Below are 72,089 nucleotides of genomic sequence, written 5' to 3' on the forward strand. Positions count from 1 at the left end.
GGTTAGTGGTATTATGTAATGTGGATATTTCATACTGTAATGTAAGCGTTAGTTAGTAGTGTAATAGTTTTTGTGACGCATACAACAGTGATGAGGAGAGTGTTGAAACATTGCCAAAACGTGGTGGACGGCTGAAAAATGTTTTCATATCGTCCCATTCCCATACAAGAAAACATAGGAGTGTACAGAGTATAGAAATACATACAAGAGTTCATTATTACACATTTAGGTACTGTGCAGCATTGTGTGACTATATGCTTGCATTATGTTTAAATTATATCTATGTTTCATCTTAAACCTTCATAAGGGGCTCATATAAAATATTTTTGTGGTGGGGTGGGCGTGGTTTGAGCGTCGGCTGCAGAGAGAGAGAGAGTGTGAGAGGAGCGGCTCTCGGATCCTTCGTCACAACTGTCAGCTGGAGGTAATCAGCGCCGATAATTGTTAATTGTTTAATTGCGCTGATTGCCTCTGATTGCTTTCAACAGTGAGCCTGGGGTTTTTTAAAAGCCAGACCGGAAGCCGGAGAGAAAAGGATCACCGATGACAAGACGGCTACGCAACTGTGATAGTAAAAGTGTCTGTAAAAACGTATCTCTGAATAAAATAGCACGGAAGTGCGAGTTACGGAAACGGTCAGTCTCCCGTGAGTGTGTTTTAACTAAGAGGGGTGGCACTCACTTGCCACAGTGGTGGCCCGTACGGGGAGCAGCAGCATAGTAAAACACATTACACCGAGGAGACAAACATGGAGCACAGCCAGGAGCTGGGGGAAATGGCACAACCGGTGGTAGCGCTGGCGAGGATGCTGGAGGGGATGGCGGCGATGCAGGAGAGGCAGGCGGCGATGCACGCTGAACAACTGGAGGCTCTGCGGGCACAGACCTCCCTCCAAACCCAGGCTCTACTGCAGCTGGCGGCTGCGGGAGAAACCAGCTCCCGAGAGCGACAGACCGGACCCCCCGTAGCTCTCCATCTGCCCAAAATGACCCCGGAGGACGACGCGGAGGCTTTCCTCGAGGGGTTTGAGGTGGCAGCGAGGGCGAGTAAATGGCCGGAGGAGGAGTGGGTCATCCGGCTCCTGCCCCTCTTAACTGGGGAGGCACAACAAGCGGCACACAGCTTACCCCCCCCAGCGCGGGCGGTCTACACCAACCTAAAGAAGGCGGTCCTGGACCGCCTGGGATACAGCCCTGAAGAGCACCGGCGACGGTTCAGGGAGACGGCCCTGGCAGGAGCGGACCGACCGTTCGCATACGCCCAGAGACTGCTGGACATGGCGCGTCGGTGGCTGCGACCGGAACTCCGGTCAGCCGACGGAGTGGTGGAGCTGGTGACCCTAGGACGTTTTATTGATGGCCTCCCGGAGGAGACGGCGAATTGGGTGAGGTGCCATCGGCCGACCGGGTTGGCGGCCGCCGTCAGCCTGGTGGAGGACCACCTGGCGCTCTACCCCCGTGGCCAGTTACAGCAGCAGCAGCAGCAGCAGCAGCAGCAAGGACGGGCAGACCCGGCTCTGCGCAGGAGAGCCCTTCCTCGTTCCCATCCTTCCCCCCTTTCTTCCTCCCTTCCCCGTGCCCAAACCCCCTCATTTTCCCGTAACAACCCTTTTGTTTCTGTTTCCCCAGCCCCAAGCTCAGTGGCGGCGGGGTGCGACCCACAGAGAGCTCCTCAGACGCCCGGACCGGGGTGTTGGCGGTGCGGACAACCGGGTCACCTGCGCCGCGAGTGCCCGCTCATGGAGGTGGGGCAGGTGGTTCGTGTTGTCGGCCCGCCCGCCTCCGCTCCCGACCCAGACGGAGCGTACTGTATTCCGGTAAGGATTCAAGGGAGTGAACACCAGGCGCTGTTGGACTCAGGGGCTATGCAGACCATGATTCGACAAAGCCTGGTTCGACCCGAGGCGTTGTTAGAAGCATCAAGGGTATCTATAAGGTGTGTGCATGGGGATTTACACGCGTACCCTATCGTCTCAGTGGAAATTCGGTGTCAAGGAAAAAAACATAAAATAAAGGCTGCGGTTAGCTCCCGCCTCTCGCACCCTCTGATTTTAGGCACTGATTGGCCGGGGTTCCGCCAGGCAGCTGGTAAGGTAGGGGGGGTGCGTTCACGACAGGTAGGGCTGTGTGATGTGTGTGCTGCTGTCAGCGGTGACGCGGGGTCGTCCGACGTGGCAGAGGGGGAGCCGGCACCAGTGGAGCCTCCGGGGGAGACTCCGCAGGCACCGGTGTTTTGCCCCATGGAGGATTTCCCACTTGAGCAGTCTCGTGATGACACCCTACGCTTTGCCTTTGACCGCGTGATGTCCATTGATGGTCAACAGGTGCGCCCTGATGCAACACTCACTCACCCGTATTTTGTAATAATTCGGGATAGGTTATACAGAGTGTGTCGTGACACTCAGACTAATGAGGAAATCACCCACTTGCTGGTGCCTAAAAGCTCTCGGGAAATGGTTTTTCAGACGGCTCATTTTAACCCCATGACTGGTCATTTAGGGTATGAGAAAACACTGAACCGGATAATGGCCCGTTTCTATTGGCCGGGCATTTGGGCCGACGTGCGTCGGTGGTGTGCGTCGTGCCCTGAATGCCAACTAGTAAATTCCCCGGCTATACCAAAAGCGCCGTTGCGCCCCCTTCCCCTAATGGAGGTCCCTTTTGAGAGAGTGGGGATGGACCTCATCGGGCCGTTTAATCGGAGCACGCAGGGATACCGTTTCGTGTTAGTTCTGGTGGATTATGCGACAAGGTATCCTGAAGCAGTTCCTTTGCGCAGCATTTCGGCAAAAAGTGTTGCGCAGGCATTGTTTCAAATAATCTCCCGAGTCGGAATCCCGAAAGAGATTCTGACTGACCAGGGCACACAGTTTATGTCACGCACACTACGCGAGCTGTACGGGTTATTGGGAATTCATTCTATTAGAACCAGCGTGTACCATCCCCAAACGGATGGGCTGGTTGAGCGTTTTAATAGAACGTTGAAGTCGATGATCCGGAAGTTCGTTCATGAGGATAGCCGTAATTGGGATAAGTGGTTATCTCCTCTGGTGTTTGCAGTGCGGGAGGTTCCCCAGGCCTCCACGGGATTTTCTCCCTTTGAACTACTGTTCGGTAGGAAACCCCGGGGGATATTGGACCTAGTTAAAGAAAACTGGGAGGAGGGTCCGAGTCCTAGTAAAAATGAATTACAATACGTGCTGGATCTGCGAGCAAAACTCCATACACTGGGTAAGTTGTCACGGGAGAATTTGCTCGAGGCGCAGGCACGCTAACAACAGCACTACGACAGAGGAGCTAAACTACGGCAATTTTCACCGGGAGATAAAGTTCTTGTGTTACTCCCTACCTCTAGTTCTAAATTACTCGCCAAGTGGCAAGGGCCCTTTGCGGTCACACGGCGAGTGGGGGAGGTTGACTATGAGGTAGAGCGTACTGATAGAGAGGGGGCAAAACAGATTTATCACCTCAATCTCCTGAAAGCGTGGAAGGAGGTGGTGGCTGTCTCTCTGGTTACGGTGGATAAGGAGAGAGATGAGCTGGGGCCGGAGGTACCAAATTCATCCAATCAGATCTCAACCCTTTCAGATGACCATCTCTCACCGAATCAGAGAGCAGACCTTGCCTTGTTGCAAAAGCGTTTTGCTGATGTGTTTTCCCCCATACCAGGACGCACGCACCTCATACATCACCACATTGAGACTTCCCCGGGGGTGACGGTGCGGACCCGCCCCTATAGATTGCCGGAACACAAAAAGAAATTGGTTCAGGCAGAGCTAAAGGCAATGCTAGAGCTGGGGGTAATAGAGGAATCCCACAGTCCCTGGAGTAGCCCCATTGTGCTGGTAGGTAAGCCTGATGAGTCTATTCGCTTCTGTGTGGATTATAGAAAGGTAAATGAAGTGTCACGGTTTGATGCTTATCCAATGCCTCGAGTCGACGAGCTCTTGGATCGGCTTGGCACGGCTCGATTTTTTTCGACGCTGGATTTAACCAAGGGTTACTGGCAGATTCCCTTATCTGCTAAATCTAAGGAAAAAACGGCTTTCTCCGCTCCGGATGGTTTGTACCAATTCAGGACACTTCCGTTTGGGTTATTCGGAGTCCCTGCCACCTTCCAGCGCCTAATGGATCGGGTATTGCGTCCGCATGCTGGTTATGCTGCTGCCTATCTGGATGATGTAATCATCCATAGCAGCAGTTGGGAGCAGCATTTGCAGCATGTGGGGGCAGTGCTCGAATCCTTAAGGCAGGCAGGGCTCACGGCTAACCCAAAGAAGTGTGCTATTGGCCGAGCGGAGGTACGGTATTTGGGGTACCACTTGGGAAGTGGACAGGTGCGACCTCTAGTGGACAAAACCGCTGCGATTGCAGCCTGCCCCTGACCCAAGTCAAAAAAAGAGATAAGGAGGTTCTTGGGGCTGGCCGGCTATTACAGGAGGTTCATCCCGGCATTTTCGGAGCTAACCAGCCCCCTAACTGACTTGACCCGAAAAAGGTGCCTCAGATCCGGTCCAGTGGACGGAACCGTGCCAGCGGGCGTTTGAGAGGGTACAAGAAGCTCTCTGTGGGGAGCCGCTCTTGTTCACACCTAACTTCTCTCTCCCTTTTGTTTTGCAGACCGACGCGTCGGACAGAGGGCTGGGGGCTGTTTTGACCCAGCAGGTGGAGGGAGTCGACCGCCCCGTGCTGTACATTAGCCGAAAACTGTCACAACGGGAGGCGAAGTACAGCACGGTGGAGAAAGAGTGCCTCGCCATTCGGTGGGCGGTCGGAGCCCTCCGTTATTACCTTCTGGGTCGCCTATTCACCCTCTGTTCGGACCATGCCCCCCTCCAATGGCTCCACCGCATGAAGGATACCAACGCCCGGATCACTCGGTGGTATCTGGCTTTGCAGCCTTTTAACTTCAATGTGATCCATAGACCAGGTGCACGGATGGTCGTGGCGGACTTCCTCTCTCGCCCCCTGGAGGAGGGGATGGCTAGTTAGTCATCGGCCGGATGGCTCCCCGGCCTAAGTCGGGCGGTGGTTTGAGCGTCGGCTGCAGAGAGAGAGAGAGTGTGAGAGGAGCGGCTCTCGGATCCTTCGTCACAACTGTCAGCTGGAGGTAAAGCCGGGCACCCACCGCACGCGTATCGGCCGCGCGCGTATTACGCGCGTAACTGAAGCGTAGTTGAAGTACTGTTATTACAACGGCAGCGGGCGACGTCGTCTCCACCAGATGCGAACGCGTCGCGTACCGGCTGCGAAGCTCGCGCGACACAAGCGAACTGAAGCGTAGTTTTTCGCTTCAGTTCTATTTTTTCGGCTTGTCGCGCGTCACGATGGCCTGTTTATACACAGAAATATGCTCTAAAATGCTAGGTATACATGCTCTGATTTATATTTCATCCTTATATTACTGGGGGTGTGTCCCTAGTTACCTCCCAGATATTTTATAAGCACCAAAAAAAAATACAAGCCTTTTCGTTTTGTAAAAATAAATAAATAAATAACTGGAACCTGGGGAAAAGGCAAACTTAGTTTCGCTGTCTTATTTTGCGGAGGGGGTGGGGTAAATTTGAAAATACACCACAGAAAGACGTAGCCTATTGCACTTGTACTTCAAAGCTTCCGGTGTTCATGGCGTTGTGGTGTTCATATCTCTTCAAGATTAAACTGTTACTGTCTTTTTCATGATTAGCTGATTTTACTAAATATGATCCTATAAATGTTTTGACGTGAATGACAAGACAACACGGGAATTCCCAATGGTTGATTACGGATTATTTATTATTATTATGATCATTACATATTCTTAATGAAATTGGCACGCTTGTTAACCAAGCAAATAAATTAATACAGTTTGAGATTGATTGTTATGCAGGCTACGTTGCGATTTAAGTTTATGGTAATTCTTGAAAGCGTTTACTTTCTCACGTATTTACGAGTTAACGAAATATTACCAAATTAACAAACTGAAAAAGGTCTCTCACCAAAGTATTCACTTAACCCATAATCAACAGTCCTGAACAAACATGAAATACACGATGTAATCCCACTGTAGACTGCGAGAGCTACTAGGAATATATAGCTTTTACGCAAGCCTTTGCGCGACACAAACGGAACCAGTGGAGACACCCTACGCGCCGCGTCGTGCTGCTTCGCCGTGCTGCTTACGCGACGCGTGCGGTGGGTGCCCGGCGTAATCAGCGCCGATAATTGTTAATTGTTTAATTGCGCTGATTGCCTCTGATTGCTTTCAACAGTGAGCCTGGGGTTTTTTAAAAGCCAGACCGGAAGCCGGAGAGAAAAGGATCACCGATGACAAGACGGCTACGCAACTGTGATAGTAAAAGTGTCTGTAAAAACGTATCTCTGAATAAAATAGCACGGAAGTGTGAGTTACGGAAACGGTCAGTCTCCCGTGAGTGTGTTTTAACTAAGAGGGGTGGCACTCACTTGCCACAATTTTGGATTTGTTTCTGGACCGTTAGCTACTTCAGACAAAATTATGAATATAAAGTAATCTAAGATAGTATTATAAATGGTACAAATGTATTGCTTCATTTAAGACATTTTTCTAGTCTCTGTGGTGTTCACATCTGGAGTTATAAAGCTTTAAATAGGGTAACCCCTAAATGGGCAAGGATTTACAGGTACTCTAGTGGGGGAGTGGTTGGGGTGGAGTTAACTAGCTATTGTTCCCACCCATTATCTCCCTGTGAGAAGTGTGAAAAGTTCAAGATCTTTCAAGGGGATTTTCTCTGCTACTTGATTTTAGGAGTACCAACATTCAAATAAGCATATCCTCTTCAACGATTTCAATGTATGACACATCATTTGAAAGCTTATAATCTGCACTTTCGTAATCTGTAAAAAACTGAAAAGTGACCTTGCCCTACTTGAGGACCAAAACACCAGCACCTGTCACAAATAGACTTTCACACAATATTCAGTTCAAACCAGTGGCGTCACTGGGGTTGGTGACACCCGGTGCAGTCGACCGTTGGTGTCACCCAATGTTGTCGACGGGGGACGGTGGGGTGCTGTTGGATGTTGTTGACCGGGATTATGCATTCAAACGACAAAGCACTTCTGGTCACATTAATACCGCTAATTAAATTAACTGGCAGTAAACTGCATTGGAGAAATTAGCTGTTTCAACCCGTCGCTAAACAAAACAGTCATTTAGGTGTCAAATTACACTAGAGAGCCTTCTCTTTCATAAGCTTACACTTCATAGGCATGTCTCGCATAAAGTACAATCTTCTCCCCCTCCCTTACATCCTTCGGTTCAGCACAGCACATCTTTTAAGGGAGGGGTGAGAGGTACATTTGTAATTTTCCGATTACTGTTATTGCTATGGCAAAGCACTATTTTTCTCTCACAAGAAATACCCCAAAAGCAGGCATGCCAAGCTTGTAGCATCATACCCAAGAACACTCAAGACTGTAGAAACCCAACCTCAACAAAACCAAACTAACTTAAAGCTAAAAAAAAATGTTTTTTAAAAAATCCTCATCTGAGGAACCCAACATTCACCCCTGGCGTCTCTCGCGTTCTCCCTCTCACCTGCCTCCTTAAACCTGCAAGCTCATTAGGGCAAACACGAAACAGCTGCGCCACGCCCCCAACTCCCGCGACCGGCGAATCGGCTTACGCCCCGATCTGCATGTGCACCCAGACTCCAATAATCAATCCCCCAGTAAATCCAGCACAGCTGTCAGGCTACCTCCTGACATGAACTCAATCACAATTGGTGATTCGGAATTACGAAGAAAAAAATGTAGTTATAATTCAAAAATCTGCACGAGGATGATTTTCCTGCTTTCCAACGCACTTATTATCGACCTGGTTTGCACGATAGACAGCAAAATGTAAAAATGAGCAACTCTGTATAAAAATAGACAAAATATTGGTAACATGTTGTACGTAGATATGTTGTTATCCTCTGGTGGCTATACTTTTATACAGTACTTTTACTTATTTTGCTTTTTTTTGTGCCGCTAAGTAGTGAACACGCATAGTGATTAATGGAACTGGTCCTTACTTGAGATCATATTATCAAAGTTTCCTGCCTTGAGTACTTGTGATTAATATGAGTAAGGGATTTCTAGCAATCTGTACATATTCACAGTTGTTACCGAAGTAATTGGAAGCAAAATAGCCATGAGGAAAGTGGGTGGAAACTGAAGCGACGTTTGCACAGTGACACTTAATTGTTGTGACGTTCCAAGCGTGTTCCAAGTCTAGACAGTTTATCATGTGTATATTAAAAGACTTGCATTTTATATGACTATATATGAAATAAATACACTAGCATTTGAGATGGTCGATAGCCTACATACACTCCCCCTCCCCACCCCTCCCTCCAAGGGTGGTCGATAATAGGTGCTCTCACTATTTTCAGTATTTCTCCTAGTTAGATATTTTTACAATACAAACTAAAAATAAGCCTAAGATTCAGTGAAGAACAGAGGGTCTTGCATCATCCTTGCATTGGTCAAAGCATGTGTGATGCAACCATTCCTATGATATTACTTATGTTAAATCAATGAGTTTATGTGAAAGATGCTTAGAGCCATGCCAGTATGATGCAAAATGCTGCATAGCAACTGATTTATTTTCAGGATACAGCACAATTAGCATTTTCTTCAGTTTTATTGATAGCAGTGCTTTAATGTGTGCCATATCTTTCTGTAGTGTAATTTCTAAGATATTCTGCCAATGCATGAATGTAATATTACAATATATTAATGCAAAAGGTTAGCTGTGGGAATATTAGCAGATCAGTTTGGAAGGCAGTTAGTGATTCCCACCTCTCCTCCCCATGGCAAATAAATGTATGTTTTTCAGCACATCTACACCTGATAGCATCAACAGGATTGGTTTGATTAATCTGCTGAGACAGTCCAACAGACAAACAGATGAAGGCGTTGTTTTCTCAATCTACTTCTTGCATAAATGGAGTAATCATAAGACTCTGTTAGAACCTCTGTAAGTTTTTTCATCTTTAATGATGCTCCAACTCTCCATGGTACCCTGCTTGTGCACACAATCATGGTAAATGATGAAATCACAAGTTCCTTTGGGGGTGGGGGGCATATAATTTGCTGTATGTACGGATTAATGATGTCCCACTCGTATACAGACAACCTTACAGAGGCCGCACAAAGGCTGGACAAACATCAGTTTTTTTCTCAGATTTAGGTCACATCGGTGTAAGAAATTAGTAATTGTTTGATTATTGTAAAATGGGGGAGAGGTGAAAGATTAAAAGGCACCTGTTTTGGTTACTCATTTATTCAGTCAGTGATTAATTTGCTATTTTTGAGGAGTCATTCCCATTATAAACTAATTTTTTAATCATTAAAAATAACTCAATTTTCACAGTGTCAAGACTCACAGCTTGCAGTTGCAATACATTTCTACAGGATCTCATTTTTATAATTAGCACAACCTACTCCATGCCATCAAAGCAAAAAAAAAAAAAAAAAGTTAATAGTAAATAGCTGATAGGAATAAGTATTCCCTAAATGAATTCAGGAGCAAAAAAAAAAAATACCTTGACAGGTTGCAAAATTGTTGAAAGGCTACTGTTTGTCTCTGTAAGGTCCATGAATCATAATGAATTCCAAGCAAGGATTCAGTTGTGAAGATGTAAGAATGTCTCCTTTCTGTACATGCAAAAATGAAACCACAGATTTGATTGCTATACCCTATTTAGATGAGAGCCATTAGGCCTAAACCGAACCTTGCCTGTTGGCTGAGATTTGGCCTTATGGCATCTCTGGATTAGATGTGGCATCTGGGGCATATCTCAATGGTGGATGTGGGCCAGATCTGGGCTGCGAAAAGGTTTCCTGTAGAGCAGCTGGATGCAAGCGTGAAATATTTATAATCTGCACTTTTTTCTTTTCTATTAATTTGGACTATTAAACAGTTAGTTACTGAAAACTGCATTATCTTTTCATTTTACAAGGCAATTACATTGAGGGCACTTTTGATGCGCTGTGGGCAACAGGTTCATCTCTGTCGACCGAACCCATATGAAAGTATACACAATAAAGCCATATCAATATCAAGCTCTAATGCAAAAAAAAGGCACTAAACTTAAAGTAACACCTTTCCACTGGCAAAAAATCTAAATACTACCAAATTTATACAAATGGGCATGTCTTAGTTAGATCATTCCAAAAGTATATCAGTAATTTTTGCAGCATTTTAGAAAATAAAGTTTTTGAATGAGGGGAAATCAAAGATAGGGGCAAATAGCCATTTCTGTCAGGACCACTGTCATCAAAGTAGAACTTTATTGACATTAAAGGCAATACAGTTATGTTTGGCGGTATGGCTCTGTTCTGGAGCTCTCCCGCCAACCACGCAGCCCACGTGGATAAGGCCGGGAGGCCAGCAGCCAAACCCCCCTAGAGGGGTACACACAGAACAGATCCAGCAGCAAAGCAAGTTCTTAACACATAGGGATGGAGCAATGCAATTTCTTAACACATAGGGATGGAGCAATACAAATTCTTCACACATAGGAATGGAGAAATGCAAATTCTTGACGCATGGGGATGGAGCTGGGGTGGTGGAGGGGATTTACGAACCAACGGGCAGCGCTTGCATGCAGGAGGAGCAGCCGAATGAGTAGAGGGAGGCTGTTTAAGTAGACCGCCCTGTTAGTGAATGTACTGTGATAGGCGAACATCACTCAGCTGAGCCATCAGCTGATTCAGCCGGAGAGCTTGACTCTTGTGGCCTGCCAGAACAACGCGATGCTCCATATGTGTATATAAATAAAAATAATGATCAATTCTTACTTATTTAGCAACATACTACATAACTCAAGTAGAGCCTTTGCTGCAATATTGGATTTGTCATCAAAATGAATTAAATAAATATCAACACACATTTAATCTATAATTATTATTATTATCTAATTATGAAAGTCAGTAGGAGCAAGACGGAATACATGTGCATGAATGAGATGGAGGACAGTGGCATGGTGAGGATGCAAGGAGTAGAGGTGGCGGAGGTGGATGATTTTAAATACTTGGGGTCAACTCTTCAAAGTAACAGGGAATGCGGAAGAGAGGTGAAGAAGAGAGTGCAGGCAGGGTGGAGCGGGTGGAGAAGAGTGTCAGGACTGATCTGCGACAGAAGAGTACCAGCAAGAGTGAAAGGGAAGGTGGCACTGACGAGAAGACAGGAGACAGAGCTGGAAGTGGCAGAGTTGAAGATGTTAAGATTTTCATTGGGAGTGACGAGGTCGGACAGGATTAGGAATGAGTATATTAGAGGGACAGCTCAGGTTAGACGGTTTGGAGACAAAGTGAGAGAGGCAAGATTGAGGTGGTTTGGACATGTGCGGAGGAGAGATGCTGGGTATATTGGGAGAAGGATGCTGGAGATGGAGGAAAAGAGGAAGGCCAAAGAGGAGGTTCATGGACATGGTGAGGGAGGATATGCAGATGGTTGGTGCAACAGAGGAAGATGCAGAGGACAGGAATAGATGGAAACGGATGATCCGCTGTGGCGACCCCTAACGGGAACAGCCGAAAGAAGAAGAAGAATTATTCAGCATTAAATGTTTTTTTCTGCTAGCCCATATCAAAACTGGCTTATTAATGTACATACTGAATATAATCAGCTACTGTAAAAACGAATCAGGAAGCCATAATTAAAAACAAAACAACAATATATAGAATGCATTAATTGCGGATTAATTAAGTGAGGTCCTTAATTAAAGGACCTTATTGTTATTTTTTGACCAACTGGGCCATGTATCACAAAGCAGGATTCCTGAGTTAGCTGGATAACTACAGAGAGTAAAACCTGGAACCCAAATCTGGAACATATACTGAAATAAAAAGAGCAGTTTCAGGTTTTACTCAGCACAGTTACCCGTGAACTCTATAATCCTGCTTCATGAAATACCCCCCTGATGTTGTTAAAAGTGTAAACATTCCTTATTCCTAGTATTATTCGAGCATGACTTTTTAATGAAAAGCATAACTTTTTAATGAAAGAGAACTTTGAACTTTTTGAAAGTATAAATTTTATACACAAAAAAAACTTGCTGAGGTCCAATTTGTTAAATGCTCTCTTCTAACAAAGTTCACTTAAAAACTTCCCTCATGAGGTTGTGACACAGAACCAAAAGAACATGGGTAGACAATGATAGGGAGGAGCAAGGGATGAGCAAAGGAGGGAGCAGAATTATTTGGGGTTTAAGCCCGTTGGGTTAATTAGGGTTTTAAGCACATGGATAATTTGGTTTTAGTGTGTCAGGCTAATCCTGTATTGTTTTCCTATGGTTTTACTGTAAAAGATTTTCTCCTTAAATCTATTCAATTTCCTGTGAGACAAGTCAGAGACATAAAACTTAGCACACTTTTCACAAACATGTTAAATAAAGACACTCTGAAATATCATCTGTCAGAAATGCAAGATAAGAAGCAGGAACTGGGGTGGATTACCATTTAAGATGTGAGTGTGGGTCTACGTGTGTCAGAGGGGGTTGTCCATCCTCCTTCCCCCTTCTCTCTTTCACTACTTAAATTTCTTTTAGTCAGCAGTCAGTTTAGAAAACTTTCAAAGAAGAAGTATATAACAGTTAGTTGGAAGTGGGTATCTGAGTCCTGCATGTAGGTCTGGCATTCTAAATTTCATCTCTGGTTCTTCTGGAATATACTGCTGTCGTTTGGTTTTTTTAAATTTTGGACTACTTCAGGACAAATGAGCTGTGTTTTTCATATTTTACCTTCATGACTGCCCATGTCTGCAACTTTTTTAAACTGTTGAACCTTATTTTTAGATTAGACATGAATATTTATATAGTTTGCTCTCCTTATCTACAAATTCAGCGATTTCATGAGTGTTCAGTATTCAGACTGCCGGATGTCAAATGAGGGTGTTTACAATTAAAACTGCTGGGTTCGGAAAATGAAACATATTTCACATAATCCTCACCTTGATGACATTAATGGAGGTTCCAACCGAGCTGCTTTTGAAGGAGAACGGGAGTCCTTCCTTCAGACATATCCAGACCTTGAGGAACAACTGGAGTCCTTAAATTGTATCAATAAGGAACAGTATATAATACTACGTACCCGTGCCCATCACCGACCGATATAATGGCTGTCATAACCCAATGTTTCAAGTTTTTTGCGGCCAACACTAACCAACCTCTACATTCACCCCCGTGGTCATGTAGCCCAAAGCATGCAGGTGAAAAAGTGGAGAGACTGGGACAACCCTGTATGGCCTCCTGCTACGGAAATAGTGCAGCAGCTTTTCCAGAACATCTTAAACGCCATGATTGCCAAGGGCAAGGGCCAGGTACTGGTTGGACTGCATGGGGGACAAAACCCAGCCAAGAGATATCTGTAGCTTCACCCCTGCAGAAGACATGACTCCACCCCACAATACATCAATACAAGAAGAATGGCTTGGCCAGAAGATTATATATGTGAAGAAGTTAAGACCTTCAGAAAGTAAAGGAAGCGACTGGTTCCATTTCTCAGTATCGGTAGATGTGGTTTTCCACCACCTGCCTAGGCTCATTTTTATTGGTCTGCAAGTGCTGCAGAAAATTTGTGTTTAGATTCAGAAATTCGCAACAAGGTGCAAACTTTAGTTTCCGTAAAAAGTAAACAAGAGTTCCAAATTTTAACTGCAACCATAATTCAGATAAATTAGTCAACAACTACATAGGTAAATTAAAATGAAGTAAAATGCAGTTTAAATTATATCATTATATAAATGCTTTGTCATACATAAAGATAACTTAATTCCAAACTATTTAATATTTAATGTTCTTTAATGATGTGAAAATGTTAAAACTTATTGGAAGTAATTAGTACTACTGTGATAGAAAACAAGCCTGCTTATTGTGTTTAACTATACGAAATGTATTTTTATGTGTTTATAACAAAACTATATATGTAACTAATTGTGCAAAATGGAAAGGTACTAGAAAGGAACGACCTTCGAGGAGGAAGACGTGTGGATGAGGTGAGGGAGTCAGATAGATAAAGTTCTGAGAGTCCCGCCAAGTTTCAACTGCAACAATTTTTGATACAAAGCTTGCCACAGGTGTCTGAAAATGTCATAACTATGTAAACATGAGTTGAAGGATACTTCGTAAATGGAGTAAAATTCATGGTTAAAAGTACACTTTCTATAAGCATATAATCAGGTGGTATATTTATGACCATTGCTCGCAAAATCATATCCTAATCAATAGCCTGTGTGACTTTCTTGAAAACTGCATGTATTGTGTATGTCAAATGAAGACAAGCTGTACAAAGCAGGATTGTACGCAAAGGCAGACAAAGAAGTTAGATTAAGAAGGGACACCCTCCCGTGCCGTGAGGCGCCAGGAAACTAGGTGTTTCATTTGGGTTTCTGGAGTGAAACAAAAAGGTTCTCAGGAAAGCAGAAAGTTGGTATGGCTGGGGGAGTAAGAAAGTGTCATGCCAGGCGAATCACCTCATAGAAAGATAGCTTACGGAAAGATATAAGAGGCAGAACTTGTAAACAGAAGTTTGAGACACTCTTCTCGAACTCTGTGATGAGTGCTTTAACAGTTTCTTCTCTTTGGCCCAGAAAATTATATTTCTGAATTACTCTGCGACCTGACTGAGTTATTTACCTCCATTGAAGGTAAAATCCACAACACTACACAACAGGAAAACTTTATTGGCTCATTCTGCCCACAAACCACCATGAAAATGTCTTGTACTTCTAAATGGACCATATTTTATTATATTATATAAAAAAAGACAAGAAAGGAAAACAGTAGCATTTTATCAAATTATAGGAACAATGGATTGTCAAGAGTGAAAACAGATACAAAGTTTGAAAAAGACAAGGAACTTTAGAAAAGAACAACTTCTTACAGGGAATTTAACTTTTTTTTTTTTACGTTTTAGAACAACTTTCTAGGAATATTCCTATGTACGCCCTTTAAGGCCTTTATAGTCCCCTGTACATTTGTAATGAAGTTTAAAAACTGTTATAATGACATCATGAGGGCAATCAATGCTATGTTGGGTGTGTTCGACACTGCAAGCAGAGGGCTTTTTGATAATCTGTGTAAAGGAAGGATGAAAAAATTTAAACTGGTTTATAAACATCACATTCATTTGACATTCATCGGAGATTGTTAGGTTTCCCGTTCATGCACATTCAACATAGAAGACTCTGAGTCACATATTCTAAGTGTTAGTATGAGTTTAACAGACCTCTGAAACCATGGATAAAAAAGAGCATAAATGATTGGATTGATGGAAGAATTCAAGTATACTAGAGGTGCTGTAATTAAAATTGCAAGATGGACAGATTTGTTCATAAAATAGATTTCAAGGAATGCACATACATAATAGGGTACTAAACACAGAAGGAAGACTGCCACTAGAATTCCAAGGGATTTTGCTGCTTTCCTTTCAGAGGCCATAGAACCATGATCATTTTTTGGGCACTTTCTGACACTCTTAATTTTATTTGCATGCTTTTTAGCAATAGCAAAAATTTTCAAGTTTATAATTACAATCATTGAGCATGGTAAAACAAATACAATTATGAAGTCAACAATAGCCCATACTTTATTTACTCTAACAACACACTCACCACATGTGATGTCTGCTTTCATGTCAGGAATATTTCCATTGAAATAAAGAAGCACCATATTGTAGATTAATGAGTACAACCACAGTATGGCTATCACCCTCAAAGTTACATTCACTGTCATTTTCATGGAATAGTGAAAAGGGTTGGAGATAGCAAGATAACGGTCCAATGCAATTAAAGCTACATTATAAATTGATATACAAGTAAAGTAATATGCTGCTACTTTAAAAGTTGTGCAATACAAAATATCAAAGCACCTCCATGGATCTATCCACATAGTAAAATAGAGGGGCATCACAATTACCCCAACAAGGAAGTCCGCCATGGCTAAAGACATCAGGAGGAAATTAGTTGGTGTCTGAAGCTGCTTGAAGTGACAGATGGAGATGATCACAAGCAAGTTTCCACACACGGTCAGTGAGACAACTACCGCTACAGACATATACAGCAACACATCCGCTGCTGTTGGTGAAGTTTGCAAACAAGAAAAGTTTGAATGGACACAGGGTGTCTCTTGATGCTCTTCTGTGAGATCCATGAAAGAAGTGGTTACAGTTTCATTGAACAATGAAACGTTCTGTCATTATACTTAATGTAGGCTATCTAAAAAAAGAATATCCTTCTGTGAATGTGCATAAAAAGTGTAGCATAATGTAGCTTGCTGGTCTTGCAGAGTCCTTTTGGATCATCAAGTGCAGTAGGAGCACATTTATATACAGGGGTTACCATCGTATTTTTTTTTTTTTTGGGGTGGTTGTCTGTGAATCCCCATCAGATTAAATTACATTTATTTGTACAGGGGGTTGTGTTAGGAGACCGAGATCATAACTGGAAAAAGTCAGTGATGTAATCAAATAATAAAATCAGAGCAGGGTTCAAGACGAAAGAGCTTTCAATTTAACACTGGTGGATTAACTAACAGAGTGGATTGCATGCAGTGATTTGAATTATCTAAGAGTTCATGGAAAATTAAGGCAAACATCTTTAAACACAAGTTCATTCAGTTCATTTACATACATAAAAATTCTAGACCTGGTTTACATAATTCCCATATTAGCGAGTATAAATTCACTATCACTGAAGCACTCAGGCAAATTAACTATGTTGACAAAAAAACTAAAGCGCTGAGCACATACAGATTACAATCAAAATAAGCCCTAAGAAGAGAAACCTATAGCCATTAAAATTACGAGAACCTGAACTGCTACAATGGATATGAATATTCAGGTAGGGGATGAGAGGAGAACCAAGATGCAATGGAAGAAGTGGGTGTTCAGTTTAACATTTTGCACCTGAAGGTACACAACAATTCTCCTGTCCTGACCACCATGGAAAGTTGATTCTAACATTGGAGGCCAGTGCAAACATGCCTTGTGACTGGCAGCAGTGACTATGGAGGGAGCGGATAGTCAGTATAATGGAGCTGTTCTGCTGTTCTGTTAACTACTCGTTGGCTAGTGTAATTTGGTAGTTGCAGTGTGTTTACATGTTTCTGTGTATAACAAAACACGTTTGCATGTGCGTTGGATCATTTATTCACAAGAAAAGATTGAATGCATTTAACAATTGTGATCAAAGCTAGTCATAGTGCTACCAACCCTGTAATACTCACTCAAATATATACAGTATCAGACGCGTCATGCCCATTCAAGCTGGGGGGGCACGTGCCCCACAAGATTTTTGATATCTGGATTTTTTATATTTTTATTTTATTATTATTATTTTTTTTAATAATATGTAGTTATGATCATTTTATATTATGAGTCAAAAGTATTCTTCTAATTATGTCACAGATCGTGACTCATCCTGCATACCAGCAGAGTTGACTAACTTGGGGTATTTCCATTAAGTCAAAATCCTGTATAATCCGTGCCAAGAGAACCAGGTTTGTTGCTGATAATGTGAAAGTGACTGGTGATTACTGCTACTGCTGATAATTGCCAATTGATTCCCAAGTATTGTGGCTCTGTGCAAAACACAAACGTAAAAAAATAAGACACAAAAACAGCTCAAGTGCAAATCACATAAAAATGAATGCCTCTGAAGTACAAGTGCCTCTATAGTGCAAGAAATACGAAACAAACAAAAAAATGCAACTCTCCACCTGAAATTTTCCACCGATGCGTGAAATGGTTATTTACTTGATTGTACTCTGTTGAACATCATAGGCATGCATGAGTACTAAATGAAGGGCTCCTTGCCTTGGTGTAAGTGGTACAGCGTGAACTAAATTACAATTTGTGATTCGGAATTGGGGAGTTAAAAATGTAGTTGCTTTATAAATTCTGAAACCGCAAAAGGATGATTTTCCCGCTTTCCAACTCAAAAGATAAAATATTGAGTGAGAGAACCCATTCTTGACAGGATAGACAGCATGATAGAAAGCAATGTAAACATATTTGCAACTGTATATAAAAATAGAAAAAATATCAGTAACATGTTGTACCTAGATATGTAGAAAAGTTTTTGTTATCCTCTGGAGGCTATTTGTTTCAGTACTTCTTTTTTTTTTCGTGGTAAATATGTTAGAAGTCTCCCAGCGCTAGCATTAGCTGCTAAGGGATGTGTACGGACCACCCATAGTGATTAATGGAACTGGTCTTTACTTAAGATCATATTGTAGAAGTGGCTTGCCTTGTGTATTTAAGTTTAATATGAGTAAGGGTGGTCTGTATCAGGATTTCTAGCAATCTGTACATATTCACAGTTGTAACCAAAGTCATCGGAAGCAAAATAATCATTAGGAAAGTGGTTGGAAACGGAAGCGATGTTCGTGCAGTGGCACTTCATCGTTATTAAGGAGTGTTCATGTTCCTAGGGTGTTCCAAGTCTAGACAGTTTATTGTGTGTATTTTTAGACTGGCATTTTATATTAATATATACGAAATAAATACGCCAGCATTTGAGGTGGTCAATAGCCTACATGCCCCCACACCCCTCAAGGGTGGTCGATAATTGGTGCTCTCACTGTATTTTCAGTATTTCTCCTAGTTGTCTGCATTAATTGATATTTTTACAATACAAACTTAAAGAAAGCCTAAGATTCAGTGAAGAACAGAGGGCCTTGCATCATCCTTGCATTGATCAAAGCATGTGTGATGCAACCATTCATATGATATTATTTATATTGAATCAATGAGCTTATGTGAAAGATGCTCAGAGCAATACCAGGATGACACAAAATGCTGCATAGCAACTGATTTATTTTCAGGATACAGCAGAATTAGCATTTCCTTCACTATTGTTGATAGCAGTGCTTTAATAAAAAATGTCATATAATTTCTAAGATATGCTGCCAATGCTTGAATGTAATGATAGACAAAGTATTCAAGGAAAGGTAGCCTGTTAGCTGTGGGAATATTAGCAGATCAGTTTTGAAGGCAATTAGTGATTCACACCTTTCCTCCCCATGGAAAATAAATGAATGTTTTTCAACACATCTTCACTTGATAGCATCAACAGGATAGGTTTGATTAATCTGCTGAGACTGTCCAACAGACAAACAGATGAAGGCATTGTTTTCGCAATATACTTCTTGCATAAATGGAGTAATCATGAGACTCAGTTAGCACCTCTGTGTGAGTTCTCATTTTTAGTGATGCTCCAACTCTCCATGGTACCCTGCTTGTGCACACAATCATGGTAAATGATGCAATCCTTTGGGGGGTGGGGGGCAAATAAGGATAAGAATTGATGATGTTCCACTGATATACAGACAACCTTACAGAGACTGCACAAAGGTTGGATAAACAGTTTTTTCTTCTTCTCAGATTTAGGACATCTGTGTCATGGTTCTGTGTTTCTGTCTCTGTTTTTCCTTGTTGGGCCGCCAGATGGCGGCACTTCTGTTTTGTGTCCTGCTCGTTCCCTTGTTAATTGTATTATTGCCTTCAATTATTCTATCATTGTTCCCACCTGTGTCTTGTTATCCCCTCCTTTTCTGGTTTGATTGTTCTTTGAGTTCACCTGTGTCTTGTTACGCCTGTCTATTTAAGTTCTTTGTCCCCTTGACTCGGGTGCTGGTTCCTTGAGTTTGTTTCTGACTTGTGCTTGTTCCAGTCCTGTATGTATCTTCTTGTGTTTCCTTTTATGTGTTTGCCTGTGTGTTCCACATGCCTGTGTTCTGTTCTGTTTTTTTTTTTGTTCTTAAGAATTTTGAGTTTGTTGTTTTGCCCTTCGTGGCCCTGTTTGCCTTTTCTTGTTGTAGTAAAGTTCTTGTTTCTATCTATCCTTTTGAGTTTCGTGTGTTTTTTCACTCTGCGCCTGGGTCCTAACCCCCTGAACCGTGACAACATCTGAGTAAGAAATTGGATATTGTTTGATTGTAAAATGGGGGAGAGGTGAAAAATTTAAAAGGCATCTGTTTTGGTTACTCATTTATGCAGTTAGTGATTAATTTACTATTTTTGTGGAGTGATTCCCAATATAAACTCTTTAGTCATTAAAAATAACTCCATTTTCACATTGTGTCAAGACATTTATACAGGATCTCATTTTTATAATTAGCACAACCTACTCCATGCCGTCAAAGCAAAAAAAAAAAAGTTAATAAATAGTTGATAGGAATAAGTATTCCCTAAATTAATTCAGGAGCAAAAAGAATACCTTGACAGGTTGCAAAATTGTTGAAAGGCTACTGTGTGTCTCTGTAAGGTCCTTGAATCATAATGAATTCCAAGCAAGGATTCAGCTGTGAAGATGTAAGAATGGCTCCTCTCTGCACATGCAAAAATGAAACCACAGATTTGATTGCTATACCCTATTTAGATGAGAACCATTAGGCCTAAACTGAACCTGGCCTGTTGGCTGATATTTGGCCTTATGGCATCTCTGCATTAGATGTGGCACCTGGGCCATATCTCAATGGTGGATATGGGCCAGATCTGTGCTGCAAAAAGGTGACTTTCAGAGCAGCTGGATGCAAGCGTAAAATATGTATAATCTGCACTTTTTTCTTTTCTATTAATTTGGAGTATTAAACTTGTTAGTTACTGAAATCTTTTGTTTTCGAATCAATTACATTAATGCGCTTCTGATGTTCTGAGGGCAACAGGTTCATCTCTATGAACTGAACGCATATGGTTTAGGTTTTTATTTTTATTTTTTCAAAGTGTCATGCACCAAAAGGTGCCCAGCCCACATGGGCTTGTAAGACTACAAAAATAAACAAGAGCAATAACATAGCATAATGAGAGCGAAAGAACAATTGTAATATAATTCCATTCATGTAAATTAATATCAGCCCAAATATGAACATAATCCTGCTCCTTAGACATTTACAGCTATAATACATAATTTAGGCATATCTGGGGCACAGCCTGTGCCTTAAACACATCAAACATAAAGCGCCCTCGCACGCTGTTGGTAAGCATCTAACAAAAATTGAGCTAGGTGAAACACTTTGTCTAAACAGGTAATGAAGTCTACATTCATCAGATATAGAAAAATCAGGACATTCAGTAAACATTTTAAGGAAAAGCCTATATCTAAAATTATGATATGATAGACAATAGAACAAAAAGTGCATTTCATTTTCGACCTCTCCCAAATCACACAGGTGACACTTTCTATTCTCCTCTGGAATTGAATGGAAGCATCCAGTTTCCACCGATAGAGGCATGATACCACATCTCAACTGGGCACAAACAGACCTCTGTGCTCTGGTCAGGTTAAGGGTAACATAGTGCTCAGGGTGGTAAATACTCTTAATCAGACTGTACATTCTCAGTTTTGGTTTACACAAAATTTGTTCTGACCATTTCTGTTTATAATTTTCAAATAGTATTGTTTTAATTTGACTAACACTACAAGATAATTTATTCCTAAATATATATTGAAGACCTGCCAAGCTCCCTTGTCCAAGGATAATTATTTGAAAAATCCCAACAGAAAATTTGTTTGGTAAGTCTATTATTGGGCATATTGATTAATCTGTTCCACAGTCGCAACATGTCACCCTTAATGCGCACTTCACATGGCTCCCATCCCATGTCACCACATACTGCAAGTTTTGGGGCCATTTTATGCACACCCAGAAAACAGCGCATAGCTCTGTTCTGAACTGCGTCACACTTTGTTTGCTTACAATAACCCCAGACCCCTGCACCATAATCTAAAATAGGACAGACACAAGATTTATACAACTGTGTATAGGTTTTATAACCAAGATCCCTACATAGTTTAACCTTATTAAGGACAGCTCCCAGTGCCCTACCTGCAGAGTCCGATAAAGCTTTTATTCCTTCTTCAAAGGTAAGATGGTCATCTAAAGTAAGTCCTAAGTATTTGTAATATTCAGTGAGTAACAGAGGTGTTGAACCAAAATGAAATTTAAACTTGGTCTGTAGCTCTCCCTTCTTCCTAAAATGCATAACCTGAGTTTTATCTTTGTTTATCTTCAATCTCCATTTGTTACACCAACAACAAACAATATTCAACAAACTTTGCAGATCATTTTCAGTCTCTGTAAGAAGGACTATATCATCTGCGTATAGAAGAGTGCCGATGGTAAAATCACCCAATCTAACGCCAAAAGCTGCTTGATTAATTTCTAGTACTAGATCGTTTATATATATAGCAAACAGCGTGGGAGAGAGCACGTCCCCCTGTTTTACACCAGATGGGGTTGGAAACCAACCTGTTCTATGGTCATTGACCTGCACACATGCAACTGGGGTTTGATAAAAAGCTTTTAAGGCGTTATAAAATTTACCATCTATACCAGATTTTAGTCATTTGAAACTGAGAAGGTAATGATTTATGCAGTCAAAGGCTTTCTGAAAATCTATAAAACAACTAAAAGTAGGCTTCCCTTCTTGTATTCTAGCATGATTTATAGTAGATAAAGAATATATGTAGTCAATACAAGCTCTAATCTTTCGAAAGCCATTTTGTTCGTCTACCAACAGACCAAATGTTTCTAAACAACAATACAGTCGCTCATTAAGAATACTAGAATAGAGTTTATAAACGTAACTGAGAAGACTTATCCCCTTATAGTTCAAAGGAACTCTAGGATCATTATTATGGGACTTAGTGATTGGTTTTATTATAGACTTATGCCAAGCAGAGGGGACCAGGCTATACTTAAAGCAAACAGAGAAAAGATTACATCAAATTTTAAATAAACAGGGTAGTTTCAATAGTTCATTTGGCAGATTATCAATACCAGTTGCTTTTCTCAGTTTGAGCCCACCAACTGCCCTTTTAACTTCCTCTTCAGTGATATTAGCATTTAAGTACTGATTGAAGGAATAAGAATTCTGCTGCATATTAGCCTCCATAATATTTTTTAAGATCAACTATCCTTGCAAAAAAACAATTGTCCCACTCAGCTGGGCAGTTACTTCCAGAAAATAAAGAACCAAAATCTGTTTCCCATTTTTTCAGAACACAATCAATAGCAAAGATCCATTTTCCAACACCAGTTCCATTGGGATGGATTTAACTCTTTTTAGGCCCAAATTATTTATCATATGAAAGTATACACAATAAAGCCCTATCAATATCAGAATCTGATGCAAAACAAGAGCACTAAACTGATACTAATGCATTTCCACTGGCAAAAAATCTAAATACTACCAAATGTATACAAATGGTCAAGTCTTAGTAAAAGTATTCCAAAATTACATCAATAATTTTTACATCATTTTGGAAAATAAAGTTGTCTTAACCCAGTGTGACATCCCTGGGAGGGAGATGCGGCAGTGCCAGGGAACACCGTTGTCTGTCACATGGAGAGAGAGAGCACACCCACACACACATGAAATCAAATAATCAACCCTCTTCACCCTTCCCCCTCACTGGTTCCGGGCAAAAACAATAAACTAAAACAACAAGCTAAAATAACAATGACAAAAGAAAGTAAAATGGTGCGACCACTTTCCCGTGCGCCGCCCATAGCTGACCCGCCTTCCCGGCCAGGTCCCATTCCTCTAGCATTCCAGCCGAGGATTCCTTTCTTTTTAATTCGTGCTCAAACAAAAACGAAACGATAATCATAACTGCCCTCTCGGTGTTAGCTCCCGGTCTCGGCCCTGAACTGTGGAGAGCAGCACACTTTTAAGCACCTGGGCTGATTAGCTAACACATCCTAGGTGCGTGAGCTCTCTCCACCAACCGGCGCAACCGAGACCAATCCGCCTCTCCGGTGGACCGAATGCTACAAAAGTCTTTGAATGAGGAGAAATCAAAGACAGGGGCAAAAAGCCATATATATATATATATATATATATATATATATATATATATATATATATACATACACACACACAATGACAATGAGGTTGAAGTGCAGATTGTCGGCTTTAATTTTCATACATATCAGATGAACCGTTTAGAAATTATAGAACCTTTTGTACATAGTCCCCCACAATTTCGGGCATCAAAAAATATTGGACAGTTTAACATAATGTAGAATAATCAGTTTTTGATGTTGCTCTTAGATTTTCTAACGGACAGAATCCAGCAGGATTTGGTGAATGGACATGTGTCCAACACCAAGGTCTCAAATACGGGATCACCCCAGGGTTGTGTCCTGTCCCCCCTACTTTTTATTATGTATACAGACAGTTGCATGAATTCTAAAGAGGGAATCTATCTTGTGCAATTCTCTGATGACACCGCCCAATTGCCTCTTCTTCAGGGCTCAGAATCAGATCATGGTTGTACCCTACCTGCCTTTATTAAATGGTGTGATGATAATTTCCTCGACCTTAATGTATTAAAAACAAAGGAATTAATCATTGATTTTAGGCAGAATAGTGACAAACCAAAAGCCAGCATTATACATGGCGTGGATGTTCAAATTGTTGACACATATAAGTATCTAGGAACAGTGTTCGACTCTCAACTCAAATTCGATGTAAACACAGAGTCTGATGTCAAGAGGGGACAATAAAGAATTCACTTAATGCGGAAGCTTAACTCTTTTTGTGTATGTGATACTATTTTGTCATTTTTATCAATCATTCATTGAAAGTCTTTTAACTTTCTCATTTATTTGCTGGTTTAATGGGTTATCTGTGAAGGACAAGAATAGCCTAAATGGTATTGTGAAAGTCTGCTCCAAGATAATTGGAGCTCAGCAAAGAGACTTGTGCTCCCTCTGGGAGAAACAGGTGGCCCAGAAAGCAAAAGGAATTATCAGCCAATCTGACCATGTTCTGTCCAGCGAATTCACTGTAATGCCCTCAGGCCGGTGTTATAATGTGCCCCTTAGGAGAACAAACAAGTCCTTCATTCCTTCCGCTATCAGGCTACTAAAAACCGACAGTAGTCATTTTAAATGACTGCTACATTCTTTTAAACTCGGTTATTTATAGGGAACTATAACAAAATGTTTTATTTTATTTATTGCTGCTCGTTGTTTCCTTGTATCGACCCATGTACGTTGATCTGTTGCCTCTGACATGTAACTACCTTGTCTGTGAGTTTCGGAGTTGTGTGTATGGACTGGGTAAGCTGCAAATGAATTGCCCTTCTTGGGATCAATAAAGTTGTCTGAATCTGAACAGAAATATAAATGCAACACTTATCAATTTCAAAGATTTTATTGAGTTCAAAGGTAATAAACGTAAATCAGTCAACTGAAATAGATTCATTAAGCACTTATCTATTGATTTCATATGATTGGGGATACAGATATGCATTTGTTAGTCACAGATTCCCCAAAAAAGCAACATGTTCTCATTCCCAACTCGTCAAATATTGCAGCTTGGGCAAGGGCCCTTCTCGTCACTGTTCGATGCATTGGAAAGACTTGGGCGTCTTGGGTTGACGAGTGAGGTAGCCCATTGAATTGAATTAGCCTACCACTTTCGCGGATTTTGATGCTATGGACAGACAGTAACCTGAACCTCAGCGCAAATTCGGAGCTCGTATTTGTAAACAATCAATACTATTGTGACCTATTCAAATTTAATTACTTAAAATCACATACACATATACCGAAATGTACCAGAAATTACTTCAATCAATCAATCAATCAATCAATCAATCAATCAAACTTTATTTGTATAGCACATTTCATACAATAAGTGCAACTCATTGTGCTTCACTGAAAATAATTGCAAAGAATAATGAAAATAATTAAAAAGAATTATTTCAATTAGAATTAAAAAGAGAGAAAGGGAACAAACAAATAATAATAATATTCATAATAATATAAATAAATAAATAATAAATAAACTTCATTTTAATACTATAGGCTAGCTTACCTAAGGTAGCCCATTGACTACTATTGAATTACCACTTTGGCGGATTTTGACGCGGAGAGACAGTAGTCTGAACCTCAGCGCAAATTCAGAGCTCCTGTTTGTACACAATACTATTGTGACCTATTCAAATTTAATTACTTAAAATCACATACACATATACCAAAATATATCACAAATGATTTCATTTTAATACTACAGGCTACACAGAAAATTATTTTTAAAACATCAGCATAAACCTAGGCTAATGCATGCTGGGTGGTAATCCATAGGTAATCCAATACACTCCATGTTTATTTGGAGTGTATTGGATTACCTATGATCAACGTTTTTTAAAATATAACAGACATGTTATTATTGTATTTTGTTCAGCGACCATTATTTAATCTCTTTCGAGGCTGGTATGATTGGTTTACTGCCTGGAAAAGGTATTTCGGTCCCCTTTTGCCCTTTTGTGGAAAATTGAAGTCCAATTCCAAATCATGTTGGCCAACGAAGAATGTTTGTGACAGTGCTTTGGGACTCCGGCTTCCAAAATAATGCCCACAAAAAGGTATTTGAGACGATGCCAGCAACCGGCTGTCCTCCGATGGATTCAATACTTAACTCTACCGATGGTAAGAGACCTCTGTAATTTTTCAATCTTAGCATTGATTACTTTGTTTATTGAAAGTACTCTATTTAAATAAAGTTTTTTTTTTTTAATCATGTGGCAAATTGGACATGACGACGTCATCCCCTGTGACGATCTCACTTCTGCCTATCCCGCGATAAATAACGTCAACGTTACCAATAGCTAGCTAACTTTAGCTAACTAGCCAGCTAATTTGGCAGTCAACTTAGGTTTTCCTAAATCCAAATCATAGAACGGTTGAAACAGGCAGACCATGTGTTGTTGTTGGTGTTATGTTTACAGATACGAAGGTGGCAATGTTTTAATGTTAGCTCGCGAGCCATCTTGTTAGCATCTAGCTAGGTATAACCATAACATAAACATTTGCTTGTAATGTATTTACTTGCAGTTGCAGAGCAACAATGATGACATTGGAAGATGAATTAAAAGCAGCAGACGCGCTGCTCGAAGAATTGGAAGGGCAGGTTAGTAACAGCTGCCTTTTTATGCTTTTTTTATTCAACAGCTATATTTATGTTATCATGCACTGATGATTAGTGCCATGATTGTTACCAGCGATAGTGTGCCAGGTCTCTATGTTAAAACAATACATTTTTACTCACCCTAGCAGTTGTAAGAGGTATTCAAAGATGCTGCTTGAGGAATTGAAGAGCCAGGTTGGTTACAGATGATTGGTTCATTTAATTCAATGGGTATATTTGTGTTATTAAAGAGACAGCGAGCTACTGGCCAATTACATAACGGCACGCCATCCTTACCACATAATATGAATCTCCAATGTTAGAGGAAGATGCTCAGAAAAGGCATGTCACCCACTTTTTAACATGCAGTGATGATTAGTGCCATGATTGTTACCAGCGATAACAATACTCTTATGTTAAAGCTATACATTGTAATCAAAGCATACACACAACAAACTTTTGTATTGTTTGTCATACACCTAACAGGACAAGACCACCAATTCCATACCTCTACCTCCAGCAATAACAGTGCGTTGGAGGAAAAGGGATGTGAATGGAGATGTGGTTGCCTAACGGCCAAACTCCTCTAGAAGGATGGGTCAAAAAAAGGGTCAGCGAGATTAGTGTTATATAATTTCAAATCTTCCTCTAGCCAGGGCCAGCGGCCAGCATAAGTGCGCAGTAGATAGTGTGATAATGTACCGGTACAGTAGATCAACATGGTATGCATCTTTTTTTATGTATAGCTGCTAACCCTATTGAAATTGCATATACAATAAGTAAATGTAAAATACCTGTGCTCTATAGAGTACGGAAGCCCTAATGGATTCACACATTTTATTTACCCTGTTTTCCCGTGACAACGAGTTAGGGTAAACAGAGTAAATAGAATGTGTTAATCCACAACCTTTTAGGGCTTCCATGATAGAGAGCTGCAAAATTGTACAGTATCATGATGTAATGATAATGTATTAAGCACCCAAGCTGTGCTTAAACCATATAACATTTTGATAGGATGTAGTTAATAATGTTACAATGTGTGTTACAGAAATCATTGTATTTAATAGCATAATCTGATTTTGTGAACTTTGTTATTTACTTCAAATGCTGACCATGGTGTGAACTTGCCCATATGTTGCAAGTGTTGATTCAATGTTGTTTTTCCATTACAGCTGGTCACAGCCGTAGGCCTGATCCTACCTGCCTTGCTCCTGACACAAACTGTGGGGAGACCATTGCTCCTGAGACTGTTGGTATGTACTTCACTGTGCCATTTATTGGTCTGAAGCAGTATGCTCATATAATTAATATTATTAATGATCTTATTACAATCTTTATAATGAATCAGTCCTTTTAAAATCTTTACATTTCATTCTGTACTGAGTTAGAGCTTAAGCTATTGTAAAGCTGCAGAATGCAGACATAGTTCACTATAATTCAAGCAGAATTATAAAATTATAAAATTTCTTCAATACATTCCAGCAGCTATCAATAAATGAAGTGTTCTGTGAAAAAATCTGGTTTCTGTGAGTCTCCTAGGCCATGGTTACACCTGTCGTTTCATGCAATCTCAGTCATCAGAATGTGCTAATCGGAACACAACTTGCTACGTCTACATTTGACAGTTAGATGCAAGCTCTTTGGCCGCATATGTGTTCAGATTTCTTGTTCCCGCCCAGTATTTACCAACCATCCCTTAAAATTCCATGTAAACACACCCCTTTACCATCGAATGAACTGCAAATGCATTTAAAATGGAACAACCAACTCTTCATGAACAGAAACACTGAGAGTGATGGGAGGGAGAAGAGAAGCGGGGGGAATTATTTTTGCCACCATGTATCTTAAAACAAATATATCAAATTTGTGATGAAGTATGTAGTAAACTTTGCTGTTGTATAACACATGTAATGTATCTGAATACTCTCTACCATGTTAACAGAAAGTCTGCCACGAGACCTTCAGGAGTCACTCATCAGCTCTGATTGTCTGGGGACTGTGCAGGAGGCACCAACAGCAGCACCTCTTCTGGCCTCTGCAGACTGGGACACACGTAACAGTCTGTCTGCTGAGAGGTGGAGGGAAGAGGGACCACGCCTGGTAAACAGCATGTTGGCACAGGAATATGTAGCACCAACCATCTGCCAACATTGTGGGAGCAATCCAGCAGCTATCCATTGTAGAGATTGCCTCCCAAGCTCATATTCCTGTGCAGAATGTGACATCACCATACATTCTGAAAGGTACGTTCTTCATAACAGAGATGCCATGACTCATGGTTTCTTCCAGCCTTTGCCGCCAAACACTGTCATTGAGGATGAGGTTCTTTCTCAGTGTAGTAAGTTCTAGTTTATACGAGCGAACACCATATTTTATATTTCGGCCCGTAGAAGTTATCTTAATTCACGTGTATGTTTTTTTTTTCAGTGCGGCCTTTACCTGTGGAGGTGCCCATGCAAATATGCGGCTGCACACCAGAGGCATTGAAGGCCAGACCGGGAAAGCCAGTCGCTCTGGTCACAATGAATGGTAAGGATGTGAAGTACTTTCCTTTGTCCTGTTTGCAAAATATGTTTTAAAAAATTCAAATCACTATTCTTTTTGTTTTAATAAAGGACGTGTTTATTTTTATACGCACGTATCCGTCTCCGTTCATGGACTGCTTGTTGGAACTAGGGCCCCCAAGTAGTGGCGAAGTTGGAATTCATTTGACGCCACTACACCTACACAACCCCTGCCACAATATCTTAATGTGTTACATTACTTGATACAAACTTATTGTTTATAGAACTTCTGTGTTAAAGGACTATCACATTCACAATTGTGCTGTTCAACCTAATAGCAGCACGGCTTTGATTCCCTACGAAGCACTCGTACTTGAGGGATATTGATTAATTAAGTTGCCAAGTTGTATTGGAACGAAAATATTGGTGACACCTAGTGGTGATTTGAAATGCTGTATAACTGAGCTCAAGGTGTACGCTTAGTGATGACAGTACACAAGTTGTTATATTATAGTGGACGGCATTGTGACTTTTGTAGGAAGATACGATCTCAACGTGCCAGAGCTGATTTGCGAGACCTGCCATGCCATCTGGACGCCTGGGGTGGATGACCTTATAAAAAGTAGCTACTGTCCTGCCACCTTGAACTTCAGCACCATTTATGACACCAACATTTTTTGGTCATTCCAAGAAATGAAGACGCCAGGCATGTCTTGCCAAGCATTTCTCAAAATGCTTGATCAACGTACTGTACGCTTTGGCCGAGTGAGTGTTGGTTTCATCTATCCTACAGTATTGTTCACGTGTTATTTTGTGTAGTGAAAAGATGTTTGTTGCTCATTTTGCCGTAAATCTCTTGTTGATTTCACTGTATTGCATTAGACACCTGCAGCAGACACCTTCCATAAAAGTTTTATGGAGTGGGTTGCCGTCCAGTTCGAGGTGGCCAACCTATGCAAGGAAGACCAATTCCTCTGTCCTGCCTGCAACCCTCATATGCTTGTGGTTTCAGTGGATGGAAACAAAAAGCATTACCAGTTCAAGAACACAGCAGGGTATTCCGAAATGTGTATAATGTCACTCTGGTTGTGTTAATAAGAAAACATAACACTTAAATGTGTACCAACTAACCTTTGACTGGATTTAACAATATTTATGTTGGAATGTCGTACTAAAGAATACCTGTTTTGTATATTTGTGTTTTATTAGGTCAAAGGAGGGGGGCATCTTTGAAGGCGTCTTCATAGCCAGGGACGAAGACGTCACAGCATTTGTGGACTACATCTTCAAAAAGACTATTCGTGTAAAATTGCAGAGTATATGTTGCATCTGAATCTTTAATGCAAAACACCATCAATCGTCAAGTGTATAGTGATATCAAACTGCACACGCTTTCTGTCAGTAAATTCACTTCCTACAAGCTTAGCCCTGTTCTTTACCAGCTCATGTATACAGGAAAACAATAATATCTAAGTCATAATGATGGTCTTTAACTTTGCTCCATAGTCATTAACCATGTTCTATACTGTAGGTGCCTGGAAAAGGTGTTTGTGGAGGGGAATGGACAGCAGCCAGAGAGACGTCGCAGAGGTCAGCTAGCAAGTTGAATGAGGAGGGTTTGGAGATTGCGGTCTGCCGTCATGGTGTGCTGCTGTCTGCCCTGAACATCTAAGGGGGAGAAATCTTTGCTTTTCCTATGTACTTGCAAAAAGAGATGGCAACTAGGTACAACATAAATTTCTTCTGCATGGATGTCACCTGCAAATATTGGCCCTACCTCCAGAGAGTCTCAAAAAAGTGTCCAGAATTACAGCACCTTCTAGAGATGAGACCCTTCCTCACTGTATTCCATGCCAAAGCTCATGACTTCAAATGTGAGGTAGGTGTAGATAACTTTGTGATTGTGTATGATAGTGCGGCAGTCGAAACCTGCCATAAATGAGCCTATACATATATTTATATACCTTATATTCCTTATCTTTTTGGAAAAATACTGGCATATTCGTGTATGTTATTTATCTTATAATTTGTATTGTATTTTTGTATATCAGCCTATATTATTTATCTTAGAACTTGTATATTGTGTCTTATATTTTATCTCTTATTTCTTATTTTACTACATCTCTTTGTTTTAGCACTGTTATGGAGTTACGAAGTTAGCACATAAGATCACCTGATATCTGCATATGACCTTTGACTGCCACTCACCAATGTTCTTGATTTTTAGAGTTTTGTGTATTTTAAACCAGGTTAAATGGAGCGGGGCTGATCCTACACTGGGGGAGGAGGTAGAACAGTGCAATGCCTTTCTCTCTAGGATTGCAGTGACAACTAAACACATGTCAAAACCAGGTAAATGGTCTGCATTTATATAGAGCTTTTCCAATCTCTCAAAGCACTTTACAAATTTGCCTCACATTCACGAACTGTTGGTGCTGATGACGGAAACTATGCACAGTGCCAATCTAGCCATCCTGAGCAGTTCAGTGCGGTTCAGTGACTCTCAGGAGAACCCGGGATTCAAACCAGCGAACCTTCCGGTTCCAAGACAACATGCTCTATCTCCTGCAACCACTGTTGCCCAAGTGTGATAATGCTAACATCCCACTGTCTGTGCTTGCAGGATGTAGACATGCTGACCCTTATGGCGATAAGGTGGAATCAGCAAAAGGTTGCGAATTTGGCCACGTCACTGACGCAAAGATATAACCGACATCAGTCATTCGTTTGTGGATGTTTATTTTTCTGTGTTACCAGTATGTTTATCTGAATGATTTTGTATTTATTTTTGTGTTGTTTGCCATTGCAGACCCACAAGGCTCTGCAAAAACAGGTGCAGACCCTGGAGTCCATGTCAGAGCAGTTGGGAGTGGCAGAGAGCCAATTGGACGACTGGGTGGATGACGTGAAATACTGGGCAGAAAGTGGGGAAATTACTGTTAATACATATCGTTACAAATGATAAATGAATCTTGTCTCAGTATTCCAAACTAAACACTATTTTTACCCATTTCATACCTATTTCTTGGCAGCAACAACGACAGAACAACAGCAGCAGCTGACTTAGGCAGTAAGATCGAGGTCCTTGTGGCTGGGATAAAATAACGGTCACAGCAGCTTTACAAGGAAAGAGACGGCAACAAGGGTCGTGCCAGGCTCCGTGCGAAGATCAGGACGGAGAAGGGGATCCTGGCTGCTGTTGTGGAGAAGTACAACAGTATGGTTCCAAGCACACAAACTGTGAAACCATTCTGTCTCACGAAACAGCATGGCCGTGGCAGCAACCACAAAGTGGTATGTATGCACTCCTTTGAAGGAGAGCTAGCAGGTACTGGCAGAAAATGTGTTTGGGAATGTGTTATAAGTTTTATGCTATTTCCGCAACCGTATTGAAGGTGAATGGGAAGCAAATATGAGCATTTCAAACTTGTCACAGGGACAGACTGTTAGAATAAGTTATTCTCAAATGCATTTCAGATTCTGTTGATCTAAGGACCAAAACAAAAGACTTTGACCAAATCATGGCATTAAGAAGACTCCAGGAGGAGAAGAAAATTTTGGTCACAGAGATGGACCGTCATTGGAAGTCCCTTTTGAGTCGTAGAGACACCCTGGAAAAGCTGTCCCACCTGGTGTCTGATGACACAGTGATGAGTAAGACCATGCATTTCAATGATATATTTCATAAAAGTTCACAACAATAATTGTTGCTAAAGTTAACTAACGCAAGTGTTTCATTGTGTTATACCGTTAAGATTTACAATGGATTCTGACCAAAGAAGGGTCCAAAGGACTGCAGTGCATCATCCAGAGAAAGCTGTGGAACCTTAAATGGATGAAGGCTTGTGCAAGAGACTGTTACTTACTGTTACTTACAGAAGACAGCAACTTGCTACAGGACATTTGAAGCAACATTTCAAGTGACAAATATGAGCATGGGAGTGGCTCTGAAAGCTCAGATGAGTTGTAATGCAGTGCTATGCAGTATAAGTGCAGGGCATTATCCAATCTTTGGTAGGATTAAATTTTTTGAATCTGGCAGTAGTGTGATCTTGATATTTGGTTTGCTTGCTAGCTAACGTTACAATGATTTTGTTTTGTTTCAAGCATCATGCATAGGCTACTTAGTTATCTGGTTATGTAACGTCATGGTCATATTGGGTAAATGCAAAGTAACATTGGCTACTGCAGATAGGCTACTAATGCTATTTTTTTGATGTCTTTTCTGTCTTTCATCTTTGTATGTCTAATAATTGTTAGTCTATTACATCTGATGTGTCTCTGTTGTACTTCACAAACATTGTACAGTTATAGCCTGATTTTCAACCTTTTAGACCTGATATGTTAAAATATGTTAACAGCTAAACATGTTAATTGTTCAAAACAGGGGTGGCCAATATTAGCCAGAAAGGGCTGGTGTGGGTGCATGCTTTTGCACCAACCAAGCAGTCACACGCCTGATTCTAATCAATTTCCAGCGAGATCCTTCCCTATCTGTCCTCCATTGTTAATTCCTCTCTTGCCTCTTGTCATGTTCCCTCTGATTTTAAGATGGTTCGCATTACCCCACTCCTCAAGAAACCCACCTCAGACCCCTCTGATGTAATGAATTATCGACCCGTATCGCTTCTACCTTTTCTGTCCAAAACCCTTGAGCGAGCAGTGCTTAAACAGCTAACCTCTTTTCTCCACCAGAACGACCTGCTAGACCCTCACCAGTCTGGCTTCCGATCTGGGCACTCAACAGAGACTGTGCTCCTGGCTGTGGCGGAGGCACTCGCCACTGCAAGAGCCTCACGCCTCTCCTCTGTCCTGATCCTTCTTGACCTGTCTGCAGCATTCGACACGGTCAACCACAAAATACTCCTCTCCACCTTGGCTGAGATGGGCATTACTGGGACTGCCCTGTCTTGGTTCGCTTCCTATCTTCCAGATAGGTCCTACCAGGTCACCTGGATGGGGTCTGCCTCTGCTTCTCATCCCCTTGTTACAGGAGTACCGCAGGGATCTGTACTGGGTCCTCTGCTGTTCTCCTTATACACCAGATCTCTTGGTTCAGTCATTAATTCACATGGCTTCTCCTATCATTGTTATGCAGATGACACACAACTCTTCTTTTCTTTCCCCCCCTCGGCCACACAGGTCAATGATAAGATCTCTTCCTGCCTGGCTGACATCTCCACCTGGATGGCCAGCCACCATCTGAAGCTCAACCTCAACAAAACTGAGCTGCTCTTCTTCCTGTGCAAGACCTCCTTACTTCGTGAGCTCTCAATCACGGTTGATGGCACCACAGTGACTGCCTCTCACTCTGTAAAGAGCCTGGGGGTGGTACTGGATGACCAACTGGACCTCAAGGAGCACATAAAGGCAACATCACGGTCCTGCAGATTCCTTCTGTACAATACCTGACTATGCACTCTGCGCAGCTGCTCGACCAGGCTATGGTGACCTCCTGCCTTGATTACTGCAACTGTCTCCTTGCAAGCCTGCCAGCTTGTGCCATACAGCCACTACAAATGATTAAAAATGCTGTTGCCCGACTCATCTACAACCTTCCCAAATTCTCCCACGTCACTCCTCTACTGCGATCACTCCACTGGCTACCGGTCGCTGCCAGGATCCAGTTCAAAGTCCTGACCCTCGCCTACACTGCAGCCAACAGGACAGCCCCTATCTGCTTGCAGGACATGATTTAATCCTATACACCTGCTCGACCACTCCGCTCTGCAGCAGCAGGGCGCCTTGTACCCCCTCCCACCCAAGTAAAGGGATCACAGAGCTTCTCGACCCTAGCTCCCCAGTGGGGGAGCGAACTCCCTGACCCTCTTCAAACCTCTCCCTCACTACCCATCTTCCGCCGTGATCTGAAGACTCATCTCTTCAGACTATACCTGGACTAACTAGGGGCGACGTAGCTCAGGAGGTAAGTCTGGCAGCCCTGGGCGTATCGAAGTGTCCCTGAGCAAGGCACCTAACCCCTAACTGCTCTGGAGAATGAGAGGCATCAATTGTGAAGTGCTTTGGAAAAAAGCGCTATATAAATGCAGTCCGTTTACCATTTACTAACTACCACCACTCTGTATATTTAATTCTAAATTCCCCCCCCCCCCCCCTTTCATGACACTCGTTACATGTTCCCCCATCCCAGAACTTTTTGGTAATTTGTATTTGTCCTAATATTGTAGGTTGTTCTTCTGCCTAGTTGGCTTGGCATAGGTTAGGTCAGAATAGTGTTCACTGTGTGAACTAAACTGTGTACTTGGCTAGACATAGCTGTACAAAATAAGTATTGTAACTTATTGAACCTGTGTTTTGCAGTTGTCCATGACCATGAAATGCACTCTGGTACGTCGCTTTGGATAAAAGCGTCTGCCAAATAAATGTAATGTAATGTAATAATGAAAGGCCTGATTGAAGACCATCATTGTGCCTTCGCAGGATAATATTGGCCACCCCTGGTTTAAAACCATGCCATGCCATGCCATGCCATGCACAAACAGGAACTTGAAAGTGTGTTCAGAAGTTATGTGTTATGTGTTCTGTGTACAGTTCACACATGTCATTCTCAACCAGAGGATATTATAAAAAGTACGTCTCAGGAACTCAAGAACCAGTGACAGTGAGATGTCTGAGGTAAGGTCAAGCACACAGCCTGTGACATTGTTACAGTTCACTGTAAACACCCCCATTGCAATACAACTCAGAAACTTGGTATGTTTGTTCCGTCTGTCACCTAATACATACTCCAGATGGGAGTAGTTGGAAGGAGATGTGGAGGGGATGTGAGGGGTCCAGTGCGATGAGAGTGGCTTTCCTTCTGACTGACAAGGTGTACATTTCTGGTTGTTGTGGCTGGGTGGTGCCAGTTATACTTTAGGTTTCTTTGTCACAGATGTAGTTAGATGATTCAGACCATTTCCGACAAAATGTTGAGTTGCCTGCACCAAAAATTGAGTTGCTATGATAAAATTCAAAAATAACTCAATCATATTCTGCTTAATATACTTGTAAATACATGCAAGTGGAGTGTGCATACTAAAAAAAAGTTTCTGTGTTGATAATTGTTGAAAATAACTACAATATTCTGTCTAAATCATGCCACATGATAAGCAGAAGAGTTTTTGAAGTACAATCTTCATTTTTGACATGCATCTTCTATGTGGCATGACAACATTGGGCCTCATTTATCAAGCAACATATGAACAAAATTTCTCGTAATTCCTTTGTACCATTTCGTAACATTTACACATAAAAACTGGGATTTATCAAAGTTTTCGGGAGTCCAACTTGTTCGGATGTGCGAAGGGAATTTATGAAAACCTGAGACCACACTGCCTCTTCAAAACTTTGTCCGTGAGGACCTTTGGAGAAGGGCGCATTTCGTCAGGTGATATAGGGGCTCTCTTGCTGGTTACCGAGGGTCTTGACTCCTAGCACCGTCCTGGCTTTCTGCTGCAATAAATAATAACGATGTGTTAATTGTGATTCAGTTAGGCATATAAATTCTGAGCGATTTATATGCATGAGGCTATTCTTTTTTTAGTTTCTAGTGTCATATCATACCATTTTTGGCTCTGGGGTCAAGTGTGTTTTACTCTTAGCTGGTGGGACTTCAGCTGGGTGAGTGTCCTCTGCAGTAGACAGTGAAGTCCTTGAATCCCCTCTTTAGAGAGGGTCCGATGGTTGCCTTTAAAAAAGTTAAAATCCTATTGTAACTGTATACCGCTTCGGTGTCAGTGGGTTCTGGCTGTCAGAACACATATAGACACATAAACGGCACTTGCACACAACATACATAAATAAAAGCAAAACATTCACTTATTTAAAATGTAATGTAAATCATTGATTTGAGGTGAACCTATAATCCAGTCATAAATACCATGATCCAGTCATAAATAAGTACATACAGTTCACATTCATTTGAAGGGAAAGAAAGTCAGGAGGAGGAGTCACGTTTAAGACACTGCATAAGGCACCTTTTACGACACTTAACCCCTTAGCGTGCAATCCAAATCTTGCCAATCCTTGCCCATTTAGGGGGTACCCTATTTAAATCTTTATAACTCCAGATGTGAACACCACAGAGACTTGAAAAATGGCTTAAATGAAGCAAGACATTTGTACAATTTACAGTACTAACGCAGATTAGTTTATATTCATAATTTTGGAAGAAAAAAGTACCAGAAATGCAGCTGTCTAGACAAAATATCAAAAATTAATTTGCACTGTTTTAGTTCAACTGTTTTGACGGAATTACAAGCTTTCAGTCCGTACAGTGGTATAAAATATCTAGGGGTCCAGAAACATATCCAAAATCTCTCCAAAATTAAATAAAATGTTTTTTGTCCATTATAAAGCATATAAATGAGCCCCTTATGAAGGTTTAAGATGAAACATTGCTATCAGATTTTAAGAATAATGCAAGAATATTGTCACACAAAGCGATACAGTACCTAAATGTGTAATAATGAACTCTTATATGTATTTCTATACTCTGTACTCTCGTATGTTTTTCTTGTATGGGGATGGGACGACATGAAAACAATTTTAAACCATCCACCATGTTTTGGCAATAATCCAACTATCACGTCATCACTGTTGCATGCTTCACAAAAACTATTACACTACCATCTAACGCTTACATTGCAGTGTGAAATATCCACATTATATAACACCACTAACCTATTTAAAGACACTCAATTAAAAAATAAAAACCGTATATAACCGAAATATTTTGAGCAGTAATACTTACGCCTACATAGCAATGATGAAATCTCATCCATGTTCAGTAGATGGGGACAGACACAGTATCAATGATACTGTTCTATTCGCTTCTGTTTTGCTCCAGAAAACGATGTCAGCTAGGTCTATCAGCAAACATGAGGCTTAGCTATGTCCAGAAGTCCTCAATAATAATAGTATTTTCCCAGAAATTACAAAAAATCGTTTACCACGTTTCATTAGGTGCAGCTACCACAGAGTGAATGCGTAAGTGAATGCGATGCTAAGAATATTTTTGGTTACGCTGACCTATAAAACGTTATATATATATATATATTCCAAAAGCAAAATTAGACATGTTATACATTGTTAGAAAGCATATACTCTCACCTACTGAATAAATGAATTATCAATCAAGCCAGACTGTACTAAAAAGGGTGACAACGCCATAAACAACAGGTGTGGTATTACACACAGCTATTTTGGAAGGTACCCAGGCATCACAAACAGATTGTACAAGACAATATATGACCACTCAGTCTCAAAAGGGACATCTCTACACGTAAAACCAACGGTAAGGTTGTATATTTATTCAATATTTAGTTCCAGATATCAACTGTAGAATGACATGGTATCATTTAAAAAAACTTTTTCTCGTTTATTTCGTTATTCAGTGAGCAGCATTTTCACTGCTGTATTGGCATATCTTAGGGCTACTGTCAGGTTTATCTTGTTGCTATGACGGAATATGATTTTTTAGAGGTGAAATAATATTTTTATGAATGCCAAGATAGACAATATTGTCCATAATGTCATGGGTGGCGGGTGTAGTTCTAGATGAGACTGCAGGGAGTGGGTGCGTATTAAATGAACGACCAGAGGGACAATGGTGGTGCTGCGAAATTCCATTTTTTGCGCTAAGAGGTTAAGGCAGGCGGGGCTCACGGCTAACCCAAAGAAGTGTGCTATTGGCCGAATGGAGGTACGGTATTTGGGGTACCACTTGGGAAGTGGACAGGTGCGGCCTCTAGTGGACAAAACCGCCACGATTGCAACCTGTCCCCGACCTAAGTCAAAAAAAGAGGTAAGGTAGTTCTTGGGGCTGGCCGGCTATTACAGATGGTTCATCCCTGCATTTTCGGAGCTGACCAGTCCCCTAACTGACCCCTAACCTGAAAAGGTGCCTCAGATCCGGTCCAGTGGACGGAACCGTGCCAGCAGGTATTTGAGAGGGTAAAAGAAGCTCTCAGTGGGGAGCCGCTCTTGTTCACACCTAACTTCTCTCTCCCTTTTGTTTTGCAGACCGATGCGTCGGACAGAGGGCTGGGGGCTGTTTTGACCCAGCAGGTGGAGGGAGTCGACCGCCCCGTGCTGTACATTAGCCGAAAACTGTCGCAACGGGAGGCGAAGTACAACACGGTGGAGAAAGAGTGCTTCGCCATTCGGTGGGTGGTCGGGGCCCTCCGTTATTACCTTCTGGGTCACCCACTCACCCTCTGCCCGCCTCCAATAGCTCCATCACATGAAGGATACCAACGCCCGGATCACTCGGTGGTATCTGGCTTAACAGCCTTTTAACTTCAAGGTGGTCCCTAGACCGGATGGTCATGGCTGACTTCCTCTCTCGCCCCCCAGGAGGTGGAGGGGGGGGAGGGGGTTGGGGGGGTTGGTCATCGGCCGGATGGCTCCCCGGCCTAAGTTGGGCGGTGGGGGTATATGGTAGGCTGGGCATGGTTTGGCATCGGTTGCAGTGAGAGTGAGAGGAGCAGCTCTCGGATACATCGTCACAACTGTCAGAGGTAATTAGCACCGATAATTGTTAATTGTTTGATTGCGTTGATTGCCTCTGATTGTTTTCAACAGTGAGCCTGGGGTTTTTAAAAGCCGAGACCGGGAGTCTTCGCGAGTGGAGCAGATGCCGGAGAAAACAGAAAAACAGTATTTGATTGTTAAAAGAAAAAAAACCCTGTATTGGTTTATTTTCAAACAGAAGAATAAAAGAGCACTTAAGTGCTAAAAACAGAACTGCTGTCTCCCGTGAGTGTGTGTTGGAAGGTAGGAGGCGTGGCACTCACATTGCCACAATTTCTATGTAAGCCCTTTAAAGCCTTAATAGTCCCCTGTACATTTGTAATGAAGTTCAAAAACACTACTATAATGACATCATGAGGGCAATCAATGCTATGTTGGGTGTGTTCGACACTGCAAGCAGAGAGCTTTTTGATAATCTGTGTAAAACAAGGATGAAAACATTTTAACTGGTTTATAAACATCACATTTATTTGACATTCATCAGAGATTTTTATATTTCCTGTTCAAGCACATTCAACATAGAAGACTCTGAACCACATATTCTAAGTGTTAGTATGAGTTTAACAGACCTCTGAAACCATGGATAGAAAAGAGCATAAATGATTGGATTGATGGAAGAATTCAAATATAATAGAGGTGCTGTAACTGAAATTGCAAGATGGTCAGATTTTTTCCTAAAAAACATATCAACGAAGGCACTTACATAGTAGGGTACTAAACACAGAAGGAAGACTGCCACGAGAATTCCAAGGGATTTTGCTGCTTTCCTTTCAGAGGCCATAGAACTATGATCATTTTTTGGGCACTTTCTGACACTCCTAATTTTATTTGCATGCTTTTTAGCGATAGCAAAAATGTTCAAGTTTATAATTACAATCATTGAGCATGGTAAAACAAATGCAATTATGAAGTCAACAATAGCCCATACTTTATTAATTTTACCAACACACTCACCACATGTGATGTTTGCTTTCATGTCTGGAATATCTCCATTGAAATAAAGAAGCACCATATTGTAGATAAATGAATACAACCACAGTATGGCTATAATCCTCAAAGTTATATTATCTGTCATTTTCATGGAATAGTGAAAAGGGTTGGAGAGAGCAAGATATCGGTCCAATGCAATTAAAGCTACATTATAAGCTGATATACAAGTAAAGCAATATGATGCTATCTTCAAAGTTGTGCAATACAATATATCAAAGCACCTCCCTGGACCTATCCACATAGTAAAATAGAGGGGCATCACAATTACCCCAACAAGAAAGTCCACTATGGCCAAAGAGAGCAGGAGGAAATTAGTTGGTGTCTGAAGCTGCTTGAAGTGGCAGATGGAGATGATCACAAGCAAGTTTCCACACACGGTCAGTGAGACAACTACCGCTACAGACATATACAGCAACACATCCGCTGCTGTTAGTGAAGTTTGCAGACAAGAAAAGTTTGAATGGACACAGGGTGTCTCTTGATGCTCTTCTGTGAGATTCATAAAGGAAGAGGTTACAGTTTCATTGAACAATTAAACATTCTGTCCTTATACTTAATGTAGGCTATCAAAAAAAAAAAAGAATATCCTTTTGCGAATATGCATAAACGGTGTTACATAATGTAGCTTGCTGGTCTTGCAGAGTCGTTTTGGATCATTAAGTGCAGTAGAGTCACATTTATATAAAGAGGTTGCCATTGTTTTTTTTTCTTTTGGTGGTTCTCTATGAATCCCCATCAGATTAAATTAAATTAATTGTACAGGGGATTGCGTTAGGAGACCGAGATAAAAACTGGGAAAGGTCAGTGATGTAATCAAATAATAAAATAAGAGAATGGGTCAAGACGAAAGAGCTAAAACGCTTTCAACTAAACACTTGTTGATTCCAGAATTACAATGGTAACAGAGTGGAGCGTGCAGTGACTTGAATTATCTTGGAGTTCATGGAAAATTAAGAAAAACTAAACAAAAATTACATTAGTTTAACAGAAGCTTTTATCCAGAGCAACTTAAAATGGAGAAGAACACAAGTTCATTCAGTTAATATACACACATGAAAGTGCTAGACCTGGTTTACATCGTTCCCAGACTAGCGGATATAAATGTACCATCACTGAAGCACTCAGGCAAATTAACTATGCTAACAAAAAAACTAAATACACATGCTGAGCACATACAGATTACATCCAAAATAAGCCCTAAGAAGAGAAACCTATGGCTAGTAAAATTATGAGAAGCTGAACTGCTACAAAGGATTGCTCAGGTAGGGGATGTGAGGAGAACCAAGATGCAGTCTGAAAAGGTGGGTCTTTAGTCTATCACTTTTTTATCACACCTTGCAATTTCAGCAGATAAGGTCATAATTGTTGGTGACTTCAACATACATGTGGATAAAAATGGTGACCCCCTAGGAACAGTTTTTGCCTCTATTATTGATTCCATTGGTTTTGTACAGAATGTTTGTGAGCCTACTCACTACCGTGGCCATACCTTAGACTTAGTTCTGTCACATGGTATTAGTGTGGTAAATCTTACCATCGCACCTCATAACCCTATACTATCAGATCATTTCCTTATTACGTTCAATATTAAGGCATCAAATCCTCCTGTATCACAGCCTAGATATTACTACAGCCGCTCAATAAATCCTGAGGTTATTCCAAAGTTTTTAAATATGCTTCCGGAGTCATTCCTCTCCACAGAAGAAAAGACTGATGAAAATGCTGATGAAGCCGAACTGGACCAATTGACTAACCAGCTAACCTTTACCCTCAGGAACACTCTTGATGCTGTTGCCCCCCTTAAAAGAAGAAACCCTAGTCAGAAAAAGCACACTCCATGGTATAACGATACCACCCGGGCCCTGAAGCAGTCTACTAGAAAATTAGAGCGAAAATGGCGATCAGCAAAGCTAGAAGTATTTCATCTTGCATGGAAAAACAGCTTTCTTCAGTATAAGCAAGCTCTTGCTTCTGCTAGATCTGCCTTTTTCTCAAAACTTATTGAACAAAATAGACATAACCCAAAATTCCTATTTAGCACTGTGGATAAATTAACTAAAAAACAATCATCAGAGTTTTCATCCTATCCCTCCAACCTTAGCAGCAAAGCCTTCATGAACTTCTTCGATCAGAAAATTGAGGCTATTAGAGACCAGATTTCCAAACTGTCTCCATCATGCACTATTCCTGTTCTTGCTAATAAACAGCCCCGCACCTGGTTACAACAGTAAGATTTACAGACAGCAGTACTGAGCTGTTTTACGCCCATTAGCATGATTGAGTTATCTGAATTAGTTATGTCTTCAAAACCGACGACTTGTGTACTCGATCCTATTCCTTCAAACTGGATTAAAGAACTATTTCCAATACTAGGCCAGCATATACTAAAAATCGTTAACACATCCCTAGTCACAGGATACGTACCTGAGTCACTAAAAGTGGCAGTCATTAAGCCATTATTGAAGAAACCAAACCTAGAACCGGATAAATTGGAAAATTATAGACCTATTTCAAACCTTCCATTTCTTTCAAAATTATTGGAGAAAATTGTTGCTAAGCAACTAAGTGCATACCTTAGCTCTAACGGTATCCATGAAGTATTCCAATCTGGGTTTAGACCCCACCACAGCACAGAAACCGCACTTATCAAGGTTACAAATGATTTACTACTGTCAGCCGACCATAACTCTGTGTCGGTTCTTGTGCTCCTCGACCTGAGTGCAGCTTTTGATACAATTGACCATGGAATTCTCCTGGACAGACTCCAGGCCTGTGTTGGACTTCATGGACAGGCACTTGCATGGTTTGGATCATACCTATGTGACAGGAAACAGTTTGTCAAATTAAAAGAAGATGAGTCCAGCTCCTCAATAATGAAATACGGTATTCCACAAGGATCAGTACTAGGACCAGTACTCTTCTCGCTATATATGCTACCACTTGGCAATATTATCCGGGCACATGGCGTAGAGTTCCACTGTTATGCGGACGATACCCAGATTTATATTTCAATGAAACCTGGCGAAGCACTGCCGCTTTCACGGTTAGAGGCCTGTATTGTAGATATCAAGGTTTGGATGCTTTCAAATTTTCTGCTCCTAAATTCAGACAAGACTGAAATGTTGGTTTTAGGTCCCAAAATATTAAGGGAGAAATTGTCTACTCTCACCTTAAACTGTGGTTGGTTGTTTGTTTGGCTGAACCTAATATGGTCGTTAAAGACCTTGGTGTCACCATTGATCCTGATCTATCTTTTGACACCCATATAAAAAACACATCCAGAATTGCCTTCTTTCAGCTGCGCAACATAGCTGAAATTAGACATTTCCTGTCATCGAGGATGCTGAAAAATTGATCCATGCGTTTGTTACGTCTAGGTTAGACTACTGTAACGCCCTGCTTTCTGGCTGCCCTAATAACTCGTTAAAGAGTCTCCAGCTTGTGCAGAATGCAGCTGCTCGTATCTTGAGCAGAACTAAGAAGTATGAGCACATTACACCAGTACTAGCGTCGCTTCACTGGCTACCCATTAAGTATAGGATAGACTTCAAGGTTTTGCTCCTGACTTTTAAAGCTCTGCATGGACGTGCACCTGTGTACATATCGAACCTACTCCTACCTTATAAGCCCACAAGGTCACTCCGATCTCAAGACGCAGGCTACTTGGTAGTCCCAAGAATTTCCAAGAACCTAAAAGGTGGTAGGGCTTTCTCCTACAGGGCCCCACTACTGTGGAACCAGCTTCCAATATTTATAAAGGAGTCAGACACAGTCTCAATATTTAAATCTAGATTAAAAACGCACCTCTATGCTCAAGCTTACAATCAGTTATAGTCTGGAGACAGGGTGCGAGAAGCCTGTAGTCATAGAGCTTTCTAGGTGGCAATCCTTTCCTTACTGTCACCTGTCAATCAGCTGTGACCCGACTTTACATGGGCTGGCTCTTGATAGGCGGGTATGGTTGTCTACCCCTCATGACTGCATGGGCTCTCCATCCCTGTCCTAGTAGATATGCAGCCATATTCTACTCCTGGCGGGGTCCCACAATACATACCACTGGCACTTACTCACTGTCTGCTATATTGCAAATTCCTTAACTGCTGTTTCCACCCTCTTCCCCACGCTGACGGCGGGGCTCTTGCCCCAACCCTCGAGAGTGCTTTGAGAGTCATCTGGTCTCCCCCACCTCTGCGGTCCAGCCCCTCCTTCGTCATTGCCTCCACCCTGCCCACATCTGCTGCCACCTGCTGTTCCCCATCACCGCCACCCGGCCCCACCCATCATCTGAGCCACATCACTTATCATATCTTCTGCATAAACTGGCTGACATGCTGGTCACCAGTCGGCACCCTGAGCCGATCAGAGGAGGATGGGTTTCCCCCTTGAGCCTGGTTCCTTCCAAGGTTTCTCCCCATCTGCCACAGGGAGTTTTTCCTTGCCACTGTTGCCTTAGGCTTGCTCCTGTGGGGGTTTAGGCTAGGGCTGTCTGTAAAGCGTATTGTGACAACTGTTGTAAAATACGCTATATAAATAAAATTTGATTTGATTTGATTTGATTTTGATCATTTTGCATCTGAAAGTACACAGCAATTCATCTAAAGGTACACAACAATTCTCCTGTCCTGACCACTATGGAAAGTTCATTCTAACATTGGAGGCCAGTGCAGTCACGAGAAAATATTGAATACATTTTATTAGAGCGATCAAAGCTTGTCATAGCGCTACCAATCCTGTCATTCTCACTCAAATATATATGACTCCTCCCCGCATACCAGCAGAGTTGACTAACTTGGGGTATTTCCATTAAGTCAAAGACCTGTATAATCTGTGCCAAGAGAACCAGGTTTGTTGCTGATAATGTGAAAGTGACTGGTTATTGCTGCCTCCAGAGCCAGGCGGCCCTATACGCTCACTACACAAGTTCCCTAGGGCCCCGCAAATTATGCAAGGGCCCCGCCTCCCCCTCGTGTCAAAGCGGGTGTGAATGCCCAGCTAGCCTACGGCTGAGTGTCAGCACTGCCAGCCGAGTGTCGGCTACGGCGACAGTTATCCGGGCCTAATGCAGCCAATGTTCAGCACAGTCGCCTGGTTAAAAAAAGGTGGCCAGGCTGTGGCTAACCGTGCTTGGACCCATCCAGGTCTCAGGCGTTTGGCCCAGATCTGGAAAATGGGAATCGGGCCGATTCTGGTTACTGCTCGACATGTTGTGAAAACTGACAACAATTAAAAATGAGACAATTTGCCATTTAACATTTGTGTGTGTGCTTTCTATGCATGACCATCAGCAACAGTTAGCCACAGGCTGAAAATCAGTGATACAATTATCAGAGCTATTTTTATTTATCTATTTTAAGAAAATCAAACATTGCTTGGCCTCTAGCCAGAATTTTTAACTGTACCATTGTTATTTTCTTCTTTGGGAGCAATATTGATTCAAGTTTCAAATTGACTAAATGTGTGCTCCTGCAAGGGGGTTTCACGCCATCGGTTCATCCTAGCACAACTTCGACAGTAACATCTGATCATGATGTCATTCTGAGCCAGTTGATTGTGAGGGGATAACTGAAAGCTATGAGCTATGTAGCAGTGGCGGCTGGTGACTCAAAAAATTGGGGAGGACAGGAAGAAAACCAACCCACGGCGTCATGTTATTTTACACTGGTTGGCTACTTATCTCTACTTTCTTATGTTCACGTTATGTTATTATGTTCAAATGTAGCAATAATCCAACTAGCAACCTCATGCAAACTTACTATACAACTAAGGTAAGTAATGCACCTGAGGTATATCCCCATTTTCCATAAGGAACAAATATCATATTATCATTTATACAACAGCTTGGCTGAATACTCGATTCTGATTGATCCAAGGGTGGGGATTATTTCTCAGTAAAGGGAAACCTCGGCCTTTAAACAGTTACAAAATAAATGCGCTACAAAATCCAGCATTCTAAAGCAGTTTAAACAGCAACATTATTCTTTCGCTTTTGAATTGTTGTTACATCCCCTTCCCTTTTCAATGTCCAATTTCACAATTGATGGCAACGTTAAATCACATTTCTAGTTACTGTTGCTAGCTTTATTCACGGTTGCCAGCCATCGCGCAAATCGGAATCGTCCCTTATTCGGACAGTAGAATAGGCGTTCCGCATTTAACTCATGGCTACGGGACGCATTTTCATCCGTATGTTTGTGAACGATTGCGTTTATAGTAACCGCTGTTTTAAATACAATTCAATAGTTAGATAGCTAGCTAGCCGGGATAACAAGCATGCCGTGAGACCATTCTGAACTAAAACCAAGAAATTTAATATTGGCTAGGTGACAAGTGACGGCAAACCTGTCATAAAGCTAGCTGGCATTCAAAACCCATTACAGAGGGTCTTAAGACGTTATGTCTACACTGTGCGACCACACCATTTCAAAAGCAAGACAGTGTTGGGGAGATTAATTTGATTGACTTATGGTTTCATGCAGTTTTATTAAATAATGTAATGACACAAATGACCAAATTTGGTGCTGACTGTATGGTATAAAACGAAAAGCAGCTATTTTTTCTTGATAGAATCATTGAATTAACGACCAGAGGTTTTTGCTTAACAACGGTGCAAATGGAACTGCCAACCAGAGTTTTGCTTGAGAACGGTAAAATAATATGCCCAAACGCCTGCAGAAGAATATTTCACTTTCAGCTGATTAAATCGAAAAAAATCAATAAATATAAAAGTAACCATATATAGTCATTGTTGGTAACCCGCTGTATAAGTGGAATAAACTCATCCGGACTGTCCCGTTATTGGAAAATAATGTAGCCTACTTCGGGGCTGGTTAAGCGACCCTACATTATTTTCCAATAACTGGACAGCCCACCGTGGTTTATTCCTTACATATCATATTACAACACAGAGGATGAATATAAAAAGGGACCAGGTGAACGAGAGGGAAAGACACATCTAATCACTGCGGGCTCTGGATGGGAATGAACCTTGTGTGTGCATAATGTGTCACCAGAATTAGCATTTTTGATCATGGTTATCTGTGGAGCTGGTCGTCCAGCAGTCTTGATCCTCACCTGCTGAGTAATCCAAACTGTGGAATGGCTGTGACAACAAGTAATCCACAAGTATTCTTCCCCATCCCACTCTCTGCGTCTGTGTCCATGCCTCTCTGTGACCCCCTCACTCACGCTGCCGTTAATTGCCTCGTTAGCAATATCAGCACCACTCCCCTCAAAATCCATTCTCGCCGTTAGCTCAGTCCCTCAGGGCTGCTACAACAAGCTAACTGTTGCGTTGGTTAACGCAAGTAGCTAGCTACTGCTCGATAAAAAAAGGGAAACGTAAATCTGAAAAAAGGAAATTTGGACAACGTCCTCTGCCTCTATGGACCAGCCTCCTCTGGTTGAAAAGGCTTAAATAAAATGTAATTTTTTAGTGACGTGTTTTACAAGTAGTTCGCAATTTGCACGTTATAATACAATACAGTGGTAGAGAATTGAAGATGAAATTAGGAAATTATCATTGGACCAACGCGATGTCAATATTGTATTCTGGTTGTTGATTGGTTAGGGAGGACGTCCTCCCTTGGAGCATCTTTTTACGTGTTTTGGCCAATAACAGATTAGCATGAAAAAAAATGAAGTACATTACATTGATATAAGAGATCCCGCCCTAAGGAGGACAGCAGGAGCCCGTCCTCCTCTGCCCCCCACCACCACTTCACACAGACTGCCCTTTCCCCTCTTGCCTGCCCTGCAGGTGTCGCTGTTGAAGCATTTTAATTAGAATTTCAATAATGGATTTTTTCCAAAGAGAGAGAAAATATTTTATAAATTATACTGAGATTTGGTAATGGGTTTATTTCAACCAATTACCCTTTTTTATATTTTGATCTCCCTCTTGCCTCTCAAAAATAGGAGGAGGAGCAACCTCCTCTGCCTCTATGGACCAGCCTCCTCTGCTATGTAGTGACCGGGTCACAACTGAATCGGCAGCTTCCAGATGTCACTGAGGCCCCGATAATTTCAAATGTTTGATTTCATCGGACGAATTCGGCAGGTGTCCAGTATTCAGAGATGGACAACGACTTTTATTTTTATTTTTTTAAAGAAAGGCAACCGGCAATGACCAATGACAGCACTGTTCACAAAAGCGACAAACACTGGGTTTTTAAATAAAGTGGTTTTATAAAGGTTTACCTTGGCATGTACACAAGAAAAGTAGGTTAACAATCTGAAAGATGTCAAATAAAACAGGAGGCAAAATCAGCAGTACTCCGTGTTTTCAATGGACTCCATAAATGGAAGAGATAACGTACGTTACTGAATTAATGTGGCAGCAGAAAGTAACTTCTCATGCAAGAATTGGCCTACCACAACAACTAATGACAGCTGTAAGCTTCGAAAGTGTTTCAGTAAAATCAATATTGTTACACCGTTCTCCTGACGGCAGTTGGAGATGGGTGCCTAACGTTAGCTTGTTACACCATTTTTTCTTTAGTTCAGTTGGAGGAAAAGTTTAACTTTTACTACAAAGTTGATACAGTTTCATTGTTTAAGTTTCTCAGACTGTGCTAGCTATTTATTTATTGAACGTGACTGTTGAAACGTCTTATAAAAAGTTTTCAAAAACGAAATAGATTTGTTGGATTGAAAAGTCATTGTTGAAGTAATGAACGCATATTTCCAGTAGCTATTGCCTAAAGTTACTGTTAAAAGTCTCACTCCTTTTTAAAATCTCATTCTCCGGAATGAAAATATACATTTTAAACACAGTTTAAAGGCTGTGATGTCACCAATATAATTAGCAGCACAACACAAAAAAGCTCTAGACTCATTTTTCAGCATTTATCCATCCACATGCATGCAGGTTCTAATAGCCTATTAGCAATTCAGGATTTTAAAACGGTACCAGCAGTACCTGAAAAAATATTTACGTTGACTTGCGAATGAACAGTTAGCAAAAACAGTCAGAATTAGCTAACAAGATAGCTCAATCACAGCCTTCCTAATCCCGACCTGGCTTTATAATTAGGCATAAAATAAATTAAGTGCAAATCTTGCATGTCAAAATCAAATATCTACTCGCCTGGACATTAATTGGATGGTTAGGAGGACTTAAAAATGAAATACAAAATTAAATCTGCTTTTGTACAACCACGTTATTTTCTTTGCAATCTCGGAGACTGGCAAAATGACAGAGTAGATTGCTACCACAGTGGGATGATCCGTATGAATGGGAGTGGTGCAGTGCGATACATGCTTGTTATTGTCAGGAGTCGCACACGTTAGCTCCTCCCACCCAACAGTAACCAGGTTTTCTTTTCCCCCCACAGGAACCCACCCACCACAAGGAAACCAGTACGAGGAAAGTGAAAGGCAAATTATTTCATTATACAATTTGTACAAGTAGGGTACGCCACGATCTCGCACTAACCCCTAACCTTACTGCTTTCCCCTCCCCATTCCTGCACCTCCCCACTCCTACACCCTGCTACCCGCCGATGGCCCCCCTTCCCTCCTACGGAGCCCCAGCACAGGTAAGAGCACACTCTGCTCACATAGCACACACACATAGGCCACTGCAGGTTTCCCCCTCACACATGTTCACTCCACACACCAAATAGTGTTCCCAAATCTGGCTCCCCTGCACGCGGTCCCGCACCAGGAGGGGGGGGGCCCACTCAGCCGTCTGGGGAATTACCAACACCAAAAAGGGGTTCTCACACACGCTCCACACCTCTCACTCCCACACACACACACACAAACACACATTAAGCAATAACAAAAAAAAAAAAGAAAGATGGGATGTAATCCGGCCCGTGCCTCTATGCCTGGCCTTCCTACATCCCAAAACATAAAAACCAAACCAGAACGAACACACGCTGCGTCCCGCCCATCCACACTTAGTCTCTCGGCTTCTGGGCTGCATCCCGGAACACTCTGCTGTACACTGTGCTCCAACCTGGTCTCAGAGACCGCCACGTGTGGATCTCACTGCACCCCACACTACTCAGGAGGGAGCAGGCACTAGTTCCAGTCCTGGTCCGCTTTCGCCTATATCCTGGACTGCACCGCCGCACCCTGGCCCGGTCCCGATCGTCGGTACTGCTAAGCTGGAGAAATCGCTGGATTCACCACCCTTGTCAGGGCCAGCGCAGCATCGCCCCTCACAGGACCAGCGCAGCGAATCTTCTCATAGGACCAGCGCTGCATCTTTGCTCACGAGACCAGCACAGCATCTCTCCTCGTAGGACCAGCGCAGCGTCTCTCACAGGGATATTGCAGCGTTCCTCCTCCTCCGGGACCGCCCCCCAGCAAGCCACTGCCAGACGGAAGAGAGACAACACATTCATTCAAAAACAACAAACGTCAAAGAAAGCGAAGCCAAAAAAGTGAAAAACAGAAGCTAAAATCCTCTCATGAGGAAACCCATTCATTCATCCCGCGTCTCTCCTGTGTTCTTCCTCTTACCTCCCCTCTTTATACCCGCACAAATCACTAATTACATATGGGACTCAGCTGCGCCGTTCCCCCGCCAGTGCAACCCGCAATCAGCCCATTACCCCGGCGTGCATTCCACGCGCGGATCACAATTAACCAATTCCCCCATGATTCCAGCACAGTGAAGCCAGCGGCTTCTCAGGCTCACCTCCTGACATTATCATCCATAGATCAGGGGCCTGTATCATGAAGCAGGATTACAGAGTTAGCTAGCTGGATAACTGTACTGGGTAAGATCCAGTGACAAAGGGTCAAAATGCTGTGCAGTGCAATGTAAAGTGGTACACCTGGTCACCATAATGCCAAGTTAACGTAATTTATCAAAAAATGTATAAATTTTTTTAAACTAGCTGGGTGTTTACAACTTCGATGAGAGGATGAAGCGGAACTATCCTTCTGGTCATGAAAAGAGAAAAAAAAACACCACGAGAGTGAATTGTGTTCTCTCCTCTCCAAGTTTGATGTCAGCAAATAACAGTAACGTTAAGTTGATGTGCTAGCTTGCAGTGCATCTAGTCTGTCTATCTTGCTAACCTAGCTGGGCAGTGCATCTCTTGGTCTGTCTGTGTCTCGCTTGCTTGCCAGCCACTTCCAGGGCTGTGTTCTGTGACTTTGTGCCTGACAAAAGTGAGAGTGAAATACAACTATTTATTATGTATGATAAACGCCAATGGGCAACGGGGTTTATAAACTGCAGCTTGGAAAAAATAGCCGCATTGCGTGTGAGCATGTGTTCATATGCGCATGCACAAAATGAAACTCGCGCTTTCCAGCAGCAAACTCTGTGGTGACCAGTCCAGACAATATATGGGCGTGATGGCACTCCTCATAGGCGCATATAATTTTAAAACAAGACAATGATTATCTAGACTCTCAGTCAAGGTTTAGTTACAACTCTGGACGAATGCAAGATGGAAAGCAATGGATTGACATTGACTATTGAATTTAAAATATTGATTAGCTGGGCATACTGGGCAATATGAATGCACATCTCTCAGTAAATAATAACCATCAAGTATTCAGCTAAGCCACAGTATAAATAGTATTTTATATTTGAAAATGTATAAAAGGAAATCTGGGGGAGCCAGTTTGAATGGGCCTGATTCAGCATGACTTCAGCTATCTCTCTTTGGGCAACTTAGGCAACGGAATAAAGTGCACTGCAGAACCTGAGAGCGTACATCGGCTAGCACAAAAAGGCGGTGCTGGGAGATGGGTAGTTAGTGAGAGAGTCTTTTACTTTCTGCTCCACCTCCTAGGCAACCACACCGACTATGCAGGATTGGGGCTGAATCAATCAATCAATCAATCAATCAATTTTTATTTGCATAGCGCTTTTAACAAAAGAGCTTTGTCACAAAGCAGCTTTAGAGGGAACCGGCCCCCAAAGAGTAAACCTAGGGCAACAGTGGCAAGGAAAAACTCCCTGACTGATAACAGGAAGAAACCTTGAGCAGAACCGGATTCAGAGGGGGAACCCATCTACCACTGGCAGGCACTGGTTTGTTATGGAAATGGCGTACATGAAAACAGATAAATTATAATACATAAACAACCAATCCAGTATTAATTAAGTACAAGCAAAGGTGACTCCTGTCACGTACAGAGATGGGCAGGAACGCCAATGAGTGGCAGGATCAGACGGGGACAGGCTTAGTGCTACAGCTGAATCAACAGTGGCAGGAGGCGGGGTGCCCAGCTGGTCTAGCTGGTCTAGGACTGGAGCTCCAGGCCAGGGGGGGTTCTCAGCAAACTTGGGCCAGAGCTCCAGGCAGGTGCCCAGAGCCGAGGAAGCCAAAAAAAAAAAAACATTGTTAGGGGGTTCATCTCCTCTGGCTGTGATGGATATTCCTCGGCTTAGTAGATGCGAGAGAGGGCATCCGGTTTGGTGTTCTTAGATCCTGGGTGGTAAGAGAGAGAAAAGTCGAATCGGTTAAAGAACAGCACCCATCTGGCCTGTCTGGAACTTAGCAGCTTAGCTGACCGGATGTGTTCTTGTGGTCAGTCCAGACAATGAACAGTAGCTCCGCTCCCTCCAACCAGTGCCTCCACTCCTCCAACGCCATCTTGACTGCTAACATCTCCCGGTTCCCAATATCATAGTTGCGCTCTGCAGGGGATAACTTGCAAGAGAAGAAGGCACAGGCACAAGTTTATGGTTCTGCGAGAGTACGGCCCCCACCCCAACATCAGAGGCATCCACCTCCACCACAAATTGACAGGAGGGGTCAGGCAGGTTGAGAATGGGTGAGGAGGTGAACCGTCTCTTTAACTCACTGAAGGCCTTGTCTGCCGCAGGTGACCAAAGAAAAGGAGAACTTGGGGAGGTTAATGCAGTGAGGGGCCGCCACCATGCTATAGTTCCAGATGAATCTTCTGTAGAAGTTAGCGAACCTCAAGAACTGCTGCAACCTCTTCCTGGAGGCCGGGACCGGCCAGTCAACGACTGCCCGAACCTTGGCTGGGTCTATCTGCATGTTCCCTCTAGGAACCACAAAGCCCAAGAAGGAGACCTTGGGGACATGGAATTCGCACTTCTCTGCTTTTACGGACAGCTTGTTCTCCGGAAGCCTCTGCAGGACACACTCGACGTGACGTACATGTTCCTGCTCAGATCTGAAGAATATAAGGATATCGTCTACGTAGACGAAAATGAATACATTCATAAAGTCTCTGAGAACATCATTTACCATAGCCTGGAAGACAGCAGGGGCATTGATGAGACCAAAGGGCATGACCAGGTACTCACTGGGGGTGTTGAAGGCCATCTTCGATTCGTCCCCATCCTTGATGCGGACCAGATGATAAGCGTTCTGAAGGTCCGGCTTGGTGAACATGGTTTCCCCCTGCAAGAGTTCAAAGGTAGATGATATGACCTGTTCTTCACCGTTATATTATTCCAGGTGTACTGGAACAGTTCTATGAATGACAGAGTAGAGAAGGTGACTATCGAGAGCTCTGGCATTGATGGGGTCCAACAGAGGCTAGAATGCCTAGTTGCACAGCCAGGGAGGAGTCCAAAAAATTAGCATCAGCTCCAGAGTCGATGAGAACCGGAACCGTGTGATACGGCTCGGTAAATCCTAACTGAGCATGGAACAGAGGACGAGAGGGTCTTTTGGAGTGAATAGCATGGCTCACCAGCGCCCTCTGGTTGACTGATGAGCCCCTCCTGTTACTGGACAGTTAGACACGTAATGACCTCCCTGGCCACAGTACAGACAGCAGTTCTCCCTCTGGTGGCGCTGTGATTCCGCTGATGACAGCCTGGTCCTGCGGAGTTGCATGGGTTCTGCTAAGTCGCTAGAGGCGCTTGAGGTTGGTACGGACAAGGAAGAAGACAGCAATGCTGGTGGTCGCGGGAGGCTTCGGGGAGTTCTGGTCAGTGCCCTCTCTCTCACCATCGTTCCTGGAGACGTCTGTCGATGCGGATGGCCGTGGCGATGAGGGTGTCCAGATCTGCCAGGGGATCCCGAGCCACCAGCTCGTCCTTTATGTCATCCGAGAGCCCATGGTGGAAGGCCAGCGAGGCAGAATTCCACTCGCTCTCCGCTGCGAGGGTCCGGAACTCAATGGAATAGTCAATAACTCGCTGGCCCCCCTGGACCAGGTTAAACAGTCCACAAGCACCCTCTCGGCCAGGGGTAGCGTGATCGAAAACCCTCCGGAGACCATCAGAGAAGGCTATCACCGAAGAGCAGAGGTCCGATTGCCTCTCCCACTGGGCGGTTCCCCAGTCCCTAGCCCTTCCAGTGAGCTGGGTGATCATGGAAGCCACTCGGAACCTCTCGGTGGGATACGAGGGGGGCTGCAGTTCAAAAGTCAATGAGCAGAGAGTGAGGAAGGACCAGCAGGTACCCAGCGCTTGCCTGACCAGGGTAAGATGCTGGATCTAGTCGTTGAGAGCCTCCAAATGTTGGTAATGGCGTGCGGAGGATTCCTGGAGAGCCCCCGCAATGGCGGTGAGTTGTTGCTCATGTTGATATAGAGCAGTAGCCTGTGCCGCCATCTCTTCTCTGAACATCTCAGGGTCGGCTGGGTTAATTTCAGGCCAGATTGTCCTGTAATGAGCACTGACTCAAAATAGATAAGAACCCACAAGCACGACACAGAAACGATCAGATGAGAATTCAAGATTCAAGGTTTAATCCAGAAAACAGGCAGGGGTCAGAACCAGGTAATCAATCAGCGAAGGCAAACTTTAACAGACTGGGAGCAGGCAGGGAATCAGAATCCAGGTAATCAATCAGCGAAGGCAAACCTAACAGACAGGGAGCAGGCAGAGAATCAGAGTCCAGGTAATCAGGCAGGAGTTCAGACAGGAGGGTACAGAAATTGAGTAGTAAATGCTGGAAAGCTTAGCGCAATGCAAAAGACAATCTGGCAAGGAACAAGTGGAAATGGACCGGTATACATACTGAGGAACTAATGAGGGAATGAGCTGCAGGTGGGGAAAACCAGGTGAAGGGAATGAGGTGATAGCATGGAATGTGGGAGTGGCAGGATCTGAAACGACAGGAGAGTTAGTGACATGGCATGAGAAAACAAACCCAGATGAAGAAACTAAGAGTTAGTAACCATGAAAACAAATGAGTAAACTGAATGAATGAATACAGGGAGATCAGGAAGGATTCATAACAGCTCCAAAGTGTTCATGCAATCAGGTATCAGGCTTCTGAGGTTCGGGAGGCATTACTGGAAGCCAGACAGATGATCAACGATCCTGTGGCCAAAGTGGAGGCACAAGCACTTGCAGAGGAAGTTGGGTCTTAACGCTTCTTGATTTGCTGTGTCGTATGCAGGGGTTAAATTGGGGGTGGACGGCATCCACCCACCTTTGGTAAATAAATAAATCATTTTGACCGGCAGTTTTACAAATAACTATGACAATCCAGTCCATTTTTCGTATGCTCCAGTCCATGTGTTCCCTCAAGCCAGTTACTCGCTCAACTATTCAAAAATCCGAAGAAAAAAAACTCAGGAAAAAAAAACAGGAGGAACAGTCGTTTATATAGACAGGCACAGAAAGAAAAAATATTGTTGATTGTCTTGATTGTTTGGAAGCGGACGCGGTGGGTAATTTCTTTAACATGTAATTTCATGTATGCAACATTTTAAAGAGAGATGAATAAACAGTACTCACGAATGCCGGCTATTATTAACGGCAACTTTGATTGCTTGAGCAAAATCAGCAGGTTGCTGGTCAGCAGCTAAGATAGGATTGAATATTTCCCCCATACATAATGTTTTATTCAGCGGCAACTGGTGAGCTGAAAATTGGTGGGGCACAAAACTTTCCTTTAAACTAATCATTGATCTCAACCTGTTTTCATTAGTAATTTTTCCTTTATTATCAAGCGTGCCAATGATCGGACTAATCAAATGGCAAGTAGCCTAACACACTTCATACCGTGTTAGGGGGATTAAATCATGAATTTAATTTATCTAAAAATCTGTTTTAATCACCAAGTAGTCTACACTTAACAAACAAGATACATCAGTCTGTTTTCTACCGTGTTAGCTTTCAGAATAACCAGCAAAAACAAAACTTGCACTTCAATTTTGTTTACAATCTATGCATTCCAGAAATTTGCCATGAATTTGAGTACGGAGAAAGAAGTGAATGTATTCACAAATAATGTTGATTAAAAATGTGCACAATTTCGTACTGCAAATGAAAATAAATGTAGGCTATAAGGCCTGGGCTACTCGCTAAAACTGCCTATTTGGGGAGAGCTGGCTATATATGATGGTATTGCTATTGAGTAGTCTATTTTGTGGATTAATTGCATTGATACTCAAGGAAAATCCGGGGAGGATTCCGCTACTGCTTATTGATTAAAACGGAAGAAAAGAGACTGAGAAACAGCAAGAGGAATTTCAGCTATGAGGCTCCTGATGAACCAGTGATGCACTGAAAAACCTTGAAGTCAACTACTTCAACATTGTGATCGACTCTGCTGTGACATCCATGGATGAGAGATTTGAAACACTCAACCAGATGAAAACCAAATATGGAGTGCTGCTGAACTTCAGCACTGCCTCTCAGATGTCCAGTGAATCTTTAAAGAATCTTTAAATGACTGTGACATAAGGGGAATGGATCTGGCACACGAGATTCAGAATTTACCTGATCTGCCATCAGATAAGATGACTGCCTTTGAGCTGCTTTCCTTTCTCTGTGAGACAAATCTGGAGGAACTCTATCCTAACCTTTGGACAGCCCTAAGAATTGCAGTCACCCTACCAGTAACAGCATCGGCAGAGAGGAGCATTTCAAATTTAAGCTCATAAAAAGCTACCTGAGGTCTTCTATGTCACAGGAACATTTGCGTGGTCAGGCCATCATGAGCATAAATCATGATGTGGGGAAACACATGTCCTATGATGACATCATTGATGATTTTGCCTCAAGAAAGTGCAGAAGAGGAATATTTTGATGGTAAGATTTTAATTCAAACATCCAAATGTTTACACACTTAGTAACATTTAAGATTGTGTGGCAGAAGTGCATATGTGTAAATGACTGCTTATCTAACTGTGACATACTTTCTCAAATTCTTCCAGACAGTCCAGATAGACTGGTGCCCATGCTGATGCTGAAAATGCCCAAGGTGTAGAGGGAACCAAAGTTAATCACAGAGCTGCATAGGTTTTGTTTTACTATTTTGAGACATATAGCTGCAGCCATAGCCTATAGGCTTATGTTTACATTGTATAGCCAAAGCTAATCACACAGTTGTATAGGTTTTATTTGACTATTTTAAGACATATAGCTGCAGCCATAGCCTGTAGGCTCATGTTTACACTGCATAGCCAAAGTTAATCACACAGCTGTATAGGTTTTATTTTACTATTTTGCGACATAAACCCGCAGCCATGGCCTATAGGCTTCTCTTTACATTGTATAGTCAAAGCTAATTGTATAATATTGTGAGGACTGGACTAATTACTAGGCAGCAGAGTTTGGTTTACATGGCTCAAGGGTCAGGTAGGAGGGCCCCTTAGCAGAATTTTGCTTAGGGCCCCAGGGAGGTCAGGACCGGCTCTGGCTGCCTCTGCTGATAATTGCCGATTGATTCCCAAGTATGGTGGCTCTGAAATGCAAAACACGAACGTACAAAAATAAGACACAACAAACAGCTCTCAAGTGCAAATCACTTTTTGCTTTATGAATTCTAAAACTGCAAGGATGATTTTCCCTTTTTTACATTACATTACATTACAGGCATTTAGCAGACGTACAACAAGTGCATTGGTTCACGATGTAGAGGTGCAAAAGAAACACTAGAGTGAAGTAAGGATCGTAGTGCCAGAAGTGACCACATCGATCAGGACTCCAACCCTGTAGAGCAGGGGTGTCAAACTCAAATACACAGTGGGCCAAAATTTAAAACTTGAACAAAGTCACGGGCCAACATTGAACAAATGAACCTTTTAATATGGACCCAAACAAGTTTTGCTTTAACATTGAATATGGAACAAGCAACGCTTATTACTATACAATATATAACAATAGTGCAGACATGCAAAATCGAATTTCAAATAAAAAAACACATCAATGGCATTAATTTATTAAATGAAATTTAAATAAAAATCGTATGCCTCTTTTCTATTTGCAGCCTTCTGATTTAAATATCAAAATAAACTTTTTCCACAGGCTAATAATTTTAAAAATAAAACAACAATAATAAATCAATCAACCATTCAAGCCCATGCCTTGGAGTAGCAAGAAAAAGTGCATAAAGAAAAGGTTAATTATTGCTCAGTTTGCTACACACTGATCTAATCTGATGTGCCCAAGCCAGATACCTGGCATCTCTTCTTGGATGCTAGTTCATCAATGTCTGGGCTCAGGCTCTGAGCTGAGGAAATCCTCAGTATCGAGCGATGGTATTCATCAGTCAGACGTCTCCTGTGAGATGTTTTAGTCATCTTCATCGAGGAGAAAAGTTGCTCACATAGATAAGTGCTGCCGAACATGGAGAGCATCTGAGCAGCTTGGGTGCGGAGCTGAGGCATTGTGTCAGGGATGAACTGTGGAAACTGTGCGGCGCCCACAGCATCATACTTTGACTTCAGCGTGTCATTACACTGGAGTTCAATCAGCTCCATTTGGAGGTTGGTTGGTGCGTTTTCCACATCAACTGCGAAGGCGGTAGAGATCTGCGTTTTTATGGTTTGGCAGCAGGGAAAATGGCCAAGGTTTCCTTGCAGCATCTGATTCTCCCACAGGCACAGTTTAGTTTTAAAAGCCCTCACTGCAGCGTACATGTCTGTGATGATGCGCCCCCGCCCCTGAAGCTGCAGGTTCAGCGCATTGAGATGGCTCGAGATGTCACACAGAAAGGCCAGCTCACACAGAAACTTTTGCTCCCGGAGCTCTGCTGTGTCCTTCCCTTTGCTTTCCAGAAACTGACATATTTCCTCACGCAGCTCGAAACATCTGTTCAGTACTTTTCCTCGGCTTAACCATCTCACCTCTGTGTGATACGGCACGTCTGCGTATTCCGAACCACACTCCTCCAGAAAAGACTTAAACTGGCAGTGATTCAGACCTTTGGCTCTTATAAAGTTAACTACTTGTGTTACTGTGGTCATAACATGTTCCATCTTTAGGGCTTTGCCACACAGTGATTCCTGATGTATGATGCAGTGATAAACAGTTAGCTCACCTGCACAGTTCTCTTCCCGCATCTTCTCCCGAACCCTGCCCACCAGTCCACTCTTTTTACCGCACATTGCTGGCGCATCATCTGTCGTTAATCCAACGAGTTTATCTCACGGCAGCTTTATTTCAGTTACACATTTGGAAACCTCCTCAAAGATTTCCTTTCCTGTGGTTGTGCCATTCATTGATTTTAATCCCAATAGCTCCTCCGTAACACACAGATTTGAGTCCACTCCACGGATGAAGACTGACAGCTGAGCAGTATCAGATGCGTCGCTGCTCTCATTACAGCAAGGGAGAATGCAACGAAATCTTTTCCCTTTTCCATCAGCTGGTCATACAGATTGGTGGCAAGATCACATGTGCGATCAGCTACTGTGTTTCTGCTCAGGCTCATGTTTGAAAATGCTTGCTTTTTCTCGGGGCACACGAGGTCACAAACTTTCATCATGCACTTTTTCACAAACTCTCCCTCATTAAAGGGCCGGGCTGATTTTGCGATCTCTGCTGCCACAATATAACTAGCCTTTACAGCAGCCTCACTTTGTGATGTGGCTTTTTTGAACATATTCTGTTGTGAAACCAAACTTCTTTTCATCTCCTCTACTTTCTGTCTCCTTTGAGTCATGTCCAGGTCCTTGTACTTGTCATGGTGTTTCGTTTCATAGTGTCGTCTAATGTTGTACTCCTTAGTTATAGCCACGTTGACTCCACAAACAAGACAAACAGGTCTGTCTTTTACATATGTAAACAGATATTCTTCCTCCCACCTGTCCAGAAAGCTCCGGTTTTCTGCCTTTCTTTTCGCCATTTTTGGGAAGGGGTAGCACGGTGAAAGTTGTAGCGTGAAGTCGCTATGACTACTGTCCGTTTGTTGTTGAACGTTTGGACGTCCTACTGCGTTTCTGGGTCCTGTCCTGATTGACGCGCCAAAACAACAGCAGAGCATTATGGGATTTGTAGTATTAGCGGTGAATGCGCTGTATACACAAATCCGACGAGAACTCTATGGGCGCCGCCATCTTGCCTGCCGCCATTACTGCGTGCCCGCGGAGTGTGACAGTCTGACACTTGCCGGTGCCCTCTAATGGTTTTTCAATGAAAGCATCCTGCAGGGCTGCCGCTAACGGGACCAACACGCTACTTCCGCTACTTTCTTAGCAGCAAGGCACGCAGTAATGGCGGCGCTGCTTTACTTCCGGGTTTCGCCGGATTTGTCTATAATACTGGCGGGCCAGCTCTAGTAGTCATTTGGGATTGCCTCGCGGGCCAAATATAATTACACTGCGGGCCAAATTTGGCCGGCGGGCCAGAGTTTGACACCCATGCTGTAGAGTAAGCTGTTCAGCAAGCAAGAATCCTACCAAGTACAAACTAGCACTGGAATCACATCTAATCACACCTAATCAGACAAAAACAATCCTGCCAGATACACTAACGTAATCATATTAACTAGGTACAGTGAGCTAAACTATAGGCTAGGGAGGGGTGGGGAGAGGTGCAGCCTGAAGAGATGAGTCTTCAGTCTGCGTTTGAAGGTGGTAAGATTCTCTGCTGTTCTGACCGCCACGGGGAGGTCATTCCACCAGCGAGGGGCCAGGACAGACAGCAGACGGGAGTGGGAAGTACAGACGCGAAGAGGGGGAGGTGCCAAGCGTCCAGAGGTGGCAGAACGGAGAGGTCTGGCTGGTGTGTAGGGTCTGATGATCCTCTGGATGTACCCTGGTGCTGACCCCTTAGCTGCCTGGTATGCAAGCACCAAGGTCTTAAATTTGATGCGAGCCATAACAGGCAGCCAGCCTTTTGGCAACACTTGGCAACACTAAGATAACACAAAGTGAAAAAAAGAGTGAGAGCACCTATTATCGACTGGGTTTGCGCAATAGAAAGCAAAATGTAAACATATTTGCAACTATATAAAAATAGGCAAAATATCAGTAACACATTATACATAGATATGTAGAAATGTCCTTATTATCCTCGGGGGGCTATTTCTTCAGTACTTTTGCATTATTTTGTGCCGGTAAATATGTTAATTTTGAAAGGCAATTAGTGATTTACACCTTCCCTTCCCATGGCAAATAAATGAATGTTTTCAACACATCTTCACTAGATAGCATCAACAGGATAGGTTTGATTAATCTACTGATACAGTCCAGATGACAGAAAAACAGATGAAGGCGTTGTTTTCTCAATCTACTTGCATAAATGGAGTAATCATGAGACTCAGTTAGCACCTCTGTGAGTTTTTTCATCTTTAATGATGCTCCAACTCTCCGTGGTACCCTGCTTGTGCACACAATCATGGTAAATGATGCAATCACAAGTTCCTTTAGGGGGTAGGGGGCAATTCATTTGCTGTAGATATGGATTGATGATGTCCCACTCGTATACAGACAACCTCACAGAGACTGCACAAAGGCTGGACAAACATCAGTTTTTTCTCAGATTTAGGACACGTCCTAGTAAGAAATTAGTAATTGTTTGATTATTGTAAAATGGGGGAGAGGTGAAAGGTTAAAAGGCACCTGTTTTGGTTACTCATTAATTCAGTCAGTGATAAATTTACTATTTTTGTGGAGTCATTCCCATTATAAACTAATTTTTTAGTCATTAAAAATATTTATAATTAATTTATACAGGATCTCATTTTTATAATTAGCACAACCTACTCCGGGTGGCACAGTGGTGTAGTGGGTAGTACTGTCACCTCAGAACGTAAAAGTTTGTGGGTTCGAATCTTGGCTTGGGGCCTTTTTGTGTGGAGTTTGCATGTTCTCCCCGTGTCCGCGTGGGTTTCCGGGCACTCCGGTTTCCTCCCATAGTCCTAAGACATGAGGGTAGGCTAAATGGAGACTCACACCATTCATGCACACACTCTAAGAGTCTAAATTGCCCATAGGTATGAGTGTGTGCGTGAATGGTGTGTGTGCCCCGCGATAGATTGGTGGCCTTTCCAGGGTGTATTCCTGCCTCTTGCCCAATGCATGCTGGGATAGGCTCCTAAACTGCACCAAACTGAAACTAATGCCTTTCCACTGGCAAAAAATCTAAATACTACCAAATTTATACAAATGGGCAGGTCTTAGTTAGCATATAGCAGAGTTTCCCAAACTGTGGGGCGTGCCCCCCTTAGGGGACGCCAGAGATACACAGGAGGGGCAAAAAAGAATTGGGACAGATAGAAAAAAGATTTTTTTTAATATATACATAATGTCATAAAATTATTTCCCTGTTTAATTTGGTGAATGGGTATATTTTCATTGTCAATGACAAGGAGAACGGGGGAAAATGACATCAATGGTCAATTCCGACCACTATTGAATGATTAGACCTATTTTTAGCGCATGCGTAAAATTAATATCGAAACTACGTCAAGTGGCAAAATGAAATGCACCGTGATGCAGTTCCATTTGCAAAGCAGAATGGAAGAAAACCAAAAAATGGACAAGTTTTAAATAGGGCCAAAAAGAAGAACAGAAGGAAACAACGCAACACCATCAACAAGTGGAAAGGAAGAAGCGACGAAACCAAAAACAAGAAAATATGACGATTCATACCTGGCTTTTGGGTTCACGTGCACCGTGGTAGGGGGAGAGGAGAGGCCTGTGTATGTACTATGCTTAAAAACTCTGGCAGCAGACAGTTTAAAACCAAACAAAATGAGACAACATTTAGAAACTAAACATAATGACCATTTGGCAAGCCTCTGGAGTTTTTCACCAAAAAACTACAAGAGTATTGTGGTCAGCAAAGTCATTTTGTGAAAATCGCATCAATTCCGTCCAAAGCCTTGTTAGCTTCCTACCAGGTTGCGTACCGTGTAGCTAGGTGTAAGAAGCCACACACCATCGCAGAGGAATTAATTCTTCCAGCTGCTGTTGACATGGTCTCCACTATGAGAAAGGTAAGCCCTATGTCTCGTGTTGTATGTTCCACGTATAGTGATTTAAATTAATTATTAGGCCTTTATTCATAATATTAATAATAATAATACTAATTGGGGGGGGGGGGGGGGCGTGACTCGACGCCCCCTTTGCTTGGGGGGGCTTATGATAAAATAGTTTGGGAAAGGCTGGCGTATAGCAACATCTTTTTTTTTTGGGGGGGGGGGGGGGGGGGGGGTTCAGCAATATTAGACAGTACATTGAAGAGAGACAGGGAGAACAGGGGAAGAGGCATGCGACAAATGTCACCCGGTCGGACTCGAACCGCCGACGTCGTGGCTCACAATGAGTATATGGTTACATCCCTAGAGAATAGCAATATATTTTACATAATTTTGGAAAATAAAGTCTTTCAATGAGGAGAAATAAAGATAGGGGCAAAAAGCCATATATGTATATAAATAAAAATAAATGATCAATTCTTATTTATTTGGCAACATACTGCATACCTCATGCTGAGACATTTCTGCTAGCCCATATCAAATCTGGCTTATTAATGTACATACTGCATATAATCTATAAAGAAGTTGCATATTCTCATATACATAATACTTTGTTCAAACAAGACAAAGAATGTGGCTACCCAATATCGTATTATATAAAAAAAGATTAATTGTTTCATTTAATGTCAAAGGGAGTTCCCAATGAACAGCAAGGCTACTGTATGCCTAATTGTCAAAAAGGGTCCGTTACCATGGCAATATATGTACACAACTGTCTTAACTTTAGCAAACAGTTACAAGCCATTTGCTATACACCTGTTAGCTACTGTAAAAAATGAATCAGGAAGCCATAATTAGAAAACATGACTAACATGACTTTTTAATGAAAAGCATAACTTTTTCATGAAAGAGAACTTTTTGAAAGCATACATTTTATATACCAAAATACATGCTGAGGTCCAATCCGTTAGATGCTCTGTTCTCACACAGTTCACTTGAAAACTTCCCTCATGAGGATGTGACGCAGAACCAAAAGAACATGGGTAGACAATGATAGGGAGGAGCAAGGGATGAACAAAGGAGTGAGCAGAATTATTTGGGGTTTAAGCCTTGTAGCAGCCAATAATGTAATAACTACAGTTAATGTAATAACTGCCAATAACGTAATAATTTTTCCGTTCTTAATGTAATAAAAGTCGATAACGTAATAACTTACCAATAATGTAATAAAATTTCTGAACCAATAACGTAATAACTTTTTGCACATAATGTAATAAGTTATTAGATTATTGACTGGTTATTAAATTATTAGCTGGGTTTAAAAAAATCATTAAAAATGTAATAATAGGAGCCAATAATGTAATAATATACTTGTATCACTATGTATAAGTTTTATTTATTATCAAGTGTCAAACTTCCATAACACCTAGGCCTACCCTTACTGTTGCTTCTTTCAAATAGCTGCTCAAAAACCAGGCCAATCCTGACCCCTGAATCTTAGTCCTAACTCTGAGAAAACACACACACACACACACCTACTCTCTCTCTCTCTCTAGGAATTAATTGTTTGTGTAACTTGATGGTTAGACTTATCTCCAGCCCTGCTTTATACTCCTTTGCCATTTGAGTACCAAATTAAGCGGGAGCACACATGTTCGCAAACACAGACAATTACTCTTATGTTGTATAATATGAAATATATACCTCTTTGAAGATGCTGTGTTCTCAAATAAAAAAGACCACCACTTCTTTCCATGAAAAATATAATCTTTAATCAAGTGCATTCAACCAAACTGGCACTATTATCCCTTGTGCTCAACTTTCAACCTCTTAATGCAAAATTCTGAACTGTAAAATATAGTATTGTCAGGGTTCTGTGTCTCCCCCCTGTCATTCCTGGTTGGGCCGCCAGATGGCGGCACCTCTGCTTTGTGTCCTGTTAATTGTTTTATTGTTTCCAATTACCCCATTATTAGTTGCTGATTGTCTCGTGTTCCCTTCCCTCTCTGTGGCCTGATTGTTCATTGTGCCCTCCTGTGTCTCGTCTGCATCGTGTCTACTTAAGTCCCCCTTTTCCTTGACTCAGGTGCTGGATCCTTGCGTGCGTGTTCATTGCCTACCTGTTGCGTGCTTGTTTGTGGCCTGCCTGTTGCCTTCTTGCTTGTTTGTCGCTTGCCTTTTGTAGCCTGCCTGTTTCCTTGCCTTACGCCTGCTTGTCGCCTGTCCCCTGTTCCTTGCCAGCCTGGTTCTCTACGTTTTTTGGAGTTTTTGTACTTTTGTTTTTCCCGCCATTTTAGGATTCTCGTTGTGTTTGTTAAACCGCCCTGCGAGGCTTTCGGTTCCCCTTGTTCCCCGTTGAGTTCATTAAAGTCTTTTGTTTTCCCCATTTTGGAGTTTGTATTTTTGCACTCTGCGCTTGGGTCCATACCCACGCCCTCACCGTGACAAGTATATAACATGACCTACAAAGATAAATTTGGTAACACATCTTTCAGTTTTATCATAATAATAAAGAATGGTTTACCGTCCCTTTTTTAAAGAACTAAACATTCTCTTGATACACATTACATTTACAGTATCTATACCAATTGGTCCCAGCATCATGTTTTGTCTCAGAAAACAATATGTTTCATTTTTTCAACAGAACTATTTTGTTAAATATTTTTTGCCCAAACTAATATAAAAGTAGTACTGATAATTATTTTAACATGTATTTTGCACTCCAAATTAGAAAGTATCGATAAGAGTATTGGTATTGATAAGCAGTATCAATAGTGGTATTGGTATTGATAAACTCCTAACCACGCCCATCCCTAGTTGTAGAAACTAACTAACTCACTAACAGGTGCAGTTTTCTCATGACATGGCTTGCCATTGTGCCCCTTTCTCTCTTGTTTTAAGCACTTCTTTCATGGTGACTTGACTTGTGACTTGCTTGACCTGAGCAATGACTTGACTTGTCTTGCTTGACATTTACTAGTGACTCGACTTGACTTGCTTGAGTCTAAACACAGTGACATGGGACTTGCTTGAGACTTGAAGGTTAAGACTTGAGACTTGCACAAGTGTGACTTACTCCCACCTCTGCCTCACTGTCACGTGAAAAGAAGCAGTTGGCGACTCTACATGTATCAGAGGCATGTAGTAGTCTACACTCTCCCCAGACCAACAGAGGATAGCGCATCGACCAGGACCGTGATACACACAGAGAATTGGTATAACGACTAAAATTGGAGAAAATGGCAAAAATAAAAAAGAATGAACTATAGATATCAGTTGCTTCGGTTTTAGACTCTTTGTTGAGCTTGTCATGACTGTATTCAAATAGCCAGGGATGTCAATAGGGCAAGGATTCTGATTTGGTAATACATTTTCATGTAACCTTTCAGGATTCAGGTTTGGTATATAGGCTATACATAGAGAGAGAGAGAGTGCTGGACAAAGCATCTTCAAAGAGGTATAGATTTCATATTATATGACATAAGAGTAATTGTCTGTGTTTGCAAACATATGTGCTCGCACTTCATTTGGTACTCAAATGGTTAAGGAGTAGAAGGCAGGACTGGAGATAAGTCTAACCAAGCACCACAAACAAATAAATTGTCATAATTCCTAGAGAGAGAGTAGGTGTGTGTGTGTGCGTGTGCGCGCGCGTGTGGTCAGGTTTTTGAGCAGCTATTTGAAAGAGGAAACAAGGGTAAGTGTCATGGAAGTGTGACACTTTATAGCCAATAAATAAAACTTAAAGCGATATAAGTATATTATTACATTATCGGCTCCTGTTATTACATTTTTTATGATTTTTTAAAAACCCAGCTAATAATGTAATAACCAGCCAATAATGTAATAACTTATTACATTATATGCAAAAAGTTATTACGTTATTGATTCAGAAAATGTATTACATTATTGGTCAGTTATTATATTATCATCTTTTATTACATTAAGAACGGAAAAATGATTACGTTATTGGCAGTTATTACATTAACGGTAGTTATTACATTATTGGCTGCTACAAGCCTGTTGGGTTAATTAGGGCTTTAAGCCCACATGGATAATTAGAGGTAGTGCATCAGGCGAATCCTGTATTGTTTTCCTATGGTTTTACTTTTTTTATTTTTTCTCCTTAAATCTACTCGGTTTCCTGTGAGACAAGTCACAGAGACATAAAACTTAGCACATTTTTCGCAAATATGTTAAATAAAGACACTGAAATATCACTTGTCAGAAATGTAAGATAAGAAGCAGGAACTGGGGGGGTGGGTTGCCATTTTAGGTGTGGATGTGTGTATCTGTGTGTGAGTGCGGGTCTGTGTGTGTGTGTGTCAAAGGGGGTGTCTATCCTCCTTCCCCCCTTCTCTCTTTCACTAGATAAAATATGCGGCTTTCTTTTTGTCAGCAGTCAGTTCAGAAAACGTGCAAAGAAGAAGTATATAACAGTTAGTTGGAAGTGGGTATTTGAGTCCTGCATTTAGGTCTGGCATTCTAAATTTCATCTCTGGTTCTTTTGGAATATTCTGCTGTCTTTGGTTTTTTAATTTTGGACTACTTCAGGACAAATAAGCTGTGTTTTTGGTCTTTTACCTTCATGACTGTCCATGTCTGCAACCTTTGTTAATTGTTGAACCTCATCTTTAGATTACACATGAATATTTATAACTTATATAAGACATTAACAATAAATGTCTTAATTTTCATCTGGGTGTGAGTTGTTCGTTTTCATATAGGTTGATCCAATAGTTTGCCCTCCCTATCAGCGAATTCGCCGATTTCATTTTTGTTTGGTATTCAGAGTGCCGGATGTCAAACGAGGGTGTTTATGGCTAAAATTTCTGGGTTCGGAAAATTAAACATATTTCACATAATCCTCACCTTGATGACATTAATGGAGGTTCCGACCTCTTTTGTGTGCACCCCACACAGTTTTTAGGTTGCTTGCTTCAATATTTAGATATTTAGATATACCCATGTAAGAAACCCCCCCCCCCCATCCAATAGAAGTCCATTCAACATCAAACTCCACGTTAAACTCATTGTAAACACACATCCCTGCTTCTCATGACTGATATTGTCATTCTAATGAATGTGTCGCTCATCATTTTTCGATTAGTTATTTCATTATGTTAATATTGTACTGTAGTGAGCACTGGGGGGAGAGAGGCAGAATCCCCTGTGGCAACACGCCCACGTTCTCAGACTCACCTGACAGGTGACGTGTCAGCCGGGAGGTAGAGATAAGCCGGGGGTTTAGCGAGGGAGTTCAGAGCTTCCTGACGTGGCGGTCTGAATGTATGTTTTCCAGAGCGATCTGCTCGAATAAAGTTGTTTTTGCATACTTGAAAACCAAGCCAGTCGTTTTTCTCTGCAAACTCCACATTGGTGACCCTGACGCTTCTTCGGACGATTCCGAAGTTGTTCTTTTCTCTGCGAAAGATGCACGCCGTCGCTCTCAAGCTCCCGGAGTTCTGGCAGGAACATGCCGCCGTGTGGTTCGCTCAAGTGGAGGCTCAGTTCGCGTTGAGAGGCATAACGCAGGAGGACATGAAATACTACTACGTGGTTGCTGCTTTGAATAGTTCGACAGCAGGTATTATCGCGGGTATTAAGCCTACTCCAGGATCCTCCGGAAGAGGATAAGTACTTGTCTCTCAAACAGCTCCTTTTGGAGACTTTCGAGCTGTCAGAACCTGAGCGTGCTCGCAAGCTCCTTACACTGCCTGGTTTGGGTGATTCTAAACCTTCGGAATTAATGGACCATATGCTGACACTTTTGGGTAACCACCAACCTTGCTTCATATTCCGGGAATTATGCAGCAGATGCCCAGTCAAGTGCGTGCAGCTCTGGCAGGTTCCCCGTTGAAAGACCACAGGGCTCTGGCCAGGGAAGCTGATAAAGTTTTAAACTCCAGCCGGCTGCCTGGTCCTGCAGTAAGGGTGGTTGGCGCTGCTGATGTGCAGGCTATCCGGGAGGATGTCATCGCCGCTGCCCAACAGCAACGACTTACAGCGGGCCTCTGCTACTATCATGCCAGGTTTGGCCCACGCGCTAAGAAGTGCCGTCCACCTTGCTCTTTCGTGTCGGGAAACGGCAGAGCCGACGCTCATTAGCTGCGTTGAGTGTCGGCCAGGCTAGTAGTTCGCTTTTTGTTACAGACTCTGTTTCTGATCGACGATTTCTATGCGACACAGGCGCGCAGGTTAGCGTCCTCCCTGCGTCTGCTTTGGACGTACAGACTGGGGGTCGTGGACCACCTCTGGAGGCAGCCAACGGCAGCACTATCCCCACTTTTGGCAGACGAGCAGTGGATCTGTGTTTTGACGGACAACATTTCCAGTGGGTGTTTGTGCTAGCGTCTGTGTCTACTCCGTTGTTGGGCGCAGATTTTCTGTGTGCTAACAGCCTGCTGGTCGATGTCAGGAACAGACGGCTGGTGAATGCGGAGACATTCGCAACGCTTCCGGGTTCTTCCAGCAGCACCGGAACGTCCAAGCTGTCTAGCGCCCTGTCATCTGCGGATGTGTTTCAGCGCCTCCTGAGGGAATTCCCGGACCTCACCACGCCCACGTTCTCTTCGGCAGCCGTCAAGCATGGGGTGGAGCATTATATCGCCACTACGGGTCCGCCGGTCCATGCCCGGGCAAGGCGGTTGGACCCGCAGAAGCTGGCTGTGGCTAAAGCGGAGTTTGACTCCATGGAACGCTTGGGGATTGTGCGTAGGTCCAGCAGTCCTTGGGCCTCACCCCTCCACTTGGTTCCGAAAACAGGGGGGGAGGTGGCGACCTTGCGGGGACTATCGACGACTGAATGACGCCACGACCCCTGACCGCTACCCTATACCATACATACAGGATTTCTCGGCTCGATTAGCTGGGAAGGTTTTTTTTTCGAAAATTGATTTAGTCAGGGGTTATCACCAGGTTCCGGTTCAGCCACAAGATATCGCTAAAACCGCGGTAATAACCCCGTTTGGGCTATTTGAGTTTTTACGAATGCCTTTTGATTTAAAAAATGCGGCCCAAACTTTTCAGCGCTTAATGGATAGGGTTTTGCGGGATATACCTTTTCTTTTCGTTTATTTAGACGACATCCTGGTAGCCAGTGCCTCCAGCGATGAGCACCAGGCCCATCTCCGGGCCCTTTTTGCGCGCCTCAGCGAACACGGGTTAATTATTAACCTTGCCAAATGTCAATTTGGGGTTCCCGTGGTGGATTTCCTCGGCCACCGCGTCACCAGGGAAGGTGCGGTGCCCCTCCCTTCCAAGGTCGAGGCTATTCAAATTTTTCCGCGACCGGTTACAGTTCGGGCTTTGCAGGAGTTTTTGGGCATGGTAAATTTTTACCATCGCTTCATTCCCAGAGCCGCTCAGCTAATGCTGCCCCTGTACGCTGCCCTTAAAGGGGCCACAGCGAAGCAACTGGTAAGTTGGTCGGCCGAGATGTCGCATGCTTTTTTAAAAACTAAAGAGGCATTAGCGAATGCTACTCTCCTTACGCACCCTTGGCCGGACGCGCCGGTTTCTGTAACTACGGATGCATCAGATTTTGCGGTTGGCGGGGTGCATGAACAGCTAATAAATGGGGTTTGGCAGCCGCTTGCTTTTTTTAGCTGCCAGCTCCGTCCTGCTGAGCGCAATTACAGCACGTTCGATCGCGAGCTCCTTGCTCTTTATTTAGCTGTGCGCCATTTCTGGTACCTGCTCGAGGGCCGCACGTTCACGGCCTTTGTAGACCACAAACCTTTAGCTCTAGCTATGGCTAAGGTTTCGGAGCCGTGGTCCGCCCATCAGCAAAGGCAGTTGGCATTCGTCTCCGAGTTCACCACGGACATCCAGCATGTCGCAGGTAAGGACAACGTGGTGGCTGACTGTCTTTCGCGGTCCATAGTGGACGCGGTCAATTTAGGGGTTGATTACGGGCAGATGGCTGCTGACCAGGCGTCTGATCCCGAAGTGCAGGCGTTACGCACAGCGACTACAGGTCTGCAGCTGCAGGAGGTAAGTTTTGGTCCTTCAGGCACCCCACTCCTTTGTGATGTGTCCACCGGGGTCGCCAGACCAGTGGTGCCCGT

At 42.5% G+C, this 72,089-nt stretch overlaps 2 protein-coding genes and 1 pseudogene across 2 annotated transcripts; all 3 read right to left on the reverse strand.

Annotated features, from left to right (window-relative positions):
- Nucleotides 1-14,751: 14,751 nt before the first annotated feature.
- On the reverse strand, nucleotides 14,752-16,286 carry LOC118234545 (trace amine-associated receptor 13c-like). Its single transcript, XM_035431138.1, has one exon. It carries the CDS (start codon nucleotides 16,157-16,159, stop codon nucleotides 15,158-15,160), a length of 1,002 nt encoding a protein of 333 aa, XP_035287029.1. The 5' UTR covers nucleotides 16,160-16,286; the 3' UTR covers nucleotides 14,752-15,157.
- Nucleotides 16,287-40,424: 24,138 nt separating this feature from the next.
- On the reverse strand, nucleotides 40,425-41,590 carry LOC118234634 (trace amine-associated receptor 13c-like). The gene has a single exon (XM_035431314.1). It carries the CDS (start codon nucleotides 41,460-41,462, stop codon nucleotides 40,461-40,463), a length of 1,002 nt encoding a protein of 333 aa, XP_035287205.1. The 5' UTR covers nucleotides 41,463-41,590; the 3' UTR covers nucleotides 40,425-40,460.
- Nucleotides 41,591-58,875: 17,285 nt separating this feature from the next.
- On the reverse strand, nucleotides 58,876-60,997 carry LOC118234379 (annotated as a pseudogene).
- Nucleotides 60,998-72,089: the final 11,092 nt, after the last annotated feature.

The sequence above is a fragment of the Anguilla anguilla genome, chromosome 8 (assembly GCF_013347855.1).
Source record: "Anguilla anguilla isolate fAngAng1 chromosome 8, fAngAng1.pri, whole genome shotgun sequence".
NCBI classification, from domain to species: Eukaryota; Metazoa; Chordata; class Actinopteri; order Anguilliformes; family Anguillidae; genus Anguilla; species Anguilla anguilla.

Excerpts from the sequence above, each read along its gene's own strand:
- LOC118234634 (XM_035431314.1), bottom strand. The coding sequence starts at position 41,462 with ATGAATCTCACAGAAGAGCATCAAGAGACACCCTGTGTCCATTCAAAC.
- LOC118234545 (XM_035431138.1), bottom strand. The coding sequence starts at position 16,159 with ATGGATCTCACAGAAGAGCATCAAGAGACACCCTGTGTCCATTCAAAC.